The 58,967-nt window shown below is 31.8% G+C and overlaps 2 protein-coding genes across 4 annotated transcripts; one reads left to right on the plus strand and one right to left on the minus strand.

Annotated features, from left to right (window-relative positions):
• Positions 1 to 4,729: 4,729 nt before the first annotated feature.
• LOC134707164 (aspartyl aminopeptidase-like) lies at positions 4,730 to 36,167 on the minus strand. Its single transcript, XM_063566713.1, has 15 exons — positions 36,106 to 36,167; positions 23,563 to 23,638; positions 22,393 to 22,481; positions 17,065 to 17,178; positions 13,999 to 14,124; positions 13,496 to 13,620; positions 12,487 to 12,574; positions 11,952 to 12,059; positions 10,987 to 11,064; positions 9,883 to 9,957; positions 9,423 to 9,580; positions 8,749 to 8,788; positions 7,734 to 7,835; positions 6,539 to 6,706; positions 4,730 to 4,907 (listed from the first exon to the last, which is right to left on the minus strand). The coding sequence occupies exons 1-15, from the start codon at positions 36,106 to 36,108 to the stop codon at positions 4,860 to 4,862; spliced, it is 1,398 nt and encodes a 465-aa protein (XP_063422783.1). The 5' UTR covers positions 36,109 to 36,167; the 3' UTR covers positions 4,730 to 4,859.
• LOC134707162 (nuclear envelope integral membrane protein 1-like) lies at positions 36,154 to 52,897 on the plus strand. 3 transcript variants are annotated; one of them, XM_063566710.1, is made up of 8 exons: positions 36,154 to 36,308; positions 41,981 to 42,099; positions 42,846 to 43,221; positions 43,522 to 43,594; positions 44,752 to 44,845; positions 45,284 to 45,636; positions 46,771 to 46,932; positions 50,148 to 52,897. In XM_063566710.1, the coding sequence occupies exons 1-8, from the start codon at positions 36,227 to 36,229 to the stop codon at positions 50,293 to 50,295; spliced, it is 1,407 nt and encodes a 468-aa protein (XP_063422780.1). In that variant the 5' UTR covers positions 36,154 to 36,226; the 3' UTR covers positions 50,296 to 52,897. The 3 variants fall into 3 exon arrangements, with proteins under 3 accessions (XP_063422780.1, XP_063422782.1, XP_063422781.1); XM_063566712.1 differs by having other exon boundaries at positions 42,846 to 43,077; XM_063566711.1 differs by lacking the exon at positions 36,154 to 36,308 and adding an exon at positions 40,277 to 40,390.
• The last annotated feature ends 6,070 nt before the right edge of the window (positions 52,898 to 58,967 follow it).

Below are 58,967 nucleotides of genomic sequence, written 5' to 3' on the forward strand. Positions count from 1 at the left end.
TCGTGACACCAAATCGCCTGCACTGCAGCCGTCCCGCTAGACCGCACGACCACCTGGGCTCTCAAAAAAAGAGCTTTCGGTGGCCATATGTTACCTTTCCACGTCAGTTTTAATCTAGCGGCGTACTACAGTACATGATATATAAGGCATGAAGATGTTATTTTTACAGATCAGCTAAATTATCTATAGTAAAGGATCCTACAAATTAATGTAAGATACAGTCACAGAAAATAATTATATTCATAAGTACGTCTGAGTCAGTGACAACCCTACAACAAATGTATCCATATATACAACTCGTCTAAACATCAACCCAACAATGTAAGATCTGTAAATTTGCTTTCGCATATATATACGAGTCTAAATTGAAAACTACGTTCAAAACTCTGATTGCGTTGGATAAAAACCGCAATTTTTATACGTGTGCATGTCAAACAAATTTCGTTGTAGAAGGGTCTAAAAACAGCACAAACAACATTTTCCAAATGACCAAAAAAGTGAAAAAGTATATTTAAACAAAACGCCTTTGACTAACAGGTCGAACAACTGATGTTCTTTAACCCTGCTGACTGCCATTGACGATTGCCAAATAAAATTGATCACAAGATGTAACAAAATGGATCTGAATATAAATTTAATACGTCACAGAAAAAAAAAATTGTTAACTTGTGGCTACGATGTTGTGCCACAAACATTCGGTGTCAATATTTCTTTAGTACACCAAATCTAGATTTCAACAATATATGTCACTTCAGTGAGGTTAGGGATCGAAACGGTATTTGGAAGGCCATATAATTTACTCTCAATTTAAGATTGACTCTTGAATTTTAAGAGACAATATAGGATGAACGGATCATATAAACCGGAGGAAAAATATGATACATGCCCAAACAAAAAATATAAACGAGTCTAAATTGAAAACTACGTTCAAACCTATGATTGCGTTGGATAAAAATCTAGAGTTGTGTCATTTCACATCGTAAATAACTATTTTTATTTTTGGCATATTTCTGTAGTCTTTGCGGTGTGTTTGGAAATTTTAAAATTGTTCCAGCGTTCGTTTAAATTGTATAAATCAAGATTTTGATAGAGTCTCAATTTGAATTGACATGATTCATTTGTCATCGTGCAATTACCGAAGAAGGATATCTGTTATCCGAAATATCTAATATTTGTATATTTTATAGTTATTTTATGGTGATGTTGTACCCTTTTTGACTTGTTATATATTATATTTTGTAGTGTACAGAATCATATAACATGATCCATCGCCCTGTAAGATTGATCGTTGACTAAGGGACTTTTTTTTATTTTCCCTGGAGTTGGTTTTTTTTGTAATTTTATGATATTCATATTGATTGTTTGTATATCAAAGTTTTTTCTTAGTGTCTGTCTGTATTTATTTAGAAATTTAGGTCCTTGTCCAGAAATAACTTTTGACAATCAGTCATAGACGTCAGGATTATTCTTTCTTATTTTTACTTTTTGTAGATAAACATAAGACAGTGACCGTCACTAACACGTAAGCATACCTAGATACATATATATCTGATGGACTTCGTGTACATAATTTAAGTAATCTCAACAGTTCATTGGTGCACACACCAATTTTTTCGGCGGAAATATGGAGGTTTTTGGTATAAAAAAGTGCACAATATTATATAAAACAATATGTTCATTGAGTTGACTTGAAACCTCAATGCCAGAACTGAGCCAATTCAATTAGTTATGATAATGCTATAACATATAACTAAATTGTGCAATTTATGAAACCGAATATCTTTTAAGGGCTGTTGATGAAATGGAATATCATCCAATTCATTTGAAAGACTCTCATTTACTTATCTATGAACTTTATGTCAAGATGACTTTTTAAGGACTCTCAATTCTGAGTATTACAGACTTATCAACTGAAAAATTTAATTTCTCTAAGAGTTGTATCTCAGTTATGGACTCTAGCGCTAGCGCTATTTTTATTCAGTCACTCATATGTGAAATGTAGGTCATGATAACCGTAGTTTTTCAGGGCCCCTTGTTTATTCAAGATATAACTATGAACAAAATCTCATGAACTATGACTTATACTTCCAAAAGTACAGATAGATTTACTTTAACCTTGTGACGGACTGATGAAACACTATATCCTTTCCTAAACTTCGTTTGACAAAAGATATGATAATCTTAAAGCAAACAAATGTCAAATTATTTCTCTCAGTAAAGGTTGACAAATGCTAGACATAATGTTTTCATTGATGTTTTGGTGAAATTTAAGATTATCAACAAACAGTCATAACATTAGGAATGAAGCTTTGATGATATTTTACCATGAATTCTGCCCAAACTGATGCGAAAGGTCAACTTACTACCAGCTCTGGAGAAATATTGATCATTGTTGAATGGCTCATGGTGACTTGAAGATTAAGGACAACAATAAAAACGCCAACTTATATGCTTTACCATGTATTGATATTAAGGTGGATTGGGACTATTCGTCTGCGCATAATTTCATCCATGAATTACAATGCACAAAAAAAGTATTTGTCGTAAATTCGATATAATTTTTTTTAATATTTTGATTGATTAGAAATGTTAAATCATTGTAGTTATGTCACTAAAAGAATATTTTCCTTATAATGTGTATCTGTTAAAGCTTAAAATGACATTTCACTCATTTTCACCATTTTCCCGCCAAAATTTGGGTTTTAATGCAAAATTATTTTTTTCCCTCATTGGTGACCTATGTTTTTTATTGGCTCATTCTTTGAGCCATATTTCAGCTTATTAATTTACAGTTTTGGACCAAGTGTCAAAGAACGTTTTTTTTTATATTCCGATAAAAATAAGTCAACACCTCTATTTTCCCAACCATTTTATTGAAAAATGGTCCATTTTACATACCTGTTTCAAAGTAAAATTTTGAATGGTCTATGACCCCCTATTTTTTTCGACCAATTTGATTCGCTTTCTGTTACGGATAAAATAACAAAAAATACTACATTTCTTATAGAAATTTCGAAAAGACCCGAGCCACCTTATATTGTCTCATGTACATTTACTCCATATCCCTTCATATTTTCATTGGCTATACAGCAGACTAAAAAACTGTGTCGTTTTTCTCCTCTTATATTTAATGTGTTTCCCTCAGTTTTAGTTTGTTACCCCGATTTTGTTTTTTGTCCATGGATTTATGAGTTTTGAACAGCAGTATACTACTGTTGCCTTCATGTATCTACAACTAAAATTAGAAAGCTTCAGACAGTATAGCAAATTATTCTCTTCGTAACAACTGACAAATCCTTGATGCAATGTTCTCATTTCAATCTGGTTGGTTGCAGTAGAATTGCAAAGTATTAACAAACATCAAGTAGATATTTCAGATTTGAAAATCACTTTCAATTACTGAAACATATTACCTATAAAAACTCCTGAGATCGTTTACATTGAAAGTAAAAGTATCTTAATTTTTGAAATGATGAAAACTGTATACATATAATAATCAAAATAGAATATAAAATAACTGTTTTGAGGGGGAAAAAAACACAAACTATAAATCATTTCCCATGTTTCTACGAAGAGTTGTTGAAAGAACTTGGTACCTTGTTTACATTTCTAAAAATAACCTGGTTTGAGAAACCCCAAAAGATAGGTCACGCATAAATAAATTCATAATAAAACATTCATTGTTATAAATTTTTGTCATCTTCTTCTTATATAAAAATTAATAAAAAATGTATTTATCACAATTAATTTACTTAAAATCTGTAATTTTTATATACTGCAGAAAATAATAAAATAGATACTAGGCAGAAAATCATGTAACAATCTCAAACCCATATCATAATGCCGACCCATAATAATGACAACATGTCAATTATGGTTCTCCAAATAAGGAATTTCAGTATCAAAGTTTCAAAAAGGTTACCTGATTGAAATACCACAACTTGAGTATTTACTCATGTAATTGAAATTGTTTTAACAAGAGAACACAGCAGAATTTCCTTATTGACCTCATGATTAATATAGATATTGCTCCGTACAGATTGGCTGTATTTGACAAGGGATATAACAAAACATGGGAATTCTGAGAAGAAAACAAACTGATAACAGATATTCAATCTGTTCATTTGATTTATTCTTAAATACCATAGGAGCATAAGATTTTACTCTGTTTTTCTTTTTTCTTTGCCTATACAGATATTGGCATACTGAAGTCATATGTAGTTTAGGAGTTATAGCACCTTAACATTTATTTTATCCATTAGAGGGGACAAAACTACATTTAAATTGTCTTTGTACCATTCTGACCCAAACAGTTTGCACCATCCTGAGGAAGTAGCTAGCAATTTCGGAAAGGAATTGTTTTTCATTTAACAAGAAAAACAGTGTTTTCAAGGATATAACTCTTATTAAGTGTTTGGTCAGTATTTGAAACAGAACTGGTAATATATGTATAAAACATTTAATAGATTACAACCTTTTCGAAAAGTCCTTTTTAAAGTCCTAAGCTATTATAATCTAATAATTCTCTATGCTAGCTTTGCACTTTGTGAATCTACCATGAAATGAAGTTTTGGGTCCTCAGACATTATTCCTACAACCTCCATGCCAATCAACTTAGATTACTTCCATTTATGTTTTTACATAACAGTATTATTAACTGAAGAATCTTCTACTTCATATGATATAAGCAAAGAATATGCATTTTTTATTATACACTGAACTAATTAAACATGATATAATACTTTTATTTTGAATTTGAAAATAAATTATTATCAACACACTATAACATATGTCCTTCGATCTGGTTACTCTATATTATCAGGATTTCAATCCATGAGTATTGTCCACTTGATGATCTTCTAAAACTTCAATGAAGAAAAGACTTCTGGATATTTCTCAAAGAATCCCTAGAAAATTGAAAAGCATTTAATGAAACAATGAATTAACACTCATTTTTTTTTTTACTGACTTTTAAAAATTCTTGTATAATCTTTAAGTTTGACTATCCTATCACCTAAATAATAGTATAGTGTTCAGAGCTTTAGGGGAAAAAACAAGATAAAATACCCACATAAACACATCAATATATATCTGTTTAAGAGTTTTAATCAAAACAATAGTTTCCTACATCTGATGGTCACCCTTTTAACAGTGTTATGATTGCTTAAGAAATAATTATCTCTGCACAGTTTAGGACAATGGCCACACTATAGGCAGAGCTGCCACCTCATAGAACCATTGGTTCAAATTACTGTTGATGGAAGGAAATTTGCTACTGCAAATCTGCAGATCTAACGAAAAGTTTGTGTAATTTGTGGTGCTAGCCCTGTATAACCCTTTATTAACTAACTTACTACAATATGTATAGGAATGCCCATGCTTTATAAAAGGAAAATTTCGACACCTGGTCATTATGAACGGAAAATTGCTACAGCCAGTCATTACGAAATCTCAGTCATGCATTACTAAATCACACCTGTGCATTACGAAATCACAGTCATGCATTATGAAACGGGACATCTATTAAATCAAAATGTCGTTTATTTCTTTTAATAAGTGTGACATTTTTTTAATTGCTTTTAAACTTAATATCATAAAAACAAGTTAATATGATGTTCATTGTTTTGTAACGACTTGAAACGGAAATATTTCACAGCCTTTTTCGAGTACGACTTTCGATTATTATCACTGTTTCATTTCCGTTGTTCAATCCTCAGAATGCAGACTTTAAGAATAGTTAAACTGTCTGATTTATTCTTCCCAGCTACTTTATATTTGCTAGATGAAATGAATTTTAATAGCGTAAAATTAAGTACTTGGATGATAAATCAGAAATTACATCTGACAGTCACAATGTTGACCAAAATTAAATGCAAAATTGAATGCGAAAAGACAAGTTGAATTTTAGCTATGAAATTCCTGTATCTTCTTCGCAGTAAGTTTCTGACTCTTTGTTTAATCGAAGAATTAAAACCATTTAATAAAAATGTTATAAAATGGGCTTTTTCTGTATTGGTCCTGTTGTAGTTTGTGAATAGTTGTATAATTTTGGATCCGAGACTTGAAGACTGTTCTTGAATGAAGTTGCATTAGTTGGTTAATAAAAGTATCAATATATGGACTTTTTTCATATTGGCCCTGTAATATGCCCTTGATATTAATAATGGCCTCGGACAGTTGTAATGGCCCTTGGCGTTGCCTCAGGGCCATTACAACCATCCTTGGCCATTATAAATACCTTGGGCATGTTACAAGGCCAATATGAAAAAGTCCATACATTAATACTATAATATTATCCTACTGAAATTTCTGTCATAAAAATTCACATATTCAAGACCTATATATATAGGATATTTTTTTAATTAACTAATGATGATCTGTCCAATTTAGGTTGATGACATTTTCTACCTGTCACCTGATAAGAGAGGAAGGCATGAAAGTTTTATTCAACTGTGAAATATAAAATATGAAATGTGAAATGTATTCAATACCTTGTTATTTATTTTTTTACGATTAAATACAAAATCTTCGTACTTACCTTATATAAACAAATAGCCTGAGATACACTTGAAGTACAACACATCTCTCTTATAGAGTGCATACTTAGTTGTGGGGCACCAATGTCTATTGTTGGTATTCCTAGTTTAGCTGACATGATAGGTCCAATTGTAGATCCACATGGTGAGTCATTTCTTACAACAAAATCCTGTAAAAATATAATTGTGCAATGACATAAATTTGTTTCTTTTATCAAATCATAATAACTCTGTTTCTGTTAACAAATTATAACAACTCAGATTTCAGAGAGATTAATTTATGGTTTATATTATATTTGTATGTTTATATGCTTGTATGAATATTGTTAGTGTTTCATTAGCATCTAAAGACTAGCTGATTTAGTATACTATTGCTGCTGAAGTGAATTGTAATTGTTGTGTTATATGATGTATATTGTATCAGAATGCACTTTAAATTGAATAATTCAAATCAGTTGTATGAATTACAAACATGTCTTCTCTATCTAAGCAGCCTTTGTCTTGCAATCATATTCTGCAATGTATCAAACCTTTCAATAGCTGTTACACATTTTCTGTCTATATATTATACTGTGGAAAAAAGTGTATACTGGTAACTTACTTTTATGTTAACGTGCAAATAAAAGAAACTAATTATATAAAAATGTTTGTCTTTCTCAATAAATTAACACTATTTAACCTTGTATATCACAGTTTTTCCCTTGCACTTGCACTGGGAGGTTGTCAAAGTTCCATTTTAGCATAGAAAACATATTCAAGTTTTTGGTTTTTTTTTAATTTGAAATGTCATGACTTTCAATAGTCAAGCAATCATTACTTATCAATAATTACAAATTATATTGTATTTAATTATGCTGTCAACCACTTATTCTGGCCTTGGCAAAAAGAACATACAAAAAAGTAGAACATAATAATGCATAGATGTTACCTTGTAAATCAGTAAAATGTTGAGATAATTTTGGAATCAAATGATTACTTTAGAACCCTTGTTAAATTTCTTTTGAATAATAAAAAAAAAATGCATGAATTTGAAGAAGGAAATATTTTGCCTTCTTTGTAATATTAACGCTAACCTTTGTGGCATGTTTTCCAGATTTTAGGTTTATGCAGTTTACAAGCCTTGTGAAACATTGTTTCGTTAACACTACATGATTTGTACAGAAGTTAATCTTTATAATATTTTTCATTTGCACATACCTGTAATGGACAGCCAGATTTCAATGCAATCTCTCTAAGTATAGTAGTAGTTATAGCTGTTGTAGCATACCTCTGGTTGGAATTAAATTTTAATACTATTCCCTGTAATAAAATGAAAACCATCAAAGCAAATGATTCAGCAATAACATAATGTTAATACTATTCTCTGAAACATACCTGCTAACCGTCTTGTTTTGATAAGGTTTTCAGTGCAAACATTGAAGTTCCAGAAATCTTCCGCTTGTCGATCCAAACACACCCAGGAGTATAGAAACTCCCCCTTTAAAATATTTTTACCTGGAATGACCAGTGTTTGTAATTCTCTGGCTCTTTCTATAATTTTTAATAGAAATCAATAAACAATCGGCGACCATTTAAAAACTTTGGGCAGTAGTTTTTGTGTTCAATATATAAGTTATCTAAATTCAGTTCTGCTATGCCAACTCAAGCAAGATAGAGGTTTTTGTCTGGACCAAGTGGCAGTGTAAAGAAGAAGAAATAGATAACTGCAAAATGATTTACAATGTTTGAAGGCAGGCTTAGTGTGAAACAATCAAATCAAATTATGAACATGAAAAGTTACCCATTTGCAGAAATGAAAAGTTCATGTTTTGATACTCCCAAGGTGAAGGAAGTACAATATTTTGCTTCGTGCATATACAAAGTAAGAGGTGAACAACTACAAGAAGTATGGGACTACTCTGCCAAGTTTCATTATATCTAAATGCAGGAGATTTGTGATCGTCAGAAAACCAGGCTTATAGATGAATATAAAGACAAGTAATGTTAATATACATGAAAATAAGGATACAGTTAATACAGAAATTATTGTCTGTATTTATTATTACCATTGATGATAAAATGACCAAAAGAGAGATTATTTATTGCGATTTAAGACACAGCTTCATATATACATGTGCATCAGATATCAGAATGCATGTTCTTTTTATTGTGATACTCACCCAGTTGAAAATATTCACATCAGTACATTATAATGATAAGGTTGTATACCAACCTTGTGAAGAGCTGCTTGGTGATTAGTTTCGTGTTTGTCTCTGTAAAAATAGAAGTGAATTACAACAGAGCTTCACAATAGGCCAAAATCATAACCAGATTTCTCAATGACAGACTAAGGACACAATAAAGTTGAAACTTTTTGTCAAGTATCAGGTACATATCATGAATAAAAACAGTTTGGGTATAACAAAAAGTTTTGCTGTGTAAAACTTTTTTTTACTATTTATAAGGAGATCTGATTAATACTACACTTGTGTGCTAAACATTTCTACTTTCATCTCTGATGAATTACCCTTTATCAACTCATCACAGACCTTTCAGCTCAGTCTATATCAACATGCTGAGAAAATAAAAATATTCAGGCTTTGGTCAGAATTGAAATTATGGATTTTGTTGAAAATTTTATTAACAAAAAAACAGCTGATAACAACAAATCAGTTCTTAAATTTCTGTGTTATGCAATGTGCAGATCTGAGATTTGTATAGAATTATTTGGTTCAAACAAACAGTATTTTGATATGAACAAGAATGAGTCTATAGTACACAGATGCCCTACTCAGACTATAATTTTTGATGTTCTGTGAACTGTGAACTTTTGGTCAAAACTCTAATTTCAACCGAAAGGGGGGCTTCAACTAGCCCCTTAACATAAATGTGTTCTAGTAAACTTACGAGTAATTAGGGTGAACAGCATGAGCCTGATCGGCACTAATCATATAGGACTTAGGAATGGCTTCTTCAAAAGCTGTCTGACTGCCACCACTGCTCAGACGACGTAATACAAGTTCCTGTAAAGTTGATGCTGCACCTTGGGCACTCTGGGATCCAACCTGTTAAAAAAAATGACTTACTCATAATTATTTATTGAGCAAGAATGCATATTTAAATATAACAACTATTTGTTTCAGTTTATAATGTTTATGATATAGCAGAATTAGTCTCTGGCAAAAGGTTTTAACATAGCGCTATCAAATATGAATACTCTTGCAAGGGTATTAAAAATTACATATGTGCCAGTTATGAAACTTACGATATAAATTATAATTTAGTTTTTCTTTTTCACATCTAGCATTAATAATAATTCAAGATAAGAATTGCAAAGAAAAGCCTCTATTTAGTCAATTATACATACCTCTTCATTATCAAACAAACATATCAGTCTGATGTTAGGATCTGACTTTAAACTACCATCAGTTTCTATCAATGCCTAGAATGAACAAATAATATCTTAAATTTGACTGTTAGGAATAAATGACAATGTTTGTAAAAAGACTTCACCAATTATGTCATACTATAATTGAATAATTGATGTCTCCTGCCCATATCCTCATGAATTACAACTTTCCTGAGAATTGTTCATTTCTATCAAACTTTATAGGGTTTTTGTTATTCACTCTGTGATTAAGACCTTCAAAAACTGATGATAGGAAGAACAACAATCAGAGAAAGTTGCATCAGAAGTCATAAACCACAAGAGCTTAAAAAATTAAAGAACCTTAGTGAGCACGCTCACATACCCCACGTCCCCACATTGTCATTGTAGAAATTAAATAAGTGTTAGAAAAAAAATTGTAAAAGAAAAAATATTGAATAATAATTTCCTGCCAATATGCACATATATATAGTATATATATTATCTACAACATTTCATGAAATTATGTTGTGTGGTTTCAGAGGAGTTGTGATGACAAACTGTTGCAGTAGTACATTAAAGTAAGTAAGTTCAAAGAGGCGTAACTCCTAGAAAAAAAATTGAACCGCAATTTCCTGTCGATATGCACAACTTCATAGTATGTTCTTATTATCTGAAAAGGTTTCGTTAAATTCTGTTGTGTGGTTTGAGAGGAGTTGCGATGACAAGAAACAGGACTGACGGGCAGACTGACGGATGGACTGACGGACGGACGGGTCAAAAACATTATACCCTCCGCAACTCGTTGTGTGGGGTACAATAATGAACTAATACTGGATGTAATTTTAACTATAGGAGTACAATGCCAGTTTCATTATTAATCAAACTGGGATAAATGAAATATTGTAAACATGTGCTTTCAATTAAATTTTTAGTCCAATATGATAAAATTAAAAGCAGCATCTAGTCGGGCCTTTTCTTAATCTCCTCAAACATAAGCAACAGTTTATGTGGATTAAACGACTAATTTACCAGGTTATAATTAATATAATGCTAAACAAATGTGTTTTGCCAATAACTGACATGCTTTTCTAATTCACAAACCTCTACTGCTGTGTAGGCATTAAGAAGATTGTCAAGTCTTGGAGCAAATATAAATTCATCCAATGCACCACCTATAGCCTGCAAAGTGGAAAGTACATTATAAAGAATTAAAAAAACAATGGCAAAAAGAAACTAAAACATAAGTATCAATTGCTTTTAATAAATAAAATTAAAAATCATTCAATAAAAATAACATGCAATTTTAGAAAGTAAATTTCATGAGCCCTTCCACAAGTGTAAGCAATATTATTTGCTTAGAGTAAAAATAAGTCAAAAATAGCAATTCAAATCTCAATGAAATGACTGAAACCATTTTCGAAAAAGAAACCTAAATCTCAATCTACCATTTAGGTCATGAACTTGCAGATAAGGTCATTTCTGGCAAGTGTGTCTGTTTCAAGATCATTGATGTGTTTTGTTTGCCAGTTAGTACTTTTGTCATCCATAAAATCGTATTTAATACACCCATAGGTTGACATTAGGTGGAAACACCAAATAGCTTGTTTAACAAATGTTTGATCTGACAATTAGTTTATTAATAAGTGTTCTAAAGACTTCTGATAGGAACTGGAGGACTGATTTCCGACATTTACTCTTAACAAAAATTAACAATGTGAAACAAGACTAGTTTTATTATTATTCATCCTCCAGTAATTTTCTCATTTAAAATTAGTAAAATTTGTGTATAAATGATATACTATACTGTATATTGTCTATTATGTAAATCCAATAACCTGTTTTTGCTTGCTGAATAAATTATTATCATAATTCCAAATAACTCTCTAAATGTTGGTCCACAGACCACCAAGATTAGTTAATGTCTTCCTTTTCCAGCACTTTTATTAAGATATTGTTTATAGCATCACAGTAATGTTTATTTACTGTTTTTGTAAACAGTGATAGAGAAATTAGCCTTCCTGTATGATCACACACACACAATTAAAATAACCCTTTCCTGTACTTACAGCTGGTTGAGTATCTGCTACACAAAGTTCAAAGTCCATCATCTGGTCAGGGGAAATTTTCAGTTCATCACATATAAGCTTTACTAAGGCAGGCTGGTGTTTATCACACTGAAATAATAAAAAAAAAGATAAATGGGAAATAAAATTTAAAAAAAGAAAACTTTTAAAAACTAAAAAAGGGTTGTGGATTCATATGACTTGGATGCAAAAATGTTCTTCATTGATTTGAATTGCAAATTTAATGGTAAAGACACAAGTATTTGATATGCTTTGAGGAGCATCTATTTGAATGCTAGTAAATACCCATAATTAAGCAGGGTACAAACAAATTGCTATATTTTACCATCTGGAAAATCTGAATTTGTTCTTGAAATATGAACATAAGGTGAAGGGAAATCAACATTCTACAAAAATTTTAAGGCTGAAGCTATCAGGAGCTATATTCGATTAATAATATTGCTAAAAACTGAGTTTTAATACCTAAAAATTTGCAATTTTTTTGGTAAATGTGTCTACACACCCTATAATTATTTACCTGTTTTTCCTGCCCTTCAGGTTTCTTGTCATCTTCCTGTTTGTTACCTTGTAACTCTAACTGTACAGTTGTAGCCAGTACTGGACATCTACAAATATTAGAAATAACAAGATGTCACAACACAATAAAAATTTACAAAAAAAAGATATATTGACTCAATTAAGGTAAAGTAGTGTCTTTATTAGAGTATAATGTAGCATTGGGTTACAGATTCATTGGCATGTACTCAACATATCTTTGCATTCAATATAGGTAGAACAATTACTAACAAAACAAAAGGTACAAAGTCTAAAATGACCAAGATTAAGTAATATTGTTTGATTTTGAAAATCTACATAAATGATAATGATACTAATATTTTTGATATGGTAGTAAGGATATATACTGATTTCTGCAAATAAGAATACCTAAACAAATCAGTCCCCTCCAGCTAAAATAAAAATAAAAAAAAATCTTTAATGTTTACACAAAGTGGGATATACATTTTCAATATGCATATAAAACATGTTTATGGCTATTTTTTGCATTTTTCCTTTGATCTTTTTTGTGAGATGGAAAATTATCGCTAGAAACTAAGGAGGCACATGACACAGCTAATAAAATTGACTTTAAATTTACATTGTCATCATAGGTAAAATAGCGATAAACAGATTATCATTGGTCATCTCAACTCGATTGCTTTTCTCACTATCACTGTACCGGCTCAAGCGAGAAAACAAATCTCGTTGAGATGATCAACAATAATCTTTAACTATGGCCTTTTATAGCCAACAATACGGTATGGGTTTTTCTCATTGTTGAAGGCTGTATGGTGGCCTAAAATTGCTTTCTACCTCTTTATTCTACCTCTGTAGGGTAGTTGTCTCACTGGCAATAATACCATATCACCTCATATTTATATTACAGGAAAACATTTGCTCAACACATTACAGATTTAAACTTTAGATTTTGTGCTGATGACCAAAATTCATTCTAAAATAAGACTTTAAAAATAATAAACTAAACATACACTTGTGACTCTTTGTTTGGTCCAAACTTTTCATTATGGTCTCTCATCAAATGAATAGCTATATGTGGTACTCTAAGTATAGGTTTCTGTATATGAACCAAATGATGCTCTATACTCCCATTGTTCTGAAGAGAGAAAAAATATTTGTAGAATAAAACAAACTGAAATAGATTGACCTTTTAAAGTAATGTAGATAGATTATCAAATTCAATTATTTTTTTAACAAATTGAAAATACTTGGTGCAAATTTGAATTTTTTAAAATGAATCGAAAATATTTGGTACAAGTTTGTATTTTCAAGCTTATATTTAAACAGATCAATACCTTACTTTTAATAGAATAGAATCACTTGATGAAAAGTTCTGTTAACCAAATATGAGGATAAAGAATCAGACTACAAGTTTTGATACATACAAAAAAAATTAAACAGATAATTACACTCACTTATTAACTCATGATCAAAATGCTTATCATAGGTTAAAATAAAGAAACTCTGTCCATACCTTAACTAGAACTCTACCTCCAACAGTCAGGTCTCTGTCAAACCATGTATGCCAAATACCACCTCCATAACATTCCACACCGACCATAGCATAACCAGATTTGTTGGTCTTAGATTTAGGTTTTACCTATCATTCAAAAAAGACACCAACACTATATGTTAAAGATTATACTTTCAAATATCTGAAGATGTAATCATAATGGCATAAGTTCTGCATACCTTGTTTAAAGGTAAGAATAATGTTAAAGTAAAAACTACACAATTGTTTAATTCATACATAAACCAGATGCTCTGCAGGGCGTAGCTTTATACAAAGCAGAGGTTGAACCCTGAACGGTTGGGGCAAGTATGGACACAGCATTCAAGCTGGATTCAGCTCTAAATTTGGATTGTGATTAAATAGTTGACACAGCATAGGTTTCTGACACAGAATGAATGTGTTCTAATGAACTTAAAATTTTTGTTTTCTCTAATAGAGCAATTCACTATGCTGTTGAATATTAATCCTCTCCAAAAAACGTTTGAAGAAATTTTCTTTTTATTTATGAAATTTCAAATGAGAAAAATTGAACCCAATTTTTTTAATCACATCCCCCTTTCCCTTATTCCAAAACTAATCTCAATTAAAATTTCTAATGGAGTTTGCAACAATAACTACTCATTTAAATACATCATAAAATATTAAGATGTAAAAAAAACTGCTTGTTATCGCTGAATGGTAAAGATTATTTTAATTTATCAGTTGGTAGTAAAAATTGAATATACATTGTATATTGTATATAACAAAGATTTAAGTTGATTCTGGACAAAGAAAGATAACTCCAATTAAAAAAAAATCTTGCTATTTCACAATATTGTGCAATTAGATATTTCTTGCCATTGCGCAATACTGTGCAATTGAAAAGACTTGCTATTGCACAATACTTAATATAATAATTTTAGATCCTGATTTGGACCAACTTAAAAACTGGGCCCATAATCAAAAATCTAAGTACATGTTTGGATTCAGCATATCAAAGAACCCAACCGATTCATTTTTTGTCAAAATCAAACTAAGTTTAAGTTTGGACCCTTTGGACCTTAATGTAGACAAATTTGAAAACAGGACCAAAAGTTAAGAATCTACATACACAGTTAGATTCAGCATATCAAAGAACCCCAATTATTCAATTTTTGATGAAATCAAACAAAGTTTAATTTTGGACCCTTTGGGCCCCTTATTCTGTTGGGACCTAAACTCCCAAAATCAATACCAACCTTCCTTTTGTGGTCATAAACATTGTGTTTAAATTTCATTGATTTCTATTTACTTAAACTAAAGTTATTGTGCGAAAACCAAGAATAATGCTTATTTAGGCCCTTTTTTGGCCCCTTATTCCTAAACTGTTGAAACCAAAACTCCAAAAATCAATCCCAACCTTTCTTTTGTGGTCATAAACCTTGTGTCAAAATTTCATAGATTTCTATTAACTTTTACTAAAGTAAGAGTGAGAAAACTAAAAGAATTCGGGCAACGACGACGACCCGGACGACGCCGCCACCGACGACGCCAACAACGCCAACGTGATAGCAATATCCAACGAAATTTTTTTCAAATTTTGCGGTCGTATAAAAAGAGTGGACTTTACAACCTTAGAACTGTTTATCTGTACTGTATGTGAAATTACTTTTCTACATCTACATTATACTTCTTAACTACAATATGTCGAAGATTAGAAGAAGGCACATACTACAATGTACTAGGGGGGGAATTTTAAATCTGAACATATTTACAAAAATTAAAATTTGATTTATAGTGCGAAAACCAAGAAAATGCTTATTTGGGCCCTTTTTGGCCCCTAATTCCTAAAACGTTGGGACCTAAACTCCCAAAATCAATACCAACCTTCCTTTTGTGGTCATAAACCATGTGTTAAAATTTCATAGATTTCTATTCACTTTTACTAAAGTTAGAGTGCGAAAACTAAAAGTTTTCGGGCGACGACAACGACGACGACGACGACGACGACGCCAACGTGATAGCAATATACGACGACGGTCGTATAAAAAAAGCATAAAGAGAGAAGAACTTTGTATATGTTAAATGAGTCATGCCAATCATGTCAACTTCATATACATGTACAAAAATGTACCACACATAATTTTATCACAAAACATGTGAAAATGTGAGCTACTGCTCACTCATGATATCCCTGTCCAAATCTGCCAGTAAACAGAAATATTTTGAGTGATTTATCAGAAAACGTATCACACGGTATAAATGATTCAAATAAACACTGAAACCAAATTTCAGAAATCCTTGTAATGAAGTTCCTGAGAAAAATGTGCAGAAAATGTTCAACTTTAATGTCATGTCATGTGTAAAATAATGTGCGAGTGTTCGGTAAAGAGGGAGTTGTTGAGTAATGAATCTGAAGTTCTAAGAAAATTATAAAAATGTTTTAAAAAATAATCTTGAAAACTGAATTGTGTTTTTTTTTTGTCCTGTGACTTTCAGCTGTTACTTTTAGTCCTGTTTTTTCCTGTCTTACACAGAGAGAATTACAACACACTCATCATAAAATGAAGTTTAAGTAAAGCAGACATTGTTTAAAAGAAATAACACACTCAACTCACTATCACACACAAAATGTGTGCAGCAAAACTAAAAGTTCTAAACATAAATGTATGATAAACTAGTTGTAACATTTATCTGTACAAGTTCTATTACTACATTAAAATCTAATTTATACAAATTTCCATTAGGCAAGGACTATCTGTATGAGCCCCAACAATACTAAACCCATTTCCTGGTTTACATTTAAATCTAATTTATACAAACCTTTAGACAAAGACTATCTGTATGAGCCCCAACAATACTAAACCCATTTCCTGGTTTACATTTAAATCTAATTTATACAAACCTTTAGACAAGGACTATCTGTATGAGCCCCAACAATACTAAACCCATTTCCTGGTTTACATTTAAATCTAATTTATACAAACCTTCAGACAAGGACTATCTGTATGCGCCCCAACAATACTAAACCCATTTCCTGGTTTACATTAAAATCTAATTTATACAAACCTTTAGACAAGGACTATCTGTATGAGCCCCAACAATACTAAACCCATTTCCTGGTTTGAAATTTCCTCCAACAGCAAAGGCAATTATGGTGGATTGATTTCTGGTCAGGAAATACTGAAAATTAAATCATGTTAAAAAGTTTTGCTTTATTGAAATTTACAAATAAAATGTCATACTGTAATTGTATTGACATGGAAATTTGGTATGGACTGCTACTCTGTGATATTTTCTGTTTAATTTATTAATTGTATAGACACCTGTCTACTGTTGAGTATAAATAAGAAGATGTGGTACAACTGCCAATCATGAATGGATCATGAGTGAGACAACTCATACCAATATAATTTCTTAAAGAAAAGCGATTTGGATCAAAATAGGTACAAAACAAGAATGTGTCCATAATAAACGGATGCCCCACTTGCACTTTCATTTTCTATGTTCAGTAAACCTTGAAATTAGGGTCAAAACTCTCATTTGGCATTAAAATTAGAAAGATCATATCATGGGTAACATTTGCATTAAGTTTCAATCTGAATAGACTTCAACTTTATCAAAAACTACCTTGAACAAAAACTTCAACCTAAAGTGGGACAGACTGACAGACAAACAGATGAATGAACGAACAAACAACAAATTAACAAACGAACAGATGCACAGAATGGAAATCATATGGGGCATAAAAAATGTATAAAATTTGTTATATTTTAGTAATGTTCAATTTATGTTGCCTGGCACTTTTTCTTAACTTGGCAAATACCAGAATAATTTTAATATGGTTAATATTTCTCCAGTGTTTCAGAAAGTTTTTACAAACAACTGTGTTTGTTATACTATAAAATAGTTTTGTTTGTTATAAACTTTATCTAGAACTGTGTATGCTATAATTACCCATGGTGTTTGTTATACTATAAAAAAAAGTGTTGTCAACGGTTGGTTAACCAGTCAAACCACCAATTTTGAATACCAAAAACCGGACTTTTTTCAATTTTGATAGATTTGATATAGATTTGTATTGAAATCAATATATAGTTATGTTTTATTTAAAAAATGTCGTTGTGGTAATTAATTTGTATAATAAATTCAGATTGCTATTGTTAATCAGCTCGGGGCAGGATCTTAAAGAAACATAATTAGTATACATATTTTTAACAGTAACTTTAAATCAGTAATGCGATTTAATTTTACTAATACAAATGTAGCTTCATTATTTCGTTTTTGTTCTAAAATTGTGTAAACCTACATCTAAATGTGAAACCTCCGTGGTGCAAGGCTTATAGTTTTCTCATTGGCAATCATACCACATCTTCTTTTTTATATTTAGTCCCACTTTAAACGAAACGCTTACTCAAAAGTTGTGAAATGCAAGCCATTGAGAATGTACTCAATGTATATGTGATCGTACGAGTAACATGTTTAAAGAAACAAGCAAACAAAGTAAAGAAACATGTCGTACGGTGACATATAGCTGTTCATTTATGTGTCACTTTGGTCTCTTGTGGAGAATTGTTTCATCGGCAATCATACCACATCTTCTTTTAATAATTAATCATTTCAAATTGAAACACTCCACATTATTTTCGGAGACAACAAGAGCAAAGGAAAGAATAATCGGTTACAGACATACTAAATTCTACATGTACGAGATCAAGAAGGTTTTTTTATTTTTCAATCTGAAGTTGGTACAATTGCTATAGTTGATACGGTGTATTCGATTATCAAAAGTCAAACTTCGCCCGAAATCCTCACAGACAAGCCTTATAATGCCAAAGGACAAACTTCAATTCCATAAGCATAAATTTGTGACTTGGATGAAAGGTTGTCAATTTGACACTAATACCATATCTTATCTATATCTACTATTGATAAGGTTTTCAAACACCAACTTAAACTACCTATTAATCTGTTAATGCAAATGATTATCTGAGTAACCGGTTAGGAAAAACTGTACAAGTTGACAACACTACTATAACATAATGTTGGTTTTGGTATATACCTTATGTAGAGGTTGTATTGTCCATGGTGTTTGTTATACTATAAAGTAATGTTGGTTTTGGTATATACCTTATGTAGAGGTCGTATTACCCATGGTGTTTGTTATACTATAAAGTAATGTTGGTTTTGGTATATACCTTATGTAGAGGTTGTATTGCCCATGGTGTTCGTTATACTATAAAGTAATGTTGGTTTTGGTATATACCTTATGTAGAGGTTGTATTGCCCATGGTGTTTGTTATACTATTAAGTAATGTTGGTTTTGGTATATACCTTATGTAGAGGTTGTATTGTCCATGGTGTTTGTTATACTATAAAGTAATGTTGGTTTTGGTATATACCTTATGTAGAGGTTGTATTGTCCATGGTGTTTGTTATACTATAAAGTAATGTTGGTTTTGATAGATACCTTATGTAGAGGTTGTATTGCCCATGGTATTCGTTATACTATAAAGTAATGTTGGGTTTTGGTATATACCTTATGTAGAGGTTGTATTGCCCATGGTGTTTGTTATACTATTAAGTAATGTTGGTTTTGGTATATACCTTATGTAGAGGTTGTATTGTCCATGGTGTTTGTTATACTATAAAGTAATGTTGGTTTTGGTATATACCTTATGTAGAGGTTGTATTGCCCATGGTGTTTGTTATACTATTAAGTAATGTTGGTTTTGGTATATACCTTATGTAGAGGTTGTATTGCCCATGGTGTTTGTTATACTATAAAGTAATGTTGGTTTTGTTTTATACCTTATGTAGAGGTTGTATTGCCCATGGTATTCGTTATACTATAAAGTAATGTTGGGTTTTGGTATATACCTTATGTAGAGGTTGTATTGCCCATGGTATTCGTTATACTATAAAGTAATGTTGGGTTTTGGTATATACCTTATGTAGAGGTTGTATTGCCCAGGGTGTTTGTTATACTATTAAGTAATGTTGGTTTTGGTATATACCTTATGTAGAGGTTGTATTGCCCATGGTGTTTGTTATACTATAAAGTAATGTTGGTTTTGGTTTATACCTTATGTAGAGGTTGTATTGCCCATGGTGTTTGTTATACTATAAAGTAATGTTGGTTTTGGTATATACCTTATGTAGAGGTTGTATTGTCCATGGTGTTTGTTATACTATAAAGTAATGTTGGTTTTGGTATATACCTTATGTAGAGGTTGTATTGTCCATGGTGTTTGTTATACTATAAAGTAATGTTGGTTTTGGTATATACCTTATGTAGAGGTTGTATTGTCCATGGTGTTTGTTATACTATAAAGTAATGTTGGTTTTGGTATATACCTTATGTAGAGGTTGTATTGTCCATGGTGTTTGTTATACTATAAAGTAATGTTGGTTTTGGTATATACCTTATGTAGAGGTTGTATTCCCCATGGTGTTTGTTATACTATAAAGTAATGTTGGTTTTGGTATATACCTTATGTAGAGGTTGTATTGTCCATGGTGTTTGTTATACTATAAAGTAATGTTGGTTTTGGTATATACCTTATGTAGAGGTTGTATTGTCCATGGTGTTTGTTATACTATAAAGTAATGTTGGTTTTGGTATATACCTTATGTAGAGGTTGTATTCCCCATGGTGTTTGTTATACTATAAAGTAATGTTGGTTTTGGTTTATACCTTATGTAGAGGTTGTATTCCCCATGGTGTTTGTTATACTATAAAGTAATGTTGGTTTTGGTATATACCTTATGTAGAGGTTGTATTGCCCATGGTGTTTGTTATACTATAAAGTAATGTTGGTTTTGGTTTATACCTTATGTAGAGGTTGTATTGTCCATGGTGTTTGTTATACTATAAAGTAATGTTGGTTTTGGTATATACCTTATGTAGAGGTTGTATTGCCCATGGTGTTTGTTATACTATAAAGTAATGTTGGTTTTGGTATATACCTTATGTAGAGGTTGTATTGTCCATGGTGTTTGTTATACTATAAAGTAATGTTGGTTTTGGTATATACCTTATGTAGAGGTTGTATTGCCCATGGTGTTTGTTATATTATAAAGTAATGTTGGTTTTGGTATATACCTTATGTAGAGGTTGTATTGTCCATGGTGTTTGTTATACTATAAAGTAATGTTGGTTTTGGTATATACCTTATGTAGAGGTTGTATTGTCCATGGTGTTTGTTATACTATAAAGTAATGTTGGTTTTGGTATATACCTTATGTAGAGGTTGTATTGCCCATGGTGTTTGTTATATTATAAAGTAATGTTGGTTTTGGTATATACCTTATGTAGAGGTTGTATTGCCCATGGTGTTTGTTATACTATAAAGTAATGTTGGTTTTAGTATATACCTTATGTAGAGGTTGTATTGTCCATGGTGTTTGTTATACTATAAAGTAATGTTGGTTTTGGTATATACCTTATGTAGAGGTTGTATTGCCCATGGTGTTTGTTATACTATAAAGTAATGTTGGTTTTGTTTTATACCTTATGTAGAGGTTGTATTGTCCATGGTGTTTGTTATACTATAAAGTAATGTTGGTTTTGGTATATACCTTATGTAGAGGTTGTATTGTCCATGGTGTTTGTTATACTATAAAGTAATGTTGGTTTTGGTATATACCTTATGTAGAGGTTGTATTCCCCATGGTGTTTGTTATACTATTAAGTAATGTTGGTTTTGGTATATACCTTATGTAGAGGTTGTATTGTCCATGGTGTTTGTAATATTATAAAGTAATGTTGGTTTTGGTATATACCTTATGTAGAGGTTGTATTGTCCAGGGTGTTTGTTATACTATAAAGTAATGTTGGTTTTGGTATATACCTTATGTAGAGGTTGTATTGCCCATGGTGTTTGTTATACTATAAAGTAATGTTGGTTTTGGTTTATACCTTATGTAGAGGTTGTATTGTCCATGGTGTTTGTTATACTATAAAGTAATGTTGGTTTTGGTATATACCTTATGTAGAGGTTGTATTGCCCATGGTGTTTGTTATACTATAAAGTAATGTTGGTTTTGGTATATACCTTATGTAGAGGTTGTATTGTCCATGGTGTTTGTTATACTATAAAGTAATGTTGGTTTTGGTATATACCTTATGTAGAGGTTGTATTGCCCATGGTGTTTGTTATACTATAAAGTAATGTTGGTTTTTGTATATACCTTATATAGAGGTTGTATTGTCCATGGTGTTTGTTATACTATAAAGTAATGTTGGTTTTGGTATATACCTTATGTAGAGTTTGTATTGTCCATGGTGTTTGTTATACTATAACGTAATGTTGGTTTTGGTATATACCTTATGTAGAGGTTGTATTGTCCATGGTGTTTGTAATATTATAAAGTAATGTTGGTTATGGTATATACCTTATGTAGAGGTTGTATTGCCCATGGCTCTGTTTCTCTCAGTTCCTTGTAACCAGCAGCTACCAAAAGTTTCTTCGTCTCATCAACAACTATTAAAAGATGAGTGACATTATTTATCGAATTCTCAAATGTATTCATGGTACAAATTCAGGACATGCACAGCAAAAAAAAACACAAAAAGTAAAAGAACTGCATTTTTATTGCTGATATTCACCTCAATGTCACAATCCATTATTAAGATTCATATATTTTCTTATATTTGATGATTTAATAAATTCAGAGTTACAAATTTATATCTTCATTTTTAACCGCGGCAAAAATCACAAGAGATTAGGAACAGTGTCCACATACCCAAATATAGATTTTCCAAGGCATTTTCAACGTCAATGATGAAGGTATGTAACGTAAAGTTAATTCCTGTTTCTTCTTTTTTCTTCTTGTTTTCATTGTATGTTTTCTCCTTTTCTTGTTTTTGATGTATTTGTTTTTAGTAAACTTTATTGAAAATTTCGACTAGTAATTTCCCACCAGGGCTGATAACCCATATCAGGTGCATCTCGTGCACAAAACCCATAATAGTGCCTCTCATGCAAGTTACTTCCGGTATTTCCTGTATTGGTTGTTTACTTTTCCATTGTGACGTTAGGCATTTTTTATGACGACGTCAAAATTTACGGGAACGTTTGTGGCGATAGTTTAGTACTTGCTATTGACAAAAAGGTAATTATGAATCATTTTATGGTACAACAAACATGCAGTAATAATGATCATAAAACGCTTCAAAATTTTCAATGCTTCAAAATGCCTCATTAAGAAATGTTACCATACATATATATGGAGGTAGTGATGCTGTTATTTGACAAGTATAGTATATTTGATTCATAATTTAACTTCTTTATAAAGTTTTTGACTGTTTTAGTTATTGCATTTGTTTATTCGCCTTACAAAAAAATATTGTTGGAAGTATATAATAAAGCGATTAATACATGGCCTTTTCCATATCAGCCTGGGTATCATCCCTCGACCCTTATCAGCATCTCAACTCCGTCTCCGGATGATACCCAGGCTGATATGTAAAAGGCCATGTATTAATCTCTATGTATCAACCTCATCAAAAGTCAATAATTGTATAATGTTAACCAGACACCTTGATATGCTAGAACAACTCACCATGAAATGGTGATGGACACTTGTTAACAAAGGAAATAAACTGTTTGGCTGCTCCCAATACCTTGTCAGTGGCTGCCTGATGATTAAAGAAGTAGAAAAAATAATTGTAATTAATGACTAGTAAAGATTTCATTAGTTCAACATGTATATTTATTGACAGATTTTCATAAACTTAAGCTTAATTTTTAATAGAAGTATTTCATCATGTCATGTTCATTGGTGTAAAGATTAGAACAGGACAATTTGTATTCTTCTGTTTTTGCATCTTAGTTGTACATGTTGTAATGGTTTAAGTAGTTGCATGACATATGATATGTACATGCTTCCTATTGTCTAGAATTTGAATATCAGTATACATGCATGACAAGTAAACACAGTTTCTAACAAAATAAAATTGTAATTGAAAAAAAAAATAATCTATTAAATATTTTAATGCAAGTATGCCACATTGTCATTTCTAGATTGATTGATTTTAGGTTACATGAATCTGGTGACATTGAAAAGACAATGGTATGGAAAAGCCCAATGTGTCGATTATAGTCTGTTGAGAGATTTCATTTGCTTTCAGCAGTTTATTCCTCTATTAAACTAGTTGATTTGACTTGTGCTGTTTAATTTCAATTGCTGAATAGTGGGACAAGAGTGAAAAGAAAACCTGTAAGTCAACCATAAAACATTTATGGCCAACTATTTAGAGTTGAATCAGCAAAATGTTTGGTAGCAAAAATACACCATTTATAATCTTAACAGCATATATATACGGCAACGCACATATACCAGGTGTTGAGGAAAACCAACAACACAAAGATTTTCTTGCAGAGAAAAATCTTCTAGTGCTAAGCAAGATCAAAGAACTCTGCTATAAAATCCTTGTCTGAACCTAGATGGAGTTATCATATCCGAGTAGATGAACTCTTTGAGAGATTTAATTATTAATTTAAGTGGTTTTTTTTAAATTGCACTTTAAAAATTGTTTGATTGCACCAAGCATAAGTTTGATAATACATCAGATAGTTGACTGAACTGTTTAAGAAAAAAGAGAACCAGATGCTCCGTAGGGCGCAGCTTTATACGACCCCAGAGGTTGAACCCTGAACAGTTGGGGCAAGTATGGACACAACACTCAAGCTGGATTCAGCTCTAAATTTGGATTGTGATTAAAAAGTTGACACAGCATAGGTTTCTGACACAGAATGAATGTGGTCTAATGAACTTAAAATGTTTGTTTTGCCTTGGAGCAATTCACTATGCTGTTGAATATTAATCCTCTCAAAAAAATGTTTGAAGAAATTTTCTTTTTATTTATGAAATTTCAAATGAGAAAAATTGAACCCCCCCCCCCCCCCCCCCCCCTCAAATTTTTTTTTCACATCCCCTTTCCTTTATTCCAAAACCGATCTCAATTCAAATTTCTAATGGAGTTTGCAACAGTAATTACTCATTTAAATACACCATAAAATATTAAAATGTAAAAAAAGTGCTTCTTATCACTGAATGGTAAAGATTGTTTTAATTTATCATTTGGTAGTAAAAGTGAATATACATTGTTTATTGTATAAAACAATGATTTAAGTTGATTCAACTCCTATTCTGGACAAAGAAAGAAAACTCAAATTGAAATTTCTTGCTAAATTAGATATTTCTTGCTATTGCGCAATACTGTGCAATTGAAAATACTTGCTATTGCACAATACTGTGCAATTGCAGATTTCTTGCTATTGCGCAATACTGTGCAATTGAAAATTTCTTGCTATTGCACAATACTGTGCAATTGAAGATTTAGTGTTATTGCTGAGTACTGTGCAATTGAAAATTGCTTGCTGTTGCACAATACTTAATATAATAATTTTGGATCCTGATTTTGACCAACTTGAAAACTGGGCCAATAATCAAAAATCTAAGTACATGTTCGGATTCAGCATATCAAAGAACCCCAAGAATTCAATTTTTGTTAAAAAGAACCCAATTTATTCAATTTTTGATGAAATCAAACAATGTTTAATTTTGGACCCTGATTTGGACCAACATGAAAACTGGGCCAATAATCTAAAATCTAAGTACATTTTCAGATTCTGCTTATCAAAGAACAACAAGGATCTAATTTTAGTCAAAATCAAACTAAGTTTAATTTTGGACCCTTTGGACCTTCATGTAGACCAATTTGAAAATGGGACCAAAAATTAAGAATCTACATACACAGTTAGATTCAGCATATCAAAGAACCCCAAATATTCAATTTTTGATGAAATCAAACAAAGTTTAATTTTTGACCCTTTGGGCCCCATATTCCTAAACTGTTGGGACCAAAACTCCCAAAATCAATACCAACCTTTCTTTTATGGTCATAAAACTTGTGTTTAAATTTCATAGATTTATATTTACTTATACTAAAGTAATGGTGCGAAAACCATGAAAAATGCTTATTTGGGTCCCTTTTTGGTCCCTAATTCCTAAACTGTTGGAACCTTAACTCCAAAAATCAATGCCAACCTTTCTTTTGGGGTCATAAACCTTGTGTTTAAATTTCATTGATTTATATTTACTTGAACTAAAGTTATTGTGCAACCAGATGCTCCGCAGGGCGTAGCTTTATACGACCGCAGAGGTTGAACCCTGAACGGTTGGGGCAAGTATGGACACAACATTCAAGCTGGATTCAGCTCTAAATTTGGATTGTGATTAAATAGTTGACACAGCATAGGTTTCTGACACAGAATGAATGTATTCAAATGAACTTAAAATTTTTGTTTTCTCTTAGAGCAATTCACTATGCTGTTGAATATTAATCCTCTCCAAAAAATGTTTGAAGAAATTTTCTTTTTATTTATGAAATTTCAAATGAGAAAAATTGAACCCAATTTTTTAATCACATCCCCCTTTCCCTTATTCCAAAACTAATTTCAATTAAAATATTCTAATGGAGTTTGCAACAATTACTACTTATTTAAATACATCATAAAATATTAAGATGTAAAAAAACTGCTTGTTATCACTGAATGGTAAAGATTATTTAAATTTATCAGTTGGTATTAAAAGTGAATATACATTGTATATTGTATATAACAAAGATTTAAGTTTATTCTGGACAAAGAAAGATAACTCCAATTAAAAAAAATCCTTGCTGATATTTCTTGCTTACTATACTGGACAAAGAAAGATAACTCTTAATTAAAAAAAAATTGCTATTTCACAATATTGTGAAATTAGATATTTCTTGCCATTGCACAATGCTGTGCAATTGAAAAGACTTGCTATTGCACAATACTTAATATAATAATTTTAGATCCTGATTTAGACCAACTTGAAAACTGGGCCCATAATCAAAAATCTAAGTACATGTTTAGATTCAGCATATCAAAGAGGCCCAAGAATTTAATTTTTGTTAAAATCAAACTTAGTTTAATTTTGGACCCTTTGCACTTTAATTTAGACCAATTTTAAAACTGGACCAAAAATTAAGAATCTACATACACAGTTAGATTTGGCATATCAAAGAACCCCAATTATTCAATTTTTAATGAAATCAAACAATGTTTAATTTTGGACCTCGATTTGGGCCAACTTGAAAACTGGGCCAATAATCAAAAATCTAAGTACATTTTTGGATTCAGCATATCAAAGAACCCCAAGGTTTCAATTTTTGTTAAAATCAAACTAAGTTTAATTTTGGACCCTTTGGACCTTAATGTAGACCAATTTGAAAACGGGACCAAAAATTAAGAATCTACATACACAGTTAGATTCGGCATATTAAAGAACCCCAATTATTCAATTTTCATGAAATCAAACAAAGTTTAATTTTGGACCCTTTGGGCCCCTTTTTCCTTAACTGTTGGGACCAAAACTCCCAAAATCACTACCAACCTTCCTTTTATAGTCATAAACCTTGTGTTTAAATTTCATAGATTTCTATTTATTTATACTAACGCTATGGTGCGAAAACCAAGAAAAATGCTTATTTGGGTCCCTTTTTGGCCCCTATTTCCTAAACTGTTGGGACCAAAACTCCCAAAATCAATACCAACCTTCCTTTTGTGGTCATAAACATTGTGTTTAAATTTCATTGATTTCTATTTACTTTAACTAAAGTTATTGTGCGAAAAAACAAGAATAATGCTTATTTGGGCCCTTTTTTGGCCCCTAATTCCTAAACTATTGAAACCAAAACTCCCAAAATCAATCCCAACCTTTCTTTTGTGGTCATGAACCTTGTGTCAAAATTTCATAGATTTCTATTAACTTAAACTAAAGTTATAGTGCGAAAACCAAGAAAATGCTTATTTGGGCCCTTTTTGGCCCCTAATTCCTAAAATGTTGGGACCAAAACTCCCAAAATCAATACCAGCCTTCCTTTTATGGTCATAAACCTTGTGTTAAAATTTCATAGATTTCTATTCACTTTTACTAAAGTTAGAGTGCGAAAACTAAAAGTATTCGGACGACGACGACGACGACGACGACGCCAACGTGATAGCAATAAACGACGAAATTTTTTTCAAAATTTGCGGTCGTATAAAAACCAAAAATAATGCTTATTTGGGCCCTTTTTTGGCCCCTTATTCCTAAACTATTGGAACCAAAACTCCCAAAAATCAATCCCTACCTTTCTTTTGTGGTCATAAAACTTGTGTCACAATTTCATAGATTTCTATTCACTTAAACTAAAGTTTTACAAAATCAATGCTGCTGAAGTATCCCATGAGATGACGTATTAGGTCAGGTGATGTCAGTGCGTATTTAGGTCAATGAAAGAGACGGATTGTTTTTGTAAGTGAAAGGGATATAAGTGTGATTACGATTGTTGGAGACTTTATGGATTAATATAACTTGTTGAAGAACTAATTTCGAATATATATCAAACGTTGGCATTGCATTTATTGCTAAAATTAGATGGTAACACTTTCATAAACTCTCAGAGTTTTTCAGCTTCTGTTCGACCCGTGTGGTCAACATGGCGTCCAATTCGGACAGTGACAATAATGGGTTTGCTCAGCACGGCTCAGCCGGTATAACCCGAAAATCTAGTTCATCTGAGCTCAGCTCGTCTAAAGAACAAATAGTTATGATTGAAACTGACACTGGGAACTTTTTAGTGCCAGGAATGATTGAAAACGTTCTCGTTGACGAAGAGGGCGGAGTTTATAATGATAGACATATGATTCAACATAGCTCAAGTGCAAAGAGCGTGAAATCTCGCATCTCGCGAGACGTAAACATGGAGAACACTTCTCGTTCATCACGAGATGAAAACAATGATACTTCCGGTCAACCGGACCTCTATCAAATGATGATACAAACACAAATTATGATGCAAGAAACTATGAAAAACAGAGAAGTAGTTGATAACACTGATCATAGTGAATCAGGAGATGAATCCGAACATGAAGATGTTGGCATGGCGTTAGGAAAATTATGTGATGATGCAGACAAGGTGCAGCCAGATGCATGTACTACGGACATGCCGGTAGATGATGAGGACGATTTCATGCAATCTCTCGGAGATTTCTTGTCATCGGAAGACAAACTAGGGCCGAAAGTTTCAAATTCCTTGGCAGGTATTGTCAACACTGGTATGAAACAGAAAGTTTCAGAGGACAAAATTAAGTCAATGCTTAAAAAGTATTTGAGGCCAGAAAACTGTGAGGCATTGACACCAGTACATGTCAATTTGCCAATATGGAAAACCTTAAATAGGCAGACAAAAAATGTAGATATTATGATACAGAAAAATCAGGGCATCTTATGCAAAGGAATGGTCCCACAACTAACATTGATGGATAAGCTCCTTAATGCAAGTAAGGCAAACAAAGGCATCGAGCCAACTGAAGTTGGAGAGTTACTAAGTCTGGTAAAGGATTCATTTGTGTTTAGTCAAATGGCGTATTCTGATTTAAATGTTAAACGCAGACAATTAATTAAAACCAATTTGAGGCCGTGTTATAGATCACTCTGCCCCGATAATGCACCAATATCTGATAAACTATTCGGTGATAGTCTTGTTGACAAAGTCAAAGAAGTTGATATAGCCAATAGAATGGGTAGAAAACTAGGGAAGGTGAAGTCCTTCCTACCAGCAACCTCAACAGATAATAAGGATCATAGAATAAACACTGGTTTCACAGCTAACAGGTTCTCTGCTCCCTATACAATACCAGAGAATCGGTTCAGATTCAAATCGCAGAATAACAGCTTCAGACCATCTTTCTCTCATGGTAATGATCATTTTTTAGGGAAAAGACCAGTCATGAGGAACAACTTCAAGAAGAAAGACAGACATTAAATCCTGTTGACATGGAATGTGAATCTTTTGAACATGTAAGTTCACAAACTGATTTAAAGTTACATGTATGTGCATTTATGAACACTCCTGACAATTTTATTGCAGGGAAAATACGTAATTTTTTGGGGTGCTGGAAATTGCTTACACAAGATAATTGGATTCTTAGTTTGGTTAAAGGTTACAAAATTGAATTTGACACTGTACCGCAACAAACCAAGTTACCTGGAACAATTAAATTTAATGAATCAGAACAGTCTATAATTAATGGAGAAATTAAAAAATTTGTACTAAAAAATGTTGTTCAAAAAGTCAATATCCAGGACATAAACAAACAAGAATTTATTTCGAACATATTTATCAGACCGAAGAAAGATGGGTCTCATAGGTTAATATTAAACTTGAGACAATTAAACGAACAAGTTGAATATCACCATTTTAAAATGGAAACACTTAAAACTGCATTACAATTAATTAAACCGAATGTCTGGTTTGCATCTGCAGATTTAAAGGATGCATATTTTTCGGTTAATGTTGTACATAGTGATAGGCAATTTTTAAGATTTTATTGGAATGGGACAAAATATCAATTTACTTGTCTCCCAAACGGATTAGCAAGTGCACCGAGAATATTTACTAAGCTTTTAAAACCAATATTTTCTACACTTCGCAAAAATGGATATTTAAATGTGGCATACATAGATGATAGTCTTCTCATTAGTGACACTTATCAGCATTGTTGTGATAACATTAAAGACACATGTAATCTCCTCGACCAATGTGGGTTTACTATTCACCCTATTAAATCAGTGCTATATCCATGTCAAGAAGTAACTTTTTTGGGTTTTGTTATTAATTCTATAACAATGACAGTAAAATTAACATCTGAAAAGGCAAAGACTATTGTAGTCATGTGTAAAGTGTTTGTTAAAAAATGGGAAACAACAATTAGAGAGTTTTCTCAGTTAATTGGAAAATTGGTAGCTTCTGAACCAGCAGTCCAGTATGCAAACTTCTATGTCAAACCTCTTGAACAAAAGAAAGACAAAGCATTAAAGATTAATAGAGGAAATTACGATGCGATAATGTATTTGGATTGTGAAATACACAAACATTTAATTTGGTGGATAAATAATATTGAGAAGTCTAGCAAACCTATTTTAACAATAGAACCTAGTATGATTCTTCAATCTGATAGCTCAAAAACAGGATGGGGAGGACTGATTAAACATCCTAAATTAGCTATGGCCAAAACAGGGGGACATTGGTCTTACCATGAACAAGATAAACATATAAATGTGTTAGAGCTTCTTGCAGCCTTTTTAACTCTTAAAAGTTTCTGTGCTACAAAAAACAATATTCATATAAAAATATATTTGGATAATACAGTAGCGGTTCAGTATATAAATAATATGGGAGGAAGGAAGGATGAGTTGAATGAGTTAACTAGAGATATTTGGAATTGGTGTATCAATAGAAGCATTTGGTTAAGTGCATGCCATTTGCCGGGGAAAACTAACGTAGAGGCAGACAAACTTTCAAGACATTTAAGTGATGATATGGAGTGGAAGTTAAATGAAAACATTTTCATGAAAATTCAAAAACTATTTGGTCCAATTAATATAGACCTCTTTGCGTCACGACTTAATTGTCAATTGAACAAGTATGTTTCATATATTCCGGATCCAGATGCGTGTGCAATTGATGCATTTTCTTTTTCTTGGAATATGTATAATGGCTATGCTTTTCCTCCTTTCAGTATAATTGGAAGAGTACTCCAGAAAGTGGAAGAAGACAAGGCAACATTGATATTGATAGCACCAATGTTCACAACTCAACCATGGTTTGCAAAAATTCTTCATCTGATAGCCGGACAATCTTACATACTACCAAAGAAAAATCTGTTGATTCATCCATCAGATCCTTCAAGGCAGCATCCGTTAAAGAAAATGCAGTTAGCAGTGTTTCCTTTATCAGGACAAGACTTAACAGTTTTGGCTTACCAACAGACACTACAAACATTTTATATGACTCATGGAGAAATTCCACAAAAAAGCAATATGGGAGTTATCTCAACAAATGGGTGCAATTTTGTGTTAAAAGACAAATTAATTCATTTAAAGCATCTAATTCTATAGTTTTACAATTTCTGACAGAACTATTTCAAAAAGGTCTTGGATACAGTGCTATTAATACAGCTCGATCAGCTTTATCATCAGTGTTGGATTGTGGGAAAGTCAATCCTATTGGGAATGATCCTTTAATTTGTCGTTTTATGAAAGGTGTATATAATAAAAGACCAACTTTACCAAGATATGAAGTGACATGGGACGTTGATGTGATGTTGAAGTTTTTATGTACTCTATCACCTGTAAATATGTTGACTTTGAAAAACCTCACGTTAAAGTTAACCATGATACTTAGTTTATTAACAGCTCAGAGAACACAAACTTTACATTTGATGGATATCAATGATATTACTGTTAATAATGATGAACTAATTATAAAAGTGACAAAATTGATCAAAACTTCGAAACCAGGGAGTCATTTATCAGACATACATTTGCCAGCATACAACAAAGACAAATCTTTATGTGTTGTGGATACATTTAATGAGTACATTAAAAGAACTAAATCATTAAGGGGACAATATACTAAGTTATTTATTATGACTATGAAACCACATAAACCTGTGTCAAAAAACACTATAAGTAGATGGATTAAATTAACAATGAAACTTGCAGGATTAGATATTAACTTGTTTAAGCCCCATAGTGTTAGGTCAGCTGCAACTTCATCTGCTAAAAAAGCAGGGATTTCTTTAGATGTTATAATGAAATCAGCTGGTTGGAAAAAAGAATCAACTTTTAGAAAGTTTTATGACAAACCTGTAGTAAACAATAACAAAAATAAGGGTTTGAGTAAAGTACTTCTTGATAACTATTTTTGTCATGATCATTAGATTTATCTATTGTTTTACTATGTGATTGCATGTTGTAAATGTGTTTCTTTTATTATTAGATAAATAGTTAACATATATGATTTCTGTTTAATTTAGAATCATCAAACAAAATTTAGTTGTGTGGTATATATATAGTCTTTGAGAAAGGTAATTGTTCTTTTAGGACTTTCAGATATTTTCATGGACACGTAACATGTTGGTGTACCGAGCTTTCATGTTTACCTGGCTGTGTTGCCAATTCATGTGTTTCTCTAAAATCTCATGGGATACTTCAGCAGCATTGATTTTGTAAAATTGGAAAATTAAATGAGTGTTGGAACAATACGAAATTTGATTATAATTTTACAAAATCAATTCTGCTGCTGAGGTATCACATGCCCACCCAAGACCCACCCAGATTACTTGTCTTAACACATTCATCGGCATCTTTCAAACCTGACATCACCTGACCTAATACGTCATCTCATGGGATACCTCAGCAGCAGAATTGATTTTGTAAAATTATAATCAAATTTCGTATTGTTCCAACACTCATTTAATTTTCCAATTATTGTGCAAAAACCAAGAAAATGCTTATTTGGGCCCTTTTTGGCCCCTAATTCCTAAAATGTTGGGATCAAAACTCCTAAAATTAATTCCAACCTCCCTTTTGTGGTCATAAACCTTGTGTTAAAATTTCATAGATTTCTATTCACTTTTACTAAAGTAAGAGTGAGAAAACTAAAAGAATTCGGGCAACGACGACGACCCGGACGAAGCCGCCACCGACGACGCCAACAACGCCAACGTGATAGCAATATCCAACGAAATTTTTTTCAAATTTTGCGGTCGTATAAAAAGAGTGGACTTTACAACCTTAGAACTGTTTATCTGTACTGTATGTGAAATTACTTTTCTACATCTACATTATACTTCTTAACTACAATATGTCGAAGATTAGAAGAAGGCACATACTACAATGTACTAGGGGGGGAATTTTAAATCTGAACATATTTACAAAAATTAAAATTTGATAATTTTTTTATTTAATTTTTTTTTGTAAATATAAACATGTACCGTTAGATAAAAACAGGATTTTGATCTAGCAATGTATATGTGGTTTAGCACCAGACTTAATAATTTCAGATTAGTGTGTTGTTGATTTAAAGGGGCACTAACTGTCAAATTCATGGTCACTGATTTGACTCAAATTCTCATATTTGACTTATAACAATGTAAAAAACATTTATCCAAACTACCAAAAGTCTAAAATAATCAGTATACAGAGCATGGTGTAGATAATATGTAGGTTCGTTTCATTGGTATGTTAGCCAAGACACCATCTAATTAACTATTGATTTGCCCTCAGATTACCATATAAGCGATGTAAACATAAGTAACGAAATGAATAGATTAAACCAAAACATGCAATTGGATTTTTATAGGTCTTTTTGATTTTATCTTATAGATTAAAAATTAATGTTTATCATTGTTTTTAACCGTATACGAATGATTTTATATAGATCGAATCAGTAATCAAATGGTTTACCGTATTTTCACTTTCATTGTTGACATTCTTTTTCTTTATTAATATAAAATAACTTGTTAACGTATAATGCATGCGTTGCCAATCTCTAGCTAGGGGTTAAATTGAAGTTCACATGAATACGGATTTAATGAGGTCCACTAATTCACTTGCAAGTGAATCAGTAATGATCAATGTTTCTTCGCTTAATTTGAAAAAATTGAACCATTTTGGCTGCTAAAAGACAATTATTATTTCACTATTTCACTTTCATTATTGATTGAACAAAAAAAAATTACTTAAGATTTTTTAGATATCTCGTAGCTAGTGCCCCTTTTAATGATTTAAGTTCACAAATATGTGATATGGTTTATGTGTGGTAAATACTGTGTGAATCTAATTATTTTGTGCTTCAGCCTGATCTTGAAGGTTTTTTTTCTGTTATACATGTATATAAATACCATTTACCTTTAGTGGTGATACACCTACATGTATGTTTTCACTTTTCTGTTTTTTTATAAATGACAAACTTTTCTTTCTAACTTTAGTATCTTTCAGTTTACTGTTTTCAATTAAAATATTTTTTATATAGTTCCAGTATAATGTTCTTAGCTTTTGTTGCAAATGATGTTTTGAGGATTTGTGCTTTTTGATTAAATCTGATAAATTCTCTGTTTTTTGTTGACTTTATTTTTGTGTACATTCTGTCTCCTTTTCTTCATAGTCTATTTATTTCTTTTGTTAACTAGCCAATAAATATTTTGTTTTAGTTTCAATATCTTTGGAAGGAATATTTTTGTCTGTTATTTGTTGTATTTTGATTTTGATTAGCAGCCACTTTTCTTCCGTGGTGTGGTAGGTTAGTTTCAGAGAAAAGTATTCATCTTTGAAATTTTTAACTTCTGTGTCTATTTTATCCCAATCTGCTTTTTTGTATTGATTTATCATGTTTATTTTTCTTGGTGTCTTAATTTTTCTATGTTCAATTTGTAAGAATAATGTCATGTAGTGTTTCTGTTTTGTACTTGTACGTGCAGGCTGCTTTCCATAAACAGACATGACAGACCTATTGTGTTTTCTGTCTTGTTAGTATACATGGTATATTTTATGTACAACCTGTTCAAGATTATGGTCATTGATTCATGACATCAAAAAAAGTTAACAGTAATTTTGGTGCATGACGATAAAATGTGCACTTTCTTGTAAGAAGATAAAAAAATTGATTGATTTTGATGAATCACGTTAATTTTTTCCAAAATTAACAGTATAACAGATAATTATATGAGACCTCTCATAAATCACAATAAGGATTAGTCCAAATGATTATGACGTCTGGCAAGGCTATTTTATTATTTTTCTGGGACGCCTTCTTAGGAAAGACGTACCAGAAAAATAATAAAATAGCCTTGCCAGACGTCATAATTACATGTATTTGGACTAGATAAGGATATATGGATGAATCACGGTAAAAAGTTAAACATCTGACGCTAGAGGTAGCTGAAAATGACCAATTGACGACTGACAGGAAAAGGCATTACTACCCTCATATTTAGGTTCATCATACCCTGTGACTGTGAGCCAGATATAAATTATAATTTATCTATATGGATAGTCGACCTTCCAATGGATAGAAACAAGTGTCTGTGAGCAAGATATGTGTGTGTTTCCAGTCCACCTGAGACACTATGTCATGTCTCAGATTCAATAAATCTTCATTTTTTTGGTTGACTTCAAGAATAAATGTATGGAATTTGGCTTATTTTGGTTAACATTGTTGAAATGAAAAATTTGCAAACTCACCATGGTCTACTTTCTGTTTGCTTTACCCGTCAATGGTTTTGTTTTTATAATTTAAAATCAAAGAAAGCGCTCAAAAGACAACGATTGAAGCATTTTTGTGTGCATTTTGAAAATTCTGGAAATGGAACTTTCCCATTATTCTCTGTTATTTTACGGATTATTATCAGTTGTGACAACATCCAAAGACTGTTTCCCACCAGAATGTACGAGAATCAACACATTTATTGTTATTTACTAAATCTTCCTTTAGTTCATTGTTATGAATGTAGTTTCAGTTTTAATAATTTAGCAAATTTTAACAAAATGAGATATTCACAGTTTACTACAGTATAATACAATATACATGTAACAAAACTACAATTTTATATTAAAACAGTCGTAAATTTTAAAGAACAATATCCGCTTGGAATACACTACCATGACTACCAGACAATTTTGTATGTGTCAAGAGCTTAAAACTTTGGTACATGTTGTAACTCTGACCACAGCCACAGGAGTGCGTATCATAAATGATTTAGGGCTGATATATATGCCAGTCAACTGAAATGTGTTACACATTGTGTTGGTTAGCTTTTAACACAATATATAATGCGAACCAGTCAACTGGCATAAGTTTAGCCGAATCCGGGTCTGTCCGCCCTGATTTCAGTTCGCCCTAGTTCAATTTCGCCCTAGTTCCGTTTTGCCCAGAGACCGTTCGCCCTGTTACCTGTTCGCCCTGGGTATGTTCGCCCTGATTTTTATTTTTTATTACAATGTTGTGTTGTGTGTATTTAATTGAATATGTTGAAGTCAGTCTACAATTTCGCCAAATATTTACGATGTGTTGTGTTGTATACAGCTAGCTGCTACTAGGTTATAAGTTCTTGTAAATTTCAGGACTACAAGATATTTTGACTTCAAGGTATTGAGAACTAAAATAGTATCTGTATGTAAATACGTTACTAGGAAATTAGTTTTTGTGAATTTCAGCACTACATTGTATTTTTAATTGTAAAACAACTGAAGACTAAATTATTCGTATGTAATGGCATATGTTGAAGTCTGTGTAAATTCACCGAATAATTATTTATGATGTATTACGTGTTGCTGTTATGTATAACAACTGAATACTAAGTTATTATGTTGTCTTTCTGCTACTAGGATAAGGTTCTGTGGATTCAAAGACTACAAAGTATTTGACATGAGAAAAAAAACTAAAGACTTAAGTTATTTATATATTTAACTTTATTGATACATTTTAACAATAAAAAATATTCAGTAACAGTTATATAACAAAATCAATTTCGAACTGCACTTCACACACACATATTTCAAGCCTAAACGAATATTTGAAAGCTCTATATTTCAGCAGGTTGAGTTGGAACTCATCCAAGCTAACTATTTTATTTGAGAAAAATGTTATTTTCATTATTAATCCCTCAAAGACAATTCATATAACAATCAGTGATATCAAAGATTTCAAATTATACCTATAATCAGCAATCAAAATTCAATCAACAGTAATTAAAAGTAATTACAAAATAAAGTGTAACAATGCAGCCACGAAATTTATTTAATTAATATTCTGTTTTTAGCTTTTAATATAGATAAACACAAATTTTAATATAAATATGCATTTCTTTCATTAATGTAACATATACATTGTACATATCATTAATGAGAATAGGGCGAACGAACTCAGGGCGAACGGAATACCAGGGCGAACAAACTCAGTGCGAACGAACCTAGGGCGAACATGTAATCAGGGCGAACGATCCCGATACCAGTTTAGCCCTGAATCATCTTGACACTTGCCCCTGTGCTCTCACAGGGTCTCTCTTTCTTTGACATTAATGCCATATACTGTTCCTGCAACATATGATATATGTACAAGACTCAGCTAGTGCTTTTAGGAAGCGTCCATCAAATTCAAGGGTGTACATGTTTGCGTACCGTTAACTAGAAGATTTCTAATAATGTCCCAGAAAGAAAAAAAACTTGCCAGACGTCCTGCGACTTTAGTTGCAGAAAGCTCGACATAGGGATAGTGATCCTGCGGCAGCGGCGGTGTTAGCTCACTTCTTAAAAGCTATATATTTTAGTATGTGGAAGACCTGGATGCTCATACTTTGTATATAGATGCCTCATGTTCAAAGTTTCCGCCAGTCACATGGCCATTGTCCTTGACCTCATTTTCATGGTTCAGTGACTACTTGAAAAAGATTTTTTGTAATGTTTAATTCTCTAGGTCCTCATGCCCGTCAGACAGTTTTCACTTGACCTCGACCTCATTTCATGGATCAGTGAACAAGGTTAAGTTTTGGTGGTCAAGTCCATTACTCAGATACTATAAGCAATAGGTCGTGTATATGTGGTGTATGGAGGGACTGTAAGGTGTACATATCCAACTGGCAGGTGTCATCTGACCTTGATCTCATTTTTATGGTTCAGTAGTTATAGTTAAGTTTTTGTGTTTTGGTCTGTTTTTCTTACACTGTATGCAATAGGTCTACTATATTTGGTGTATGGAATGATTGTAAGGTGTACATGTCCAACTGGCAGGTGTCATCTGACCTTGACCTCATTTTCATGGTTTAGTAGTCAAAGTTAAGTTTTTGAGTTTTGGTCTTTTTTTCTAATTCTATATGCAATAGGTCAACTATATTTGGTGTATGGAAATATTTTATGATCTTATTGTCAGTTGCGCACGTTTTATTTGACCATGACCTCCTTTTCACGGTTCATTGCTCATGTTGCTCATCATTAAGTTTTTGTGTTTTGGTCTGTTTTTCATAATCTTTAAGCAATAGGTCAACTATATTTGTAGTATGGAAGAATTGTAAGCTGTACATGTCTGCCTGGCATTGTCCATCTGGCCTTGACCTTATTTTTATATGGTTCATTGGTCAATGTTTAGTTTTCTTGGATAATGTTAAGTTTATGTGACAGTTTTAATAAAGCTTTATATTTAGGACTATCTACAAAATATCAATGATTAGTAAAGAAGGCGAGACATTTCAGCGTGTGCAGTCTTGTTTTCAGTTTATATAAGTTGTGAGAAATACAAAACTGGCAGAAAGTTTGAAACAGGACACAAATTTAACTTACAATTGCTCAACGATGAGTTGTCAGTGAATAAAACAGTCAGCACATATACAAAGAAAGAAACATATTTAAGATGTAAAAACATCTGGGGTTGAAATTACCTAAATATTCAATATTGTGTTGATGAAAAAACCCAATACATTAAGGAGCTTGGTAGTGAAAAACCCAATTTGATATTTGCTTGAGGGGTGAATTAGAATTGAAAATGCAATTCAAAAACTTTTACACCACAAAACATGAGAAAATGGTGGGTAAAAACCCCAATTTGTGAATTCTTATCTGGAGCTCTGGCTCAAACACAAGTCAATCCTACATTATACTTTGCATGATCATGATGATTCAAGGATTAGGTAATTAATATCAATAAAATTGAGAATGGAAATGGGGAATATGTCAAAGAGACACCAATCCGACCAAAGAGCAAACAACAGCTGAAGGCCACCAATTAAATGGGTCTTCAACACAGCGAGAAAATAAATCCCACACCCGGAGGTGGGCCTCAGCTGGCACCTTAATAAAACATATTATTTGTCAAACAGTAAAATATTTGTTATTTTATAATAATTTTGTTTCCATTTAGTGATTAATTGTAATGCTGGCATCTCTTTCCCACCTCTTAAAATAAAACTAACATGACTAAGGTATTTGTGTTACATGTACATGTGCATTTAGAAATCTTTCCTTGTCTGTCTAAAGAAGCCATGGCCTGAAGAAGAAGGACACATGTACACATGTATCTTTAGTGTGGTCTATAGCCACTTGAAATATATGTCCTTATTTAGGTTGGTAAAAAGTTAAACAAATCTTTAGGACTGGACCAATCTTTTGAATGTATGATTATAACTTCATGTATACAACCTGTATGTATTATAAAATAGGCACTAGCTACAAGATATATAAATAAAATCTAAAATAGGATTTTTTTGGTTCAATCATCTATAAAAGTGAAATAGTGAAAAAATAATTAGATTTAGCAGCAAGTACAGTACACACAGAGAGGACATAATCTCATACTCCCAGCACAGATTCTGGTGTAACACAGTGTCACACTATGAAATATGAAACACAGATTTCTCTCCCAAATTTACTCCCAATAATTACTCCAATCTTGGGAGGAATTTATGACTTTTTGATTGCAGGTAAAAGTAAGAAAAATCAACAAAGCATGACTATGGTCAGACACTGGCCATGCTGACAGGTAAAAAATTTTGACAAAATATTAAATCTAAGAAACCATGAAGATTATTTATTCACTTGCAAGTGAATAATTGAACCTCATTAAATCAGTAGTTATGTGAACTTCAATTTAACTCCTTAGCTAGAGATGGATATACATAGATTAAGCAAATTAAGCATAGTCTAGTCTAGTATTATTATAATGATATGACATTAAATAGACCTAGAAAATCCCAACATTGCATGAATTTGCTTAATCTATATATATTGATGTTTACAAGTCTAAATTGAAAACTACGTTCAAACCTATGATTGCGTTGGATAAAAACCGCAATTTTTATACGTATGCATGTCAAACAAATTTCGTTGTAGAAGGGTCTAAAAAAAGCACAAACAACATTTTCCTAAAGACTAAAAAAGTGAAAAAGTTTATTTAAACAAAACGCATTTGACTAACAGGTCGAACAACTGATGTTCTTTAACCCTGCTGATGGCATTGGCGATTGCCAAATAAAATTGATCACAAGATGTAACAAAATGGATCTTAATATAAATTTAATACGTCACAGAAATTTTGTTTTGTTTATATATACCTAATATGTTTATCTGAGTTTTTATGAGGTCAACTCGAAAGTTAATTAGATGGCGACTAGACTAAAATACACATAATAAGAAGCTACTAATTATCAAGCCCATGCTCTGTAAATTGTTTATTTCAGACTTACAATAATTTGAAAAATTGTTTTACATTGTTATTCATCAAATATGTGAATTTGAGTCAATTCAGTACATATGCATTTGACAGCTAGTGCACCATGTGCACCTTTAAAGAATATATCACTTGCAATAGCAAACAGCATATTCAGCAATAAAACTGATGCAGTAAAATGAAATTGTTACTTTATGCTTATAAGTAAACCAAATCATGATCAGCTACCATTGGCCCAAGTCACCATCCAAAGAATTGATAAAACTGTTGAACTGGTTTATTAACTTATATATATATATATATATATAAAGATAGAGATAAACTGTAAACAGCAATAATGTTCAGCAAAGTAAGATTTACAAATAAGTCAACATGACCGAAATGGTCAGTTGACCCCTTTAGGAGTTATTGCCCTATATAGTCAATTTTTAACCATTTTTCGTAAATCTCAGTAATCTTTGACAAAAAATCTTCTCCTCTGAAACTACTGGGCCAGATTAATCCAAACTTGGCCACAATCATTTTTAGGGTATTTAGTTTAGTGCACCATGTGCACCTTTAAAGAATATATCACTTGCAATAGCAAACAGCATATTCAGCAATAAAACTGATGCAGTAAAATGAAATTGTTACTTTATGCTTATAAGTAAACCAAATCATGGTCAGCTACCATTGGCCCAAGTCACCATCCAAAGAATTGATAAAACTGTTGAACTGAAAACTGTTACTGGTTTGGTAACTTATATGTGATTAAAAGACTAACCTGCATGCTTAATTTATGTACATTGTATCTGGAACAGCCATTAACAGACAATGTATAAATGATGACACTTTTTAATATAATAAGTTAACATACTATTTACAAAGATATTCTATCATGTCTTTAATTCATTATTTTTTCAGGCTTTATCATAAGTAAAGATGCACAAACAAGAACCATATCAGTGAAAAATTCATCCTGGACAGTATTTTGTTATGAGGGAAAACCAGAAACCCCTTTCTTGCTATGGTCTAATCCTGTGGTAATTATAACTTATGTTAGACTATTATTTTTCATGTCTGCAAACAGTCAGGGACATACTCATACAAGTGTTGACTCTACTCGTTTATTTACTAATCTATGACAGGTCAATATATTTTGTTCACTTACCATACTAACTGTAAATTCACAAATTATTGCTTGCATTTATTATTGCATTTTGTGTCATTTTAAAAGTGCGTTCAAATTTTTACAATATTGAGGAAAATCCTGTTTAATTCATTTAAAAAAAATCAAAATGGAAGTTTAAATTATTGAGATTATAACCCTGTGGCATTTTTCGCAATAATAAAAACATGGCAATAATTTCTGAATTTTCAGTATATTAGTAAGAAAGACATATTTTCATGAATTTCTATTGACTGAATAGCTTTTATGCAACTGTTAATTTATGTCTTTAATACCAGTACACCTCTCTGAATTAAGATTTCCTGAGAAATGCCAATCATGAAATATATCTGCATAACAGCTTAGACATGTTTGACTATCATGAAAAAAAGTGCTCAATGACACCTGTCTAAATGCATGCATCCCTAATGTTCAATTTCCACCAACTTCTGTTTTCATGATCTTTACGGATCCATGCAATTACCATGGACATTCAAATTGTTCACATTATTCATTAATATATAAATTGTATCAATATCATGACTAAAAAAAAGTTATAATAACTACTGACACCTTCCTTTGATAAATTTTATTTCATAATTTTGGTATTGATTTTTGTAGTTAAAAATATCTACAAGCAATGGAACAGCAGAATCTTTCCAGTTTATATGTGCTGAAAGTCCGGACCAGGTGGAGGAAAAGAAAGAGAGTGCTATGCAGTTACCCCAAATCTTACAGAACCTTAGGTTCATGTTCAACGTGGAACTGAAGGATATGTCCTTCTCACCTTTCAACCAGAGCTGTATTGGTATCCATAGCAACCAACAATACACTGCTGATTTTAAGTATAAAAGTAGGTTTTTGGGAGTTCCATTTGGATATAGGTTTATTGTGACTTTCTTCTTTGATTTTGCAGAGAGGACATACTCACCATTTAAATACAACTGTATTGGTATTCATGGTAAACAACAATATGATGTGTCCTTTGTAAATAAGAGTAAGTGAAATTTATCTTGTAATGAATGAGTCACTCCAATTTTACTTAAAAGCACACCAATTTTTTTTTCTGTTATCAGTAGTAAATGATTGTTCAAAGAGGTAGAAAATACAGGACTGTTTTGACCACTCTATTGAATATCCTCATTACATAAACAGACTGGATATTCACTATCTAACACACTTTTATCAGTAATAACAAACCAATCATTTCGTAAACATTATTTTGATATCAAATGTCTTTCTTTTGAAACACTTAAAAATAAAGGTAAAGTTATTTTTGTTTTTGTTTTTACATCAGGAATAGAGTTATGGTATGTGGCTTACCTGTTTCTTGGATTGTTAATCTTTTTGTATGCCAGACACCTTAGTCAGTAAGTATTTATCTATACCTGGGATTGATTTTTTTTGCGTTGGAAATCGGCAAGTTGCAGGTGCGCTCATCTATAATATTAATGGACAGGTATTGTTGGTTTTTCAACAGTAGGTCAGTGATTATCTCTGAGCACTCCAACTTCCTTCTTAAATAGAAACTGAATCACAAAACAACACAATTTTGGTGAAATTGGCATTAAACACCAGTCAATCAATCAACATAGAAAAAAACAACTATAGGTCGCCTTCTGGCTTTCAACAATGAGCAAAACCTCAACCGCATATTCAGCTTTAAAAGGCCACCAAATGACAAATCTTAAACAATTCAAATGAGAAAGCTAACAGCCTTATTTGTAAACAAAACAATGAACAAAAAACCAATATGATATACAACCGCAAACAACAACCACTGAATTACAGGTTCCTGACTTGGAACATACTGAATGTGACTGGGTCATACAAGTTTGTGGGCTACCAACCTTCTTTTTTTCAATTTGGGGACCAGGGTGTTACAACACAACATATGAACAAACTATAATGTCAGTTGAAAAGGTCTTAACAATCTTAGTATATTAATTGTGTTTTTCATATTAATAAGATGAGCATTTATTGTAATTTAATCATCAATTGAACATGAATATATTCTGTTTGCGACACGTATCATTTCACTTCTTGCATGACTAGATTATATTTAAAACTACTATATAATCAGCCCCAATAAGCCACTTTGTACTACATGTATTTGCTATTTACAGCACTGGTATCTTGAGAATTGCAGCATATTTAATGTAACAGCAAGGTTGATTTGAGTACTGAAGTATTTTCACGTGTCTATAGATTTAGGGGAAGTCTGTCTGATAGATTTTAAAAACTATACATAACTACATTAAGGTCAGTCTCCTGTGCTCTCTATTAGACCCTGAGTACAGATTTTAAATACACATTTTAGGAACTGACTTTAACTAACAGTTTAATTTAAAGCTATGCAAACATGAAAAGTACAGATTTGAAAAAAAGAAATGGGTTTTTGTTCTCAATTATAAACTTTTCTGTTTGCTGTAGAAGACATATTGTTTTGTATTGATATCTATTAAAACTAACTGATCTTTGATTTTTATTTTGAAAAGACTGATTATGTTTCATATTATAATTTCAGGAATGTTAATTTACAATATGGCTCAGGTGTATCACTTGGTATTATAGCATCTTTACTCATCCTGATGATAGTTCTCCACAGAGTTTTCCCACAGGTAATGGTTTCTCTATTGATTTAATTTTACAGTTGTACATAGACCACAACAGTGTAAGTCTGGTAGCCTGTCATTGTGTGTATAAGCTAATCTTTTTGTCTTTTTGTTACTATTATATCTGTCATGAAAATACTGACCTGAATATGAATGTAATATTTTCTTCTTTGTATTAAGCATCTGGATCAGCGTAAACCAACTACTAGGCCACTAGTTACTAGAAAAAAATAGTTCTTTGACCACATTCCTTTTGTGTCAAAAACCTATACTGTATCAATTATTCAATCAAAATCAAAATTGGGAGCTGTTTTAAGCTTAAATGTAGTGTCCATACTTGCTCAACTGTTTAGGGTTTCGACCTCTGCAGGAAATCCTGTTTGCTTTCACTCTAACAGCCTCTTGTTTTAGCATAATATGATATTGTATTTTTTTGTTTTTCAGAGCCTGAAGAAACTTGGATATTTGATGGTTTTATCAAGCTGTTGTGCATCAATGTATTTTTGGCAACTTTTTGCCACCTCATTTTCATCAACAATTATGTCATATTGGAAATGGATCTTAGGATACATTGCTCTGACTGGATTTCTAAGTTTTGGTGCATGTTATAAATATGGACCAATCACAGACAAGAAAAGCCTTAATATTTTACAGTGGTTAATTCAGGCTTTAGGTCTCTTAATGATTTATCAAGGGACTCAAATACCTAAGATTTCTGTAGCTATAATAATAGCGATATTGACAATGTATAATTTACCTAAAGGATTATATAGTAATAAACTAACTAGATATTTCAGGTAAGAACTAATGTTTGGTATATTAATAATTGTGAATAATGATGACTAAAAGGCTTTATTTGCAATAAGTTTCTGTTTTAAAACACCTTACAAGAAGGCTGCAGACAGGGGCATACATTATTATACCCACACATCTAGTTTAAAAGGGGTTTATATAAAATATCTCAGATATATTGAAATCTACAGGAAAATCCTCAACATTTGGGCCTTCTTTGCTAACTTGTCAGTTATTATATCAATTTTTAACCATGTTATTTTGATTGATGAATGTTTGCTTGATTTCATAACAACTTTGAATATTTAAAAAAAATATATTATGTATAAGGGATTGCAGAACAAACAGTGGCAACAATTTCCATTTCTTCAATTCTGGACCACCTTATTTTCCTGATTTCTATAGTATGCCAGTAAATACGTGTACTGGAAGAAGGGAGTGTCTTATCTGAAGTCATACCTAAAACACAGCTTTTTAAACAGATTTTTATCTCATCGTTCCAAAGGAACTGTGAGCTTTAGCTATCACTTGGCGTCCGTCGTCTGTCTGGTATAAACTATTTCAAACATCTTCTCCTCTGAAACTACTGAACCAATTCCAACCATATATTTCAAAAACCAAAGCAGTTAGAGCAAATCTAACAAGGGGAAAAGTGTTTATAAGGTAAAGTTCTATCAGCCCTGAAATTTTCAGATGAATCTTATAACCCATTGATGGGTTGCTGCCACTAAATTGGTATTTTTGCAGTTTATTTATTATTATCTTGAATATAGTATTAATGATAAAGATAAGCTGTAAACAGCAAATATGTTCAGCAAAGTAAGATCTACAAATAAGTTCATATGACCAAAATTGTCAATTACCCCATAAAGAGTTATTGCCCTTTAAGGACAATTTTACAAAATTTGTTTATCATGTTTTCTAACACTTATTAATTTACATTAAACCAACAAAAAAAAACTATGATGAAATTGGACACTTAAACTCTTAAACAAAAGATGATGTAAAAAAGCAATTCAGGCTCTTGAGAGCCTCTTGTTTAGTCATAAATACTATGCACAGGATTTATAACATATATTTGCTGATTAGCTCATTTCTTTATTATAAATCTGATTGAGAGATTTTCTTTGATTTTTTAGATATAAATTATTCAAACCTAAAGTTAGATTATTAACAGAAGAAGAATACCAAAAACAAGGGTATGAAGAAACAAAGAAGGCTTTGGAAGATTTACGAAAGTTTTGCAAGAGTCCTGAATGTAAACCATGGAAAGTTATCAGTAAACTCAAAAGTCCTGATAGGTAAACATTTTATTGTTGAATCAGGTATTTTTTTATACGACAACAAAAATTATAAAAAATTCTGTTGTATATCATATATATTGGTATCACGTTGTCTGCATCATCGTCAGCTTTGTCCAAAGACAGATGATTTTCAGATAATAACTTTAGTATAAGTAAATAGAAATCAATTAAATTTTAACACAAGGTTTACATCCACTAAAGAAAGGTTGAAATTGATTTTGGGGTTTTTGGTCCCAACTGTTTAGAGATTAGGGCCAAAAGAGTTCAAAATTAAACTTTGTTTGATTTCCTCAAAAATCTAATTATTGGGGTTCTTTGATATGCCGATTCTAACTGTATATTAAGGGTCTTAATTTTTATGCCCCATTTAAGGGCATTATGTTTTCTGGTCTGTGCATCCATTCGATCATTCGTTTTCACGGTCCATTAAACATAGAAAATGATAGTGTAGATGGGGATGGGGACACATTCTTGTTGGTCCTGGTTTCAAATTGGTCTACATCATGTACATTAAGGTTCAAAGGGGCCAAAATTAAAATTAGTTTGTTTTTATCAAAAATTTAATTCTTGGTGTTCTTTGATATGCTGAATCTAAACATGTACTTAGATTTTTAGCTCACCTGGCCTAAAAGGCCATGTGAGCTTTTCTCATCACTTGGCGTCCGTCGTCGTCGTCGTCTGTCGTCGTTAACAATTTTTCAAACATCTTCTCCTCTGAAACTACTGAATGGATTTGGATGAAACTTAGCATGATTGTGCCTTAGAGTATCCTGCACAAAGTGTGTGCTTCGATTTTTGATCCGTCAAAAAACATGGCCGCCGTTACTTAAAATAGAACATAGGGGTCAAATGCAGTTTTTGGCTTATATCTCAAAAACGAAAGCATTTAGAGCAAATCTGACATGGGGTAAAAAATATTCATTAGCTCAAGAGCTATCAGCCCTGAAATTTTCAGATGAATCAAACAACCCATTGTTGGGTTGCTGCCACTTAATTGGTAATTTTAAGGAAATTTTGCAGTTTTTGGTCATTATCTTGAATATTATTATAGATAAAGATAAACTGTAAACAGCAAAAATGATCAGCAAAGTAAGATCTACAAATAAGTTAATATGACCAAAATTGTCAATTGACCCCTAAAGGGGTTATTGTCCTTTAATGACAATTTTTCACAATTTGTTCATCATATTTGCTAACTTTAAAAAATCTTCTCCTCTGAAACTACTGAATGGATTTGGATGAAACTTAGCATGATTGTTCCTTAGATTATCCTGCACAAAGTGTGTGCTTCAATTTTTGATCCGTCAAAAAACATGGCCGCAGTTTCTTAAAATAGAACATAGGGGTCAAATGCAGTTTTTGGCTTATATCTCAAAAAAAAAAGCATTTAGAGCAAATCTGAAATGGGTAAAAATGTTCATTAGGTCAAGATCTATAAGCCCTGAAATTTTCAGATTAATCAAACAAACCATTGTTGGGTTGCTGCCACTTAATTGGTAATTTCAAGGAAATTTTGCAGTTTTTGGTCATTATCTTGAATATTATTATAGATAAAGATAAACTGTAAACAGCAAAAATGATCAGCAAAGTAAGATCTACAAATAAGTTAATATGACCAAAATTGTCAACTGACCCCTTAAGGGGTTATTGTCCTTAAATGACAATTTTTCACAATTTGTTCATCATATTTGCTAACTTTTAAAAATCTTCTCTTCTGAAACTACTGAATGGATTTGGATGAAACTTAGCATGATTGTTTCTTAGATTATCCTGCACAAAGTGTGTGCTTCGATTTTTGATTCATAAAAAAACATGGCCGCCGTTACTTAAAATAGAACATAGGGGTCAAATGCATTTTTTGGCTTATATCTCAAAAATGAAAGCATTTAGAGCAAATCTGAGATGGGGTAAAAATGTTCATTAGGTCAATATCTATCAGCCCTGAAATTATCAGATGAATCAAACAACCCATTGTTGGGTTGCTGCCACTTAATTGGTAATTTTAAGGAAATTTTGCAGTTTTTGGTCATTATCTTGAATATTATTATAGATACAGATAAACTGTTAATAGCAAAAATGTTAAGCAAAGTAAGATCTACAAATAAGTCAATTTGACCAAAATTGTCAATTGACCTCTTAAGGAGTTATTGCCCTTTAAAGACTTTTTTCACAATTTGTTCATCATGTTGACTTACTTTAAAAGAGTATCTAGTATAAATTTTATATTTCATTTCCTTGTATGTCAAGAAACATAGCTCCTATGGCTAAAATAGAATTTTTTTTTGCTTTTGAAGAAAATAGGATGATTCAAAGAACATTTAAATAAATTGAAAAGCCAAAATAATCATTGATGAGAGATTAAACCAAAAAAATTCAGGTGAGCGATTCAGGCTCTTGAGAGCCTCTTGTTCTTGTTTATTATGGACCCAGTTTTCAAATTGGTCCTAATGGGCAATGATGGGGGTCAAAAATTTAACTTTTTTTTTTATTTCAACAAAAAAAGAATATATGTGGTTCTTTGATATACTGAATCTAACCATGTATTTAGATTTTGGATATTGGACCATAATGGGTAAATGTCCAATTTGATTATTTTTAGTTCTTAGACCACATTCATTCTGTGTCAGAAACATATTTTGTGTCAACTGCTTAATCACAATCCAAATTCAGAGCTCTATCAAGCATGAATGTTGTGTCCATACTTGCCCCAACTGTTCAGAATTAGACCTCTGTGGTTGAATCAAGCTGTGCCCTGCCGGGTATCTGATTTGTAATCTATTCTCAATTATTGCAGACAAATGGTGTTTTCACGATACTTGATTGCATGATTTTCACAAATTCTGCAAAGCAGTTTACCTTATTCCAATGCCTTAATTTTGCCTTGTTCAAGCTAGATATTAATGGACAAGGAATTCATAATATTTTGCCCTTAAGGAACTTGTTAAAAGGAAATGACTCTGTGATTACTTTTTAACAAACTATATATATTTATTTATTTATTGAAAACATAAAAAGGTTACACCTGTACCAGTCATATCAACAAAAATTAAAATGTCACAAAAAGTAATGAATGAAACCCAACTAGAATCTTAGAGGCCAGTAGACTGTAGACGGAGCTTAGCTATGGTACAATATGTAGAGCCACTTTAAAAACACTTATCTGCTATTGGGTTTTCTCACAAAAATATATTCTTTTGTATTTTTTTAAACAGGTTTGCTAGTTTTATTGAAGGAGACTCATGGCATGTGAATGATCAAGAACTATTAGAATATGACAGTTTTAATGATGAGGAATTACACACAGAAAATGAGGAGGATGAGGAAGAAAATATCATCTCAGAAGATGAAAACGCAGAATGATGAAGGAGGAATGTCAAATGGGTTTCAATCATATCAAAGGGATAGATTTTACAATCTATAATAAAAACCCTCCAAGCTATGTGGTGTTTAACAGAAGACAACAGTACTAGCATCAAAGTACTTTTTAACATCCTCACTTTAATTAAATATTGACTGCTGTTTTCATTACCATCATTTACCTTTTTATCTAAATTAACAGTCAGTATTAAAGATAGTCTGTCTGCCATCATGTGCGTGATTCTGTGTACACCTTTCGTAGATGTCTGTGTTTCTGTCCACACATCAAACAACCTTAGAATGCTTTGATCAAACAACCTAAGAATGCTTTGATCAAACAACCTAAGAATGCTTTGATCAAACAACCTAAGAATGCTTTGATCAAACAACCTAAGAATGCTTTGATCAAACAACCTAAGAATGCTTTGATCAAACAACCTAAGAATGCTTTGATCAAACTCTATTTAACTTGTATGAAATGATTTGAATTGGTGATAGAAACGTCCTTTTCAATTTCAAAAATTATTCTGTTGGTCTTTCTAGAGTTTTGAGACAGACCTTCAGATTTTCAGCAATTTTCCTGTGATACACTAGCTTGGATACGCTTATTTTAAACTGTACACTGTTGTTGTCACTAGCAACAGGTGTATAGTTCTTGCTATATGTTCATGAAATGCATACTAAAGGTTAACATCATCAAAGTCTCAAATAAGTACCAAAATCAGCACTTATCAATTATTTTTACAGGAGTTATGTCCCATAGAAATGTTATTCTAAAAATAATTGATATACCTGCCAAATTTTCAAATCTCCTTAAGGAATTCGAAGTGCAAGAAACATTATTTGCTCCTCTTATTTTGTCATAAGTGTTTATAATCTACTTCATTGTAATACATTGTTTGAATGGGGGTGTATGTGCTTTGTTACTCTTTTAAATCAATTGAATATTTGTTTTGAGGTGTTCAGTTTATATATTAAAGAATTTCAACATTCAGGTCAATACTACTCATGAGGGATATCCCCCATATATCTCCCATAAATCAAGAAAGTTAGCAGGTTTGTACTTTGAAGTGCATTGTTAGTGCTTTCAAGTGTACAGTATATGCCAGATAGTTATGGTTAACCTCAGCAATGTGTTGGATTAGTCTGAAATCAGCAGATCGATTATTTTTCCAGAAATTTTGTCCCATAGAAATGTATATTCTACATACGAATACATTGTGTCACTTTCGAGGGTAAAATTCTTGCGAGATATTTATGAAATTTAAATCAAGGTTTATTTAAGTTATGTCGCAGGTCGTATGGGTGACCTCCGCCATCTTGCATTGTAAAATGGCCAAACACAATAAGTCTATATATTTAATAAGGTCAGAAAATGTTGATACAGGAATGCAATTTACTATTAAGTATTTTCATTTAAATGATCAAATTTATATGATATTAAGTTATGAATACTCATATCTTTACAAAGAAGAAGAACTTTGCTTGATTTGAATTTTTTAAACATTGCAAGTTTAAGTAAGTTTAATTTTACAGGAAACTTCAGGAATTTTTTCTGTTTTATGTATAAATACATGTAGCAAGAAAAAACATACGCCACAGAGACTCAACTTTTTCCTTTGATATTCTGAAAGAATTTTATAAGAGCTTTTTTCTCATATTTTATTTCAATTATGTATTAAGTTTACCTTCTAATCATATTATAATGTTTTTTTCTCTGTATAATTCATAGTAAATGGGTCATATTTTCACACTCTGTTGCTTGAAATCATTTTTATTAGTTTTTTAATAAATCACAAATGTGTGACCTACTTTAAATTTAAATGTAATCTTTGGAAATGCATAAAAACAATATATATAAACTTATATGTTTGTTGAGAGTTGTCTCATTGGCAATTATACCACATCTTCTTTTTTATATTTATTTATACACCACTTTTGAGTTTGTTATAATTCTGTCAAAAACTTTGGTTTTAGTGAACATCATTCCTATGTTTAGGGGCATTGTCATTTCCATTCCATGTTGAGCAAGCATTTTTTTTTAATATAATTCTATATTGCACGAATTTTTTGGGAAAATTAATCTTATATCTGTTCTATAAATATCAATGATGCTATTGTTAAAGTAATCTTTGGAATTGGAGTTATCTTCCCTTGTCCATCAACCAATGCTTTATACATTATACTGTTTAATTTTCCTTCACACTGATAAATTAAAGCAATCTTAACCCTTCAGTGCTTTCAAGTACTTTGTTTATGTTATAATTTCAAAAATAATACATTGTAAGCAATAATAGATTTACTTGAAAACAACAAAAACAAAATACAAATTTCCTTTACAAGCTTAGGCTAACCTGTTAATTGGTGGTTAATGGCTCTTTTCATTTCCTGACAATTAGTTGTCAATAAACATAAAATGTGTGTGGGAAAAATACATAAATCCAAAAGGTTAATCGTTTTTATTACAAAATGTACCGAATAAAAAGAAATAAATATATTTTCCTATCATTTTATGTTGGGGTTCTCTTATATCACAAAAAGTGTTTTACTAACTCATGTTTTGTACATTTGCTAACTGAATTAAAAATAAAACAGTTTTTCAGAATGTTTTTTTTGTATATTTTCTATCAATAAAAGATTTTAGTGTATAATATATGTTAGCAAAAAACACTAAAATTGTTAATTCATATGTTGATGCCATTATTAGCTCACCTGACCTGAAAGGTCAAGTGAGCTTTTCTCATCACTTGGCGTCCGTCGTCTTGGTCCGTCGTCCGTCTTCCGTAAACTTTTACAAAAATCTTCTCCTCTGAAACTACTGGGCCAAATTTTACCAAACTTGGCCAAAATCATCCTTGGGGTATCTAGTTTAAAAAATGTGTCCGGTGACCTGGCCATCCAACCAAGATGGCCGCCATGGCTAAAAAAGGAACACAGGGGTAAAATGTATATTTTGGCTTATATCTTTGAAACCAAAACATTTAGAGCAAATCTGACATGGGATAAAATTGTTAATCAGGTCAAGATCTATCTGCCCTAGAATTTTCAGATGAATCGGACAACCCGTTGTTAGGTTCACTGGTATTAAAGAGATAATAGTAACTGCAATTACGATTATCCCAATATGGCGACGGCAGATATAGGTAAAATCTTTACAGTCAATTTACTAAAATGTAGCATGTTTTTGTCAATAGTTACTCAGCTGCAAGGTTTTTCTATACCATTACATCATATTTGAATCGTAACGATGCACTGGAATTGTCTAAGCGCTTTGAAAATTACTGTTGAAAAATTCGGGATGATAATCGTAACTCTATGGAATTTTTCTTGTTTGATAATCGTAATTTCTTTATTGGATAATAGTAACTGAAAAATTAAATGTGACTTTCAGCGTTTCAATGGTATTGTGTGTATTAAAATGCAAATGTACAGTTAATTGATGACATTAACGGAAAATAAAAAAATGAAGAAACTTACAGGTTAATATTTAAGACAAATTTACTTATATATCTCCAGATTTATTGGCGGTTTTTTTTCCAAAACCGTGATGTTTTGGTCCCAGCCACTTTAAAAAAATGTTTTTGATCTTTATAAGATCCAAACGGTTTTGTCCACTCGACACTCATGAAAACTTCCACTACTTAACATAAGTTGTACGTTCATATGTGAAGTACTGTCTAATATTTATCGATAAAAAATGGTTCTCACATTCAGAAAAAAAATGAGATCTTTCTAGTTTATAAATTAAAACAAACTAGAATGTCTATAGGAGACATTAAAATGCAATACGATGTGCGTTTAAAAGCAGTTTCGTAGTGGACAAATGTCCCCTGTGAAACAGTACATACATTATGAAAATGATATCATTTTAAAGAGTATTTAAGATTGCACTTTTTATTTACAAACAGGTCTACAATAGAGGTATTTAAAATAACTCTAGAAATAAAAATTTCGACAAGTTGATTTTTTTTTAGCGATATAATCGTAGCCTTACTTGGTGGAATTACAGATTTTATGCAATCTGTGAACTCTGACAACTGGAGAAACATGATGTGTTGCTTGGCAGATCATATATTTTATCTGTACGGTAAATTTAAAGTCGAATTATCTGAGCATAGGTTTAATTTTGGTCACTGAAATATCTTAACTAAACAAATGTAGCATATAGATATACATATGTATAAGTAACAATGTTTTTTTTGTTTGTTTGTGTGCGTGTGCGTTAATTGTAGCCTGTAATTATATGTTGTTCATTACTTGTAATTAGTATATTTGTGTTATAAAATGTAAATCTTCAGTATAATGGAGGAAATAAAGAGAATCAATCAATCAATCATTGACCTATAATGGTTTACTTTTTAAAAAAAATGTTATTTGGATGGAGAGTTGTCTCATTGGCACTCACACCGCATCTTCCTATATCTATGTACCTGTTCAATATATTGACAATGAAGCAGCTGTCGGGTCAGGTATTGTGGTAAGTAGATATTCTAATTGTTTTCAAAGTTTCAATGTTATGTGCGCGTTTAAGGTGTTTTTTAGGGGGAGAAAATGGAGGGAGATTAGCAATATCCCATATCCCAAAAGTGCAAAACTGTTGTTCTTTATTTCTCGTCAAACTGTCTCTTGCGAATACTAAACGTCTTTCCTACTTCATTATGGCATAACGGGTATGGACTAGAATTGAACCAGCAGTCGCTTCCCGGGGGAAGAAATAGCACACATAGCCACCTGCATTAAATGATTAAAAACAATAATTATTATATTTACTCTGTTTTTATTTAGGATAAATCAATATTCTTTAACAGTCTTAGGGCCATCTGAAGGACGCCTCCGGGTGTGGGAATTTCTCGCGACATTAAAGACCTATTGGTGACCTTCTGTTGTTGTTTTTTCTATGGTCGGGTTGTTGTCTCTGTGATACATTCCCGATTTCCATTCTCAATTTTATTACTCACAATTCTGATGTAGGGTGACACATGCGTTTCCCCTGACAAGTATTGCCATATATCATAACTTCCTATAAAATTGCCTCATCGCTCATTCCCATATTTTGTGACATTCCTAGTTCTTGGGAGTTTTCTGTATTTTAACATAGTTCGTGTTTTTCCCATATCAAAATTTCTTAAAGCTTGTTCACACTTCCAATTTTATAATATAATAGCATGTAGCTGTTTTCATTAGAACCATTAATGATATATGCACAAAAAGATATGTCATAAGATGTTGAAACGTGATTAATTCATCTCCATAATTTCATCATGTGCTATCAGATATACGTTTTTTGTGTCAATATCAATAAAACACTATACAGTTACGATTATCTTTGCATTTTTTAATACCATAATTACGATTATCTTTTATTCTGAGTTACGATTATCATCCCGAATTTTTCAACGGCAATTTTCAAAGCGCTTAGACAATTCAAGTGCACCGTTACGATTCAAATATGATGTAATGGTACAGAAAAACCTTGCAGCTGAGTAACTAGTGACAAAAACATGCTACATTTGAGTAAAATGACTGTAAAGATTTTACCTATATCTGCCCTCGCCATATTGGGATAATCGTAATTGCAGTTACTATTATCTCTTTAATACCAGTGAGGTTGCTGCCCCTGAATTGGTTATTTTAAGGAAATTTTGCAGTTTTTGGTTATTATCTTGAATACTATTATAGATAGAGATAAACTGTAAACAGCAATAATGTTCAGCAAAGTTAAACCTACAAATAAGTCAACATGACCAAAATTGTCAGTCATACCCTTAAGGAGTTATTGCCCTTTATAGTCAATTTTTAACAAATTTTCGTCAGTTTTTGTAACTTGTACAAAAATCTTCTTCTCTGAAACTACATGGCCAAATTAAACCAAACTTGGCGATAATTAACATTGTGGTATATAGTTTGAAAAATGTGTCCGATGACACCGCCTACCAAACAAAATGGCCGACATGGCTAAAATTAGAACATAGTGGTAAAATGCAGTTTTTGATTTATATCTTTAAAACTAAGACATTTAGGGCAAATCTTTCAAAATTTAAATGTCCATCAGAATAAGATCTATCCCCTCGTTATTGGGTTGCTGGCCTAAAATTGGTAATTTTAAGGAAATTTTGCATTTTTTGGTTATTATCTTGAATACTATTATAGATAGAGATAAACTGTAAACAGCAATTTTGTTCAGCAAAGTAGGATCTACAAATAAGTCAACATGATAAAAATTGTAACAGTACCCCTTAAGGAGTTATTGCCCTTTATAGTCAATTTTGAACAAATTTTTGTCAATTTTGTAACTTGTACAAAAATCTTCTTTTCTAAAACTATGGGCCATATTAAACTAAACGTAGCCACAATCATCACTATGGTATCGTTTAAAAAAAAGTGTCTAATGACCCCACCTACCAACCAAGATGACCGACATCAGTTAATACAGTAACAGGTGAGCGACACAGGCTCTTGAGAGCCTCTAGTTAAGCTTACCAAGCCCAAATGGCCAAGTGATCTTTTTTCCTCAAATGTAGTTCGTCATCTGTCGTTAACTTTTACAAAAATATTTTCCTCTGAAACCAAACTTGGCCACAATCATCATTGGGGTTTCAAAAATGTGTCATATGACAAGGCCAACCAACCAAGATGACCTTCATGGCTGAAAAATAGAACATAGGGGTAAAATGCAGTTTTTGGATTATATCTCTGTAACTAAAGTATTTAGAGCAAATCTGACCGAGTAACAATGATAACAGGTTGAGATCAATCTGCCTTGAAATTTTCAGATGAATCAGACAACCCATTCTTGGGTTGCTGCCCCTGAGTTAGTAATTCTCCTCTGAAACTACTGAGACAAAAAACATATTTGGCCACAATCAGAATTTTAAATAAGTGTCTGATGACCCCACCTGCGAACCAAGATGCCCCACTTGGTGTCAGGCAGCGTCTGGCGTCAGCAATGGCCTTGGCATTGGCGTCATCTGTTGACTTTTACAAAAATCTTCTCTTCTGAAACTACTGGGCCAAATGAAACCAAACATGGCATACATCATCCTTAGGGTATCTAGTTTAATAATGTATCCTATGACCCTGCCCAAAAACCAAGATGGCCCCCATGGCTAATAATAGAACATGGGGGTTGTATGCAGTTTTTAAAGCAATTGCTTTCATGCCGTCGCGTATGGCCATCTTTGTGACCCAGATCAGAGACTCCGCCCAGATCAAGCCATAGTATTTTGTTAAACAGGCTCCTGGTCTGTCATTCTTAAACACCAATGTATGTTTTCTAATGCAATACATAGCTTGAAACTTTTGAAAAACGTTAGTGGATTTAAGAAGTTTCAGCATACGTTCTTGTAGATGTATTTTTGTATTTAGGGGGACAACCGTTTGACTATCAAAAAACATAGACGTCCGAGTGAAAAAAATGCATTTTTATACCTGCGATTCCGTTTTCCGTTCGTACGATGTTTCAACAAAATATGGAATCATTTCAGTTGTTGATTTAGTATTGAAAATTGTGTTTGAATTATCTTTTATAATATACGGTTGTTAATTTATATGTTTAATTGGTTTTTTTTTAAGAAAGAGGTCAGGTGCTCTTGTTCATTCATAAAATTGTCGTTCATTCATAAATTTATCGTAAAATCAAAATCACTACACAGGTTATCAGGTTATACGTAGTGTCAAATGATTACCTGTAATCTAAAAATAGACAAAGTTAACTGACCTATTTTGTTGATTTGTTTGCGCAAATAATTTAGAGGAACGAAACCCTTGTTAAAAACACCTAACAATAAGTTTGTTTTCCTTTTTTGTCATAACTCCGTAAGATTTATCGATCACCTTACTAATGAAATGGACCCGTCCAAACGTGATAGATGCCAATTCAGTCCAGATGAAGAGATATTTACAATGTGGAATTTTCTAGTTTCATAGATTAAAAAAAGTACATCCTTTTTGGATATCATATTCAAAACTGGGTATGCATGACAAATGATAAAACCATTATCCTCGTCTTTCCAATGGACGAGTCTACTACGTTTGTTGACCCTCGACGGTCCACCGTGTTTGCAATTTTATTTCACATGTTTTCGAAATATTGAAGATCACTTTCACAATGTTTCCTGAAAATTGGATAAATATCAAAGCAACTTAGAGCTGTTTGTTCTTGTTCGTTTAATGACGATTTAATGTCATGTTTGTCTGTGATGGCCCCTCTTTTCGGGATTGCACGAGAATTATAGTTATCTCGTACCGCATGAGGATGACACATATCAACTGAGCAATAATGTTTGGGACTTAGTTTTTAAGAAAATATTTTTAGTCAGCTGAAATATATATTTATTTTTTACATGTTTATGTCTTGTAAAATATTTTGTTTCTTTCCCGTTTTTCAACATTTGCGTCTGGAAAGTTGAAATGTTTTTACTGAAGTGTTAAATTTAAATTAATTATGAAAATTAAATCAATAAAGGAAATTATTGCCCAGTTACAAACACTACTAGGGGATAATCCATTATAATTTCTCTTGGAGTTATATGTTTCAGCACATGTATATTTGACCCCAACTTTAGCCTGGTAAACGTGTTGTCTCCTTGTGAAATATAAAACATATTAAAAATGACTTTCTGCTAAAGTCTTTAATTGATATAAAGTTAAAACCTTCTTAATTCTCACTAGACAAC

This window comes from Mytilus trossulus, chromosome 2, assembly GCF_036588685.1.
Source record: "Mytilus trossulus isolate FHL-02 chromosome 2, PNRI_Mtr1.1.1.hap1, whole genome shotgun sequence".
Classification (NCBI taxonomy): Eukaryota; Metazoa; Mollusca; class Bivalvia; order Mytilida; family Mytilidae; genus Mytilus; species Mytilus trossulus.

Bases quoted from the DNA above. Each gene is read 5' to 3' on its own strand.
- LOC134707164 (XM_063566713.1), bottom strand. The intron at 11,065-11,951 runs GTAAGTACAGGA...TCCACTTTGCAG, and splicing joins TAGCAGATACTCAACCAGCT to GCTATAGGTGGTGCATTGGA. The intron at 9,958-10,986 runs GTTTGTGAATTA...TGTTCATTCTAG, and splicing joins ATGCCTACACAGCAGTAGAG to GCATTGATAGAAACTGATGG.
- LOC134707162 (XM_063566710.1), top strand. From the start codon at position 36,227: ATGGAACTTTCCCATTATTCTCTGTTATTTTACGGATTATTATCAGTT. The intron at 43,222-43,521 runs GTAAGTGAAATT...TTTTTACATCAG, and splicing joins TGTGTCCTTTGTAAATAAGA to GAATAGAGTTATGGTATGTG. The intron at 46,933-50,147 runs GTAAACATTTTA...TTTTTTAAACAG, and splicing joins AAACTCAAAAGTCCTGATAG to GTTTGCTAGTTTTATTGAAG.